Source organism: Telopea speciosissima, chromosome 2, assembly GCF_018873765.1.
Source record: "Telopea speciosissima isolate NSW1024214 ecotype Mountain lineage chromosome 2, Tspe_v1, whole genome shotgun sequence".
Lineage (NCBI taxonomy): Eukaryota > Viridiplantae > Streptophyta > Magnoliopsida > Proteales > Proteaceae > Telopea > Telopea speciosissima.
The window spans coordinates 81332395-81390682 of NC_057917.1; the positions used below are offsets into that span (position 1 = coordinate 81332395).

General features: G+C 39.0%; 3 protein-coding genes across 5 annotated transcripts; 1 reads left to right on the forward strand and 2 right to left on the reverse strand.

Moving 5' to 3' along the window:
- Positions 1 to 10735: 10735 nt before the first annotated feature.
- LOC122651748 (potassium transporter 11-like) lies at positions 10736 to 18376 on the forward strand. 3 transcript variants are annotated; one of them, XM_043845271.1, is made up of 8 exons: positions 10736 to 11400; positions 11811 to 12036; positions 12763 to 13008; positions 14640 to 14690; positions 14829 to 15089; positions 15200 to 15367; positions 15460 to 15714; positions 17276 to 18376. In XM_043845271.1, exons 1-8 carry the CDS (start codon positions 11221 to 11223, stop codon positions 18328 to 18330), a joined length of 2442 nt encoding a protein of 813 aa, XP_043701206.1. In that variant the 5' UTR covers positions 10736 to 11220; the 3' UTR covers positions 18331 to 18376. The 3 variants fall into 3 exon arrangements, with proteins under 3 accessions (XP_043701206.1, XP_043701208.1, XP_043701207.1); XM_043845273.1 differs by lacking the exon at positions 17276 to 18376 and adding an exon at positions 16665 to 16776; XM_043845272.1 differs by lacking the exon at positions 11811 to 12036 and having other exon boundaries at positions 11270 to 11400.
- A 2961-nt stretch (positions 18377 to 21337) lies between these two features.
- LOC122653179 (nuclear transcription factor Y subunit C-2-like) lies at positions 21338 to 30213 on the reverse strand. Its single transcript, XM_043847121.1, has 2 exons — positions 30104 to 30213; positions 21338 to 22446 (listed from the first exon to the last, which is right to left on the reverse strand). The coding sequence occupies exon 2, from the start codon at positions 22346 to 22348 to the stop codon at positions 21587 to 21589; it is 762 nt and encodes a 253-aa protein (XP_043703056.1). The 5' UTR covers positions 22349 to 22446; positions 30104 to 30213; the 3' UTR covers positions 21338 to 21586.
- Positions 30214 to 32610: 2397 nt separating this feature from the next.
- On the reverse strand, positions 32611 to 44195 carry LOC122653178. The gene is made up of 8 exons (XM_043847120.1): positions 40840 to 44195; positions 40654 to 40734; positions 39613 to 39765; positions 38666 to 38829; positions 38433 to 38580; positions 33940 to 34062; positions 33528 to 33615; positions 32611 to 33000 (listed from the first exon to the last, which is right to left on the reverse strand). The coding sequence occupies exons 1-8, from the start codon at positions 43861 to 43863 to the stop codon at positions 32798 to 32800; spliced, it is 3984 nt and encodes a 1327-aa protein (XP_043703055.1). The 5' UTR covers positions 43864 to 44195; the 3' UTR covers positions 32611 to 32797.
- Between the last annotated feature and the right edge of the window lie 14093 nt (positions 44196 to 58288).

The window sequence follows — 58288 nt, forward strand, 5'->3', positions numbered from 1 at the left end:
TTTCTGCTTGCTGGGCTTCAAGCTGGAGCTTCTTGCTGCTGCTGGACTTGGATTTTGCTGAGCCTGTTAACTGGGCCTTAGTTGGGCCTGTAATTTGGGCTTTGTCCTTGGACTTGCTAAGGGCTTTGATGAGGGTTTCCTTGGAGCATTTTGTGAGATCACATTTATCCCACCATTTTACTCTGAATCCTCTGATGAGGGATTCAATGGACCATTCATCGGTCTCTTGTCTGGTGGTCTCATATTCCCAATACATTATCCATGCAAGTTTGCAGTGGATAAAAAACCTTAAGAGATCTGGCTGCTCAGGGATCTGTTCAGTGTGCTGGCAAAATACATTATAGGCTTAAAAAATGGGATCTGGTAAGATGTCAAGGATTGGATCGTAAGTGGTCCACCATTTTGGGAACCAGACTGGGATAGAACTGAAGAATTTATAATCGAAGCAAAAAAACCACGAGTGCTTATTCTGCTGATTCTGGTACAAGAATGCATGGTGCCATGCATTGATGTAATCAAAGAAGTGGTACTCTTGTGGCTGGTAGTTTTGTGAGAACTTCTTATGTTGTAAAGGGTGTGCACCCCAATCAGTAGTGCTGAGGATCTTGAGAATAGTAACTGATGTGTGGGTCACAAGATTAGGGTCTGTTTTATCAAAGTTTTGTTTGATCCTGATGGAATCAGTGTCTATGAGGATGAACTCATAGAATTCTTGGGACTTTGCATTGCTTGAGGTATAGTATTGCCAATCTTTAAAAAATACTCTCCGGGCAATGTCATTAGGGGTCTGGCAGCCTTTGGTAAGTTGTTCATCAAGGGATACTAGGACCTCGTAGTACTGTTTTTGGATGTACTGGCTTTTGGGGGTAAAACTTGGTTTGGATACTGATGTTGTACTAGGCCTAGACACTATTGAGGTGGTTCTTGTGGCTGGGACTATTTGGGTGGAGCTTGTGGCTACTACTTGGTTGTATGGGACACTGGAAGAGGTCAAGGCCAATTGTTTTGATGGGGCTGGTTTTTCATAGGAGCTCTTGGATTTTGTTTTTGACTGGGGAGGCTCCTTAGGAGCCATGATTACTGAAATGACTCTGGGTCCCTGCAAAAATTCCCTTGTGAGAAAATCAGGGATGGAATTCATTTCTCCTTTTATGTGTTCTATTTCAAAATCAAAGCTTGATAAGAGTGCTTGCCATCTTGCAAAAATCTGTTTTGATGCAATATTTTGAACATCATTTTTTAAAACTTGTTTGGCTGCACTGCAATCAACTCTTACTAAAAATCTTTTGTTTAGTAAATCACTCTGAAATTTCTGAATGCATAAGACTACTGATAAAATTTTCTTTTTAATGGTACTGTAATTCTTCTGGGCTTGGTTCCATAGTCCAGAAGTGTACTGAACCAGGGTTTCCTTCCCTTGGTCAATCTGTTTGAGGACTCCTCCATATCCTAGGTCGGAGGCATCAGTCTCAATAATTTTTGGGAGGTCCGGGTTTGCCAGAACTAGACAGGGGATTTCTTTTACTAGTTTCTTGATATCTTGAACGGCCTTGGTATGGGTCTCACACCAGGCTAGTTGTTTCTTTTTGAGTCTTTAGTACAGAGGTTCACAGGTCTTACTTATTCCTGGGAGGAAGTCTCTAACATAATTTAGGCTTCCTAGAAATCTCTGCAACTGCTTTTTTTCTAGGATTTCATCAGGAAACTTTTCTGCAAAGACCATTGTCCTTTCTATGGGAATGATGGTTCCCTGATGTATGTAATGGCCTAAGAACCTAATTTTAGTTTGGAATAGGTCCATCTTCTTTTTCGATAGTACTAGCCCATTGGTTTTGATTACTTGGTAGAAGTTTCTAAGGTGCTTAAAGTGCTGGTCTATGGTGTCTGAGAATATTAAGACATCATCTATGTAAACTATTGCGTGACTACTGTACGGGTTGAATATATCATTCATTATGTTTTGGAATTCACTTGGGGCATTTTTTAGACCAAATGGCATTACATTCCATTCGTAATGACCAAAGGGTGTGGTGAAGGCTGTTTTGTATTTGTCTTGTTCATGAACCTGGATTTGCCAATATCCAGACTTTAAGTCAAACTTTGAAAAGATCTTGGCTTTGTGAATTTTTTGGAGTAGGTCTTTCTTGTTAGGGATTGGGTATCTAATCCATTGTAGGACATCATTAAGGGGCTTATAATTTATGACCAATCTTGGTGCTCCTCTTTCTATTTCTGCATTCTTGTTTACATAGAAGGCAGCACAACTCCAGGGAGACTTGCTGTTTCTAATGAGGTTTCTATTTAATAACTCTTGGATTTCTTTTTTGCAGGTCTCTTGAAGTTCCTGGCTCATTTGAATGGGCCTGGCCTTGGTTGGAATGTTTTTTTCTGAGAATTCCTTTTCGTATGGTAATTTTACTATGTGTCTTTTCCTGTGCCAAAAAGCATCAGGGAATTCAGAACATAGATTATCTTCGAACTGGGTTCTTAATCTATCAACCTGGGTTTTTATTGGCTGTTCTTGTAATTGTTCCGCAGTCTTGATGTGCATGATTTCATTTTTTAAATGACTTAGGTGTCTTTCTTTGGCTTTTATACTTCTAATGGTAGGATCCTTTGTTATAGATGCAGCTTTTGCTCGTCCTATTTGTTCTAGGTCTGAAGGTTCTAAAAATTCAAACGTAATTCTTTGTTTGCCTATCTTGGTGGTTAAGCCTTTGTTGGTTACTTTAAAGGGTTTAATTAATTCTATGAATGGTTGTCCTAGAATTACCTGTCCATCTAGATTCTTTACTAGGATAAAGGCTTGTTTGAAGCATATGCCCTGATTGCATATATGTACTTCAGGTAATTTGTACTGAACATTCATGTATTCACCACTGGCTGTGGTAAGCCTCTGTGCAGTTTTTTGGTAATACTGGGTTGGAATTATTCCTTCTTGGATACAGTTCAGCTGGGCTCCTGAGTCTATGAGGGCTACTGAAGAAAACTTATAGGAAGAGCCTATGGTTAATTTGACCTTTACATGCCATTTTTGGGGAGAAGTATATATGCTTGCTATGAAATTTTGGGAGCCTGATTCTTGTCCTGGTTCTGGTTCTTCCTGAATTTGTTTTGACTTTCCTTTTAGTTTAATTAACTCAGCTTTTACTTCTTTTATTTCTCTTTTTAAATCTTGGGTAGTAACTTCCAGATTTGTTATTCTAGTGTTTTCTGAATTACTTGCAGTCTTCCTTTGTTCAAACCTTTTGAAGACCTGGTTTATATCATAAGCCTTAGGTCTTTCTTTGTTTTCTTCTAAAGCTTGTCTGGCTTCTTCGAGGCACTGTTTTCTAATTTGAACGTCTGCTATTTGTTCAATGGCATCAAAGAAGGATTGTCTTATCATGCCAATGGATTTGGTTTCAGAGCCGTCACTGGTGGTGCAGGAGCATTCGCCTTTTATGGCAGAGGTTATGCAGTTGCATGCAACTGCATCCGGTTCTGTGTCACTGCTACTACTGGACTTTGAGTCTTGATCTTGGTTTATTTGGTTGATGGCCTCATAGAAGACTTCTTCTTCCGAGTCCAAATCCTCTGAGTCAGACTTAGCGAATATTTCGAATATTTTTTGCTGGGTACTCGGTCCAGGCTAAGTAAGCTAACCCTTTTGGCTATTCTACAGATTTGGCTATGTGGCCTGGTTTCCCCAGCTTAAAACAACCTTTGGGTTTTTCCGAGATAGTTTTGGTATCATCCTTTTTGGTTCTTCTGTGGCTTTGGTTTGGTTGAACCGTTTTTTCTTATTGAACCTTGGTTTTGAATAGTACTTATTTGGTTCATATTTTTTATACTTGTCTTCTTTGTAATGCTTGGATGATTCTTTGAATTTATGGGATTTCCTTTTATGTTTCTTCTCCGATTTTGGGGCAGGGAACCCATACTGTTCACAGAACCCTCCTAGTTCTTTTCTATAGGACTTATTTTCTTTTTTCATTTGTTGGGCTAGTCTTAGATCTGTACAAAGAGACATTGCTTCTTCGTGGATGATACTATTTAATTCCCCATAAGTGTAACTGTCGTAGGGAATTTCTCCGTTGTTCTCTTTTCTCAGTTTCTGTTTTATTTTTTCTGAAAATATTCTGGGGAGGCCTGTTAGGAATTTTTCTTTCCAGAATGGGAGATTTGCATCTTCCCTAGACATAACTCTGGTCATGAAGATATCTTTGTACCACTTAAGGTCATGTAATTTTCTGCATTTTAGGTTTGATAATTGTTCAGCGGATCTATCTTTGAGTTTAGATGGATCTCCTAGGAAATGTTTGGTTAAGTTGAAGATGAGTGTATTTACTGCATCCTCAATAGGTCCATTCCTATCTTGGATTACTTCTCCTTGGTCATCAATCTGTACTGCATACAGAATTGCTATTCTTTGTTCTTGGGTTAGGACGAAGTCCCACCATCCTTTTAATTGGCCTGTAAAGCCTGAGACTAGAAGATCGGCAACTGCCTGATCAGAAGTTTCTTTTATCCGGTAGGCATTTGCTACCATTGTCATCTCATGTAACTTATTTTTGATGTTATATTCAGACATGCCGTCTATGTTCCATTCATAGATTACGCCACTTTGATAAGAGGCATGGGGATACATTCCCCTGTTCTCTATTTGTAGATCTAAAAAACTGGGTTTTGGCTTGGACCTTTGGTAATAGTCTTCTTCAATCCTATGTATGGAACTGGGTTTATTTTCTTGAGACCTTATTACATCGACTTGGGCTACTGCCGAGTCTTGGGATTCCTTGTTTGGTGTCTCTGGTATTACTAAGCCTTTGAGCCTCTGTTCAATTTCTTTCAATGCATCAGCTCTGTTCAAAGCTTTTGCAGATCTCAAGCTTATGTTATGAGGTATGAATAGAGGCCTATGCCTCTGAGTACTTGGGTGTTCCTCAGATGGTGAAATTCCCTGGGAAGTACTGGGTTTTGTTTGTACTATGTTCTCTATCCTATTTAGCTGTCTTCCTATGGTTAGGAGGTGCTGGTTTGAATAGTTTGCTAGACTGATTAATTTTTTGTCGCTCTCAGTGTTTCCAGATGTTGATCTGCAAGGTGCTCCTATGGTCTCTGTTGCTCCTGTTTTTATCTTGATTATGTTATAGGGAGGATGAATGGATTCAATCTCCTCATCTTTATCTGTTATCCAGAGAGTTGTAGTCTTCTGGGTTGGGGCTATGTTTTCAAATGGGTATTCTAACCTATGGTACTGGGCGTAAATGTCTAGGTAGGTGAAGAATGTTATGTTGGTTCTATGTTTGTTCATTTGTTCATACCAATGTTCTCTGATTTTAGCTTGTTGGTCTGAAGTAGTGTTTTTAAAAATCCATTCTTTCTTGTCTTTATTTATTGGAAGATCAAAATCTTTTCTTAACATTGGTTTGTCTATTGCGAACTCTTGTTCTGCTATTATTACTCCTACCTTTCCTACTGGTGGCTCCATCTGGGAGAAGGATGGGGAGTTTGGCCTTGTGACTGTTTCATCCTGGTTTGATCCATCACTTAGATTTTCTAAACTTTTAAATTCATCATACATCCCTCTAAGGATGCCTCCATGTTGTCTAATTCCTGTTAAGTTACTAGTTCTGGATGAGTGGCAGTAATTTGAGGGTGTGCCCGAGTACGAAGCTCTGGCAGGTTGTTCAATGATTTTTCTTACTGGGGGTCTTCTGGATGAAGACTCAGCAGGTTCTTTGTCCTTAGGCTGGTTTCTAACAAACCTGATGGACACCTCGCCATCACATGTTTGGGTTATGTATTCAACCTCTTTATTTTCTATCTGTGGCCTGGGCACTTGAACCTGAAGTTTCCATTCATCTGGGAAGGCAATGTCATCCCATTTAGTCATTCTGGGTAAAATTGGCCTGGCATGAGCAAAGTCTGTTTCTACAAACTTGGTGTATCCTTTTTCAGATTTCTGGAGGGCCCTAGGTCCTGAGATTTTTTTCATGGCCTTATACTGGATCCTATGGACTACTGCTATGGGTATGGATCCAGGCTTCATATTGTAGCCATGGGACTTGAAGTTAATTTTTAAAGAGTCTAGTATGTTAGCATCTTTTAAGGGTAAATTGATATCTGGGTAACAATTAAAATGGACTGGTCCGTAGCACATGCTGGTTTCAATGGCTCCTATGAGGGAGTCATCAAAGTTCAGAAACCTGGCGTCTCTTAATGCCAGGAGGATGGATGTGTTTAGCCCTTCCCTATGGAGGGGCTTTACCGCAACTTGGATTAAACCTATATGCAGATAGTTATATTTTTGTTTTAACTGTTGAAGGGTTGTTGGGTTGAAGAGGCATATTTCATGCGTCTCCGGACTAAAGTCAACTGTTTGTTAGCTTCAGTGAAGCTGTACAGGTCTTGTTTATAAACTTGTTTGGTCGGAATCTTTGGGATGGTCCATTTTTGGAGGTGGTTATCCCTCCTAAGTTCATCACTACTGATAATACTGGAGTTTGAACTCCAGTCATCAATGGTACTTGAAGACATGGTCCGATTTAATTGGTCCATCAATGGCACTATCCCCCTTTTAAAAGTGCATTTTACCGTTTTTGAACTGGAAAAAGGCACTAACTAGTGGTACACCGCCGATCACCGGGTCTTACACTCCGTTTGCCCCTTCGAAGCGGTCCAGTGCTAGTTTACCCAACCTTTTCTTCGTAAAAAAAATGAGAAAGCACTTAAAGTAGGTGAAGAGCACAATAAACGAGCTTATTATTTCAGGCTATGGCCTATATATATATATATATATATTTTTTTTTTGTAAAAGACAAAATTATTCTAATGCTTCTATTAATAGTGTTAGTACAATTATGATAATTAAAAAAATTGGCCTTTTCTGATAATTGAATTGGTGTGTATGCTCTTGTCTATTCCATTATAAGTGCATATACAATGTCAATACAAAAATCTTTATTGGAGTAGGATGCCTTGAGTTTGATGGGTTTATTTATCTATTTACGCTACAACAAAAGGCATTTAGCGATGGAATTGTATTTTTGACGACGATTTAAAACTGTCATTGAAAATCAAATTTCTTATAGTTTAATTATTAGGAAAAAGAATTTTGTCCGGGAGTGTGCGTCATGCATCCAAACATAGGGCTAGGGGTAAAATGACCACCTCGCCCCCATGAAAGGTGGAAATGCCACCCAAACAAATGCTTCTACATGCATTCTCATTGGCCCCCGCATTGACACAGGGGTCATTCTCCCGAACAGAGAATGCTTTTCCTTATTTATTTATTTTAAAAGAAGCAAGATAACTTGATAAGAAATAACAAGGAAAAGCTCTCATGTTCTCCATTCCAGAATAGTATCTCTCACCTTTTGGGAGTCTTATGTTTTGTAGGAATCTTAATATTCATAACAATTTTATAAAATGGATTAAGTTTTCCTTCATCAACGGTGAAGAGAGAATCTCTTCAATATGACGCTATGATTGGATGATGGGTACATTATAAGCTCCTACCAAAGGGTGTCAATCAGTCCGGTTTTGATTTGGTTTACATTTTGAAAATTGAAATCAAAATTGCTCCAAATAGGATTCACCCAAATTCAAAATTATTTTGCATCAGATTTTGGTTTTCCCGATTTCTATTCGATTTTTGCAATCCGATTCACAACTCATTTACATGTGATTTTCATAATAGTGTCTATTGTTTTTAAAATAGTTATGCTTTAGAAAAAGCATGATGGAATACTAAAATCATGAAATCTATTGTATTAAACAAATAACATGAAATATAGTGTAGTATGTAGTGTTAGAGTTTAATAATACTAATTATTAATCCGTTATTAATGTTTACTTAATTTTACTTACTAGAGTAAATATTACAAAATTTAATATTAATCCTGTGAAGTGTTTTAACTAAATATTCCATGAATTATTTATTAAACAAGCAAAAGTTTTTATTAAATAACGTATCTTAAATATTCCATAATGCTTTTGTCTCATCCTCCTTATAGTTTACTTTTACTAATATGATGCCCACGACTATTGTATCAAATAGAGATATCAGTTTATTGGTTTCTATTCAGTTTATAATCGCATTTTTCCAGTTTTGAATCGAATCAAATCTGGAAGAGAACCTATGAAATCAAAACCGGATAATTTCTCAGTGGTGCGATTTGATTATAAACGGCTGGCGCCGCTATTTGGTTTTGGTTACATTTTGATGCCTTACTCCTACCCCCTATTGTTCATAATCAAAAATACCTTTTCTCCTACCCAATTAGACGGTCATATGGGGTGGATGAAGAGATTCCCTCTTCACTATAGGCGGAGAGAAATTGGGTCCTTTATAAAATGCTGCACATAAAATTATTCAGTTTCTGCTTACAGCTCATGTATATACTCTGAAATTTTTTTTTCCGGTAAGTATGTTATATGTATATACTGTACTTATCTATAAAAAAATAAAGAAATAAAGATCTCTATCCGGGTGTGTGGCCTACGCCAGCACTCTCATGAGCCTATCTCTCTCCTCATGTGAAAAGATACCTTTGCTCCCTTGTTTTAAGGAGGAGAGAGACAGACAAATCCTGTACAGAAAATTGCTTCCCAAAAATAAAATACTTAGTCACATCAAAAGAAGAAATAATCAGCAATATCTATAGAAAACAAAAAAAAATTATGCTACTATTTCCTTATAGCTTATCACATTTGCCCTCTAGTCTTTCTTGTCCCAAATTGGTCAAAGTTTCATACTTTGCTACTATTTATTTTATTGGGCATTTTAATACATGTAAGGGTTGACTTTTTCTTCCTAAAATTTAAGCCACATCAAAGCTATGTTTGGTATGCAATCTTGAAATATATTATAGGCGTAGAACACATTCTGAAATCCAATTTATCTGTGGGGATGTTTTCTCACACCCTCTTACATCTGATCATGTAGGACTTGCACTGTTACCATCTCTCCCTCTCCTCTTTGATGAAACCCTGTTTCCCACAACATGATTGCTATGGCATGGGAGATCCCCCTACATGAGTAGCAAGAGAAACCCATGACCGTAGGATGAAAATCCCATGTCCACAGAATCACGTGTGTAATGAATGGTTCGGCATGGAATAGAACCAGAGAGGTAGAGAGATGGGTGTTAAATTGGGATCTTTATCACCTCCAGTTGGCTGCCCGGCCTAGTTCCCCAGTTCCTCTAACAAAGAGGGGCTGAAATGATCTCTCTACCCATGTCCAAACACTCTACCCTGGTGGGGTCCACCATCCCCCTATTAGAGGAACTGGGGGACTAGGCCGATCAGCAAACTGAAAGAGATAATTTTCCGTCAAATTAGAACTAAACACCGTAATCAAAACCAAACCAAATAAGCTGAACTGAATAAATTCTGGTAAAATTTGATTATGGAATGTAGGTTTTAAATTTCGTTCAATTTGATTTCGACTCCAGCTTAAAAACTGTAGGTCAAATCGAATAGAAATAAATAGTAAAACCAAATACAGAATAAAACCAAACCAAACGAAACAGGTTCAGTTTGAATATCAAATTTCAAAATTGAAATGGTTTCGAATCGATATCAATTCATACTAGCAATCCCTTGGATTGAACCAAAATCAAAACTGAACATCCGAACCGGAACGATTGACAAGGTTGGGCAGAGACTACAAGATACCCATAAACCCTTCCGTGAGGAAAAAGGTATAATAATTCATGCAACTGTCCACAACGAAAGGGTAACGGCTTTTAGGCATTGTCTATTGTGATGGCTGCTTCAGTGTCATGGGACCTACCATGGTAGATGAGAGCTTATTCTACAATGTAACACAGTTGATGTTCTACACAAGCACAAAGAAACCATTAGATTAAGATCTCAACAAAATTTTACCCAAAAAAAAAAAAAGATCTCAACAAAGTATAAACCCAAACTGCCAATTATGTTCATCGATTCGGAATCGGGTCTCGAGAGGATTCAGCCTCAAATTTCCCTAACCCAAGATTTGGATAAGGATTTATCAATCCGGTTCGATCGGATTCGAGCCGATCCCAATTTTTAAAACCATGAACGCTACAGTGTAAGGCTTGCAGGGAATCCTGTCTATATAAGTATGGCCCCACAGGATAAGAGTACCGAAACTAAATCAGCAAATCAAGACCGTTCGTACGGCTGTCATCCAGTCAGGCAAGTGGTGGGGTCTACCATCATGCTACCAGTCAGTAATGGTCCCCACTTTGACAGAAAAGCAAAACCATAAAAACAACCTTCACCAGGTAATCATTGAATTTTTTTTTCCTATCCCCTATTTTAAATACAAAAATAAGGAAAGTGGTTTCTTTACTTTTACTGTTTCGAAATATTAAATGACTTTATTACCCCTTCCCAAAAGAAGTATTTAATGACTCCATTAATGCGTTTTATTAATTTAATCATTATTAATCTTTTACCAATCGAATCTTCCAAACGAACCCCAGAATACTCAAGAGAGAAGGGAATTTTTCCCTCTCTCTCTCTCTCTCTCTATTTTCTCCTGTAGCAGCGATGTTTTGTGTCGTTTTATAACTCGAAGACCATGTGAGAGCCGTGTTGGACAAGAATCAGGAAACGCAGGTTCATGCTTTATGACACTTGTTTGTGCAGAAGCTCTAGTTTCCTGCAACGCAAGAGAAGATACGAGTGCGGTTGAGTTACTCCTGCTGCAACCCTTAAATTCAGTTTTTCTTGCAGTTCTGCTGTATACACGACAAAGAGTGGTTGTGGTGAGTTGTCATAGGAAATGCATTAAGAAGTAAGTTTTGAATAAAACTATGAAAATTTGGAGTTGGGTTTAAGAAGTTCTGGCTATTTTGGAAGTGATGCTTTATTCGAGTTCTTCAGAGGATTGACCCACTCTACATTAATTAATGGCTGTCTGCAATTTTAATGGTTTTCTTCTTCTGTAGCTGAGATTGGTTGTTTTTAAAGCTGACCCCACTTGGGAATTTGTAATGACTGTAAAGTTAAAATTTTTCTAAAACGGTGATCTTCAGCTGTTATTTTCCTCGGCGTGTTCTGTTGAGACCAGAGAACGAGGGAGGTTGGTGGCATGGATGGATGATTCTTGAGCTTTCAAGTTTCAACTTCATGGGTTTTCTGCTCTTCTTCTAAGGTCTCTGAATTTTTCTTCTTGTGGATTATCAGTTGGTTTATTTGAATTGGAGCTTACAAAAGATTGGTTTGGGAGAAGGAAGGATGATTGAAAGGGCAGATAGTGAATCAGGTGCCAAATTTATGGCTTCTGTGGCTTCTGTGGCTTCGACATCACTTGAAGACGAAGCTACTGATAGAGGTAACATGTGGGATTTGGAGCAAAAGCTTGATCAGCCCATGGACGAGGAGGCTGGAAGGATCAAGGATATGTACAGAGAAAAGGTGAGAGATAATAGGACTGTACTGTTTTAGCCTTTTCGCTTTTAGTTCTACCTTTTTTCATTCAAGAGGCTAGTCATGAAGAACACCTTACAAACTCTGCTTAGTTGGGTATATTGATGATACTAGTTCTAAAGATTCTTCTCACAGTATTACTCTGTTGTAAACTGTTTTGGTGGCTGATTTTCCAATCAAAGTTCTGGTGTTTGATCTGTTCATTGCCCGTATAATTGTATATTACTAGTCTGCACTTTTACTATTTAGGATGATTCATGCAGATGGAAGCATATGTGGGAGTTCATCGGTTGGTTTCAGAAATTTGGGTTATCATTTATTGGCAATAAGAATAATGGGACTTGGAACTAGTATTGGTTGCTGATCTAGTTCCCTTTTTCTTTTGCATCTTTCTCCAGAAATTTTCGGCAATGTTAATTTTGAGACTTGCATTCCAGAGTCTTGGTGTTGTCTATGGAGACCTGGGCACATCTCCCCTATATGTTTTCTACAATACATTTCCTCGTGCAATCGAAGATCCAGAGGACGTCATTGGAGCTCTCTCGTTGATTATATACTCACTTACTCTTGTTCCACTCCTCAAGTATGTCTTTCTGGTGTTGAGGGCAAATGATAATGGTCAAGGTAAACTAGTCTCAGACCATGAACTTGCTATATTATTGTTTGATTCTTTTGAATTGACAAAGTTTGGAGCAGACATTGAGCTTTCTGTGCATCTAGGCAGTCATATGCATTAAGATGTTTATTAATAAATACAGACGAAGCTATTAAAAATGCTTTTATGATCTTTTGTGTTGCATGAAGTATGTAACACACCACTGATTAAATGGATAAATCTATCATCGAAGAACAATGCGTTTCCATTTGTGGCAGATGGGGGGTGATAAAACAGAAAAGGGTTTCCACTTTATTAATTGTCATGCACCTTGCAATGACATCATATTTTAGATTTCATCTTCTCATTAAGATTTAAGTTTTTCTTTCACAGGTGATTATATTGTTCTCTTTTATGATGTGTGGAATAAATGCATCGGAGAAGGGGGAAAGATTTGTGAAATTCTAAAAATAAAATTGGGCAATAGGAATTGTCGTAGTCTATGAATATTCAGATTAAATAAACAACACAAATATGGAAACCCAATATAAGATTTTTTCTAACCATAGATTTTACACCTTTTTCATTAAGTTGATGTTAATAAAATCAGGATAAAATTCATCAATGCATAACGTCTCAAGTTAATTTAATCGTGGCCTTCAATGATTGTGCACCATTATAGCAAGCTACTATCTGCTATTTATATTGATGAGGTATTGATATCTTCCCAAAGGCTGATGTTCTGTGTTTTGCAGGTGGAACATTTGCTCTTTATTCATTACTCTGCCGACATGCAAAGGTGAAAACTATACCGAACCAGCACAGGAAAGATGAAGAGCTAACAACATACAGTCGACATGTATTCCATGAGAAATCATTTGCTGCAAAAACTAAGAGATGGTTAGAGGGACATGAATACAAGAAGAATGCACTTCTTATTCTTGTCCTTGCTGGCACTTGCATGGTGATTGGGGACGGGATTCTAACCCCAGCCATATCAGGTATTACACTTTCCATGTTTGAGCTGTTTAGACTTCATCTAACAATTTTTATTCATAAATTTTATCAGGTTAGGCATTTTAATTAATGCAGTAGAAGATAGGTGGGCTATATACTGTTCTAGCACAAACGTCCCTCGAATCCACAAGGTAGAAGATAAGGCCGAAAATGTCAAATTTCAAGCTGAAGATTACAAACCCTAAAGAGACCTTATATAATAGGTCAAATACAATTAAAAAAAAAAAGCTCTAAAATTCAAATATTGTGCCAAAATTCAAAATTCCCCAAACAGCCAAAAAATGTTCATCGAGATCTTTGATTTGATATATGATTCGCCCCATTTCGCCCTAATACCTCCGATCACTCCGGGTGGACTTCTGCTGATCCAACCGGCTCAAGAACTCATCTGATATCTCCTCTACATCATTAATTAAGGATGGAGTTACTATGGATGGTTACTGTGTTTGAAGACATGCAGATTTAAAATTTGTATTTAAAGGACTTCTCCATCTTCTTTCAAGTAGCTGTATTCTTTAACTCTATATAGTGAAATTAATATGAAGTTCGCTAATATTGGATCAAAATCTGTCTTTAGGTCTACCGTATCTATCTGGGCCTAATTGAGCCTTTTTAATATCGTGGTTATATAAGGATTATAAACCTAGCCCACTAACCCACATGAAATCAAAGATGTAATCTGTGTCTTGGCTGAGGGGTATATTTTCCATTGGTATTTTTCTGGCACAAATTTGGTATGACTTTCTATTTGATTAGGTTGGTAGTTCTTTCAATCCTATAAAGCATTGAAATGGATCAATACTGGCAAACTCCATTGCAACCTAGTGGTCACGGGTTCGAGTCAGAAAACAACCTCTCTGTGAAGCAGGGGTAAGGCTACATACATTATGACCCTCCTAGACCACACAGTGGAGGGAGCCTTGTGCACTGGGTACATCTTTGTTTTTTTCAATACTGGCCAACTCCAGCCCTCTGATAACTGATCTATGTAACTGGAAATCTGAGAATCAAATATATTTTTATGTTGTTGGTTCACGTAACCCCGTTTCATGGCTATCTATTTCCTACTCAAATAGGATATAACTTTTGTTAGTGACAAATACAGAAAGTAAAATCTTTCTATTCCGTATTCCTATCATGATCAGGATATGTAGCCATATTCCTAAGCCATTTTGGTTTGGAAATCCAAATGTTTGGAAGATCTATCTATAATTATTTATGTTTTAGTCTTTTTTATATCCTGGTCACAGAAAGCCAGTATAATTTTGTATCAAGTACAATATGAATCTTCCATTGCCAACAAAATACATTTACCTATCAAATAAAAAATAATTTATAATTTTTTGATAAATTTTCTGACTAGATGTTTGTCAAATAAAATAACCTACAGTATCTTCTCTAGAGTGTCTTAGTTAGGTGCTTTGATGCAACCTTGTTCATTTCTCTCTCTCATCATCGTTTTCCATACTCATTACACAGTTAATCTGTTCTACTACTTCAAAGTCTTAAAAATGCTACCATGAAGTATTTATGGAAGTCGAAACATTTTCTCCGTAATGTAGTTAAATGATGCTGAACCAGAGCCTTGATTAATTGATTTTTTTTTGTGTTGTAGTTCTTTCAGCTGCTGGGGGAATAAAGGTAGACCACCCTAATATGAGTAATGGTACTTTCTGCTTCTGAGACTATACGTGCAATTTTTTTTTATTTGTATGCTTCTTATTCCTTCTGTGAGAATCAACTATCTTCTTTCTTTCTGGGATCTGAAGTTTGCCTAATTCTTATAGTTTTGTCTGTTGTACAGATGTAGTTATCATTGTCGCTGTGATAATATTAGTAGGTTTGTTTAGCATGCAACATTATGGAACAGATAGAGTTGGATGGCTGTTTGCTCCAATTGTCCTTCTTTGGTTTCTCCTTATTGGAGGTATTGGTGCATTTAACATATGGAAGTATGATAGCACTGTTCTGAAAGCTTTCTCCCCAGTTTACATTGTTCGGTATTTCAGGCGAGGAGGGAAAGATGGTTGGACCTCCCTTGGAGGGATCATGCTTAGTATCACAGGTTATCTTTCTGTTATGCCATGCATTTTCTTCTCTAACTAGTCTATGCAAAGACTCTGATGGAAACACCTTGCATCTTAAGAATATAATGGGAACTTCTCACTGTTGCAGGGACAGAAGCACTCTTTGCAGACCTAGGAAATTTCCCAGTGTTGGCTGTTCAGATTGCATTCACAGTAATTGTGTTCCCTAGTCTTCTTTTAGCATACTCGGGACAAGCTGCTTACCTTCTGAAAAACCAGGATCATGTGGTAGATGCATTTTATCGTTCAATTCCAGGTCTGTTCTGATCTTACACTTTTCATTACATCTACTCCCATGTTGTAATTAAATTATACACTCATAGAAGTTGGTAATTGCTTATTTTGCAGGGGGTGTGTACTGGCCTATGTTTATTATTGCAACATTAGCTGCTATTGTTGCTAGTCAAGCCACCATATCTGCTACATTTTCAATTATCAAACAGGCCCTAGCACTTGGCTGTTTTCCAAGAGTAAAGGTTGTTCATACGTCAAAGAATTTCCTTGGCCAGGTATATATTCCAGACATGAATTGGATCCTCATGATTCTCTGCATTGCTGTCACTGCTGGATTCAAAAATCAGAGCCAGATTGGAAATGCATATGGTAAGTTTTTCTATTGGAGTATTCCATGCAATTTATTTGCTTTATTCCAATATTTTTCTTGCATGTACTTACATTCACCATTAACTTGCTACCGCCCACAACGAACTTTCCCAAGCTACCCAATGCTCTGAGAGATTTCCATTAGCCAAATCATCTAAAAGTTTTGTTTCAGCAACCTGTAACATCAGTGACTAAAATTTCATTGGATTAAGCAACATTTCCTGTCCATGAGTCTCAATCTTACTGAGTTTTCATAAGATCCAGCAAGGTGTAACAAGAGGAGCTGGAAGCCCTCAGCAGAAATTCATACATGGGATCTTTTACATGTACCTTCTTGAAAGTCTTCAGTGAGTTCCAAGTGAATTTGTAAGCTAATACCAGATCAGATGGATCTTTTGATTGCTAAAATTCTAGGCTGGTTGTTAAAGACTTTATATTGGAGAAACTGATATATGAACATTGTGATGGTCGTAACCGAAATTCATACATGGGATCTTTTACGTGTACCTTCTTGAAAGTCTTCAGTGAGTTCCAAGTGAATGTGTAAGCTAATACCAGATCAGATGGATCTTTTGATTGCTAAAATTCTAGGTTGGTTGTTAAAGACTTTATATTGGAGAAACTGATATATGAACGCTGTGATGGTCGTAACAGAAATTCATACTGCAACTAGACTGGTTGTTGCAGACTTTACAGTAATATGCCTCAGGAATTTTATTTTAATTTTCTATCATTCAGACGGCATAATCAATCTTCATGGAAGGGATTGGAGTCATCATTGTTTAATTCCTTATCTCCTAGCTTAGTTGCCCCCCACTTAGAGTTTGAAGTCCCTCCATTTTAATCCCATGTTTTTCGCCATAGCATGGTAAGTAGGACTGCATCATTAACACTTGTTTTCAACTTCTAGACCCAAACAAGTGAAATGAAAGAGAATTCTTTCACATCAGGTTGGAGAATTGCTTCTTCAATCAGTGACAAGCAGACTGATGGCTACACTTGGTGCCTTCACAGATGAGAGAGAGAGATGGCAATATGGAAGAGGCTGGAGCTGTGGCTTGTTAGAAAAACAGGCTAGGGGTGGTGGCTGATAAGACATATGTTAAAAAAAATTGCTGGCAATGGATTGACTCTTACAAATGAGTCCTATTTGGCAGTGCAGACATATTGTAGGGAAGCAAAGGGTTGTGTATCATGTTATAATTGGTGAAAAATTGTTGGGATACTCATTGGGTATTCGTTGTCTGTGCTAAACAGTTAAGAGAATTAGAGAAGGAAGCTGAAAAATAAAGTGCGCATTAAGGTTATGTGGAATGTATCCCTACTTATGATGCATAATAATGATATCATGATATGCAAATAACTCTTGGGACTATAAAATCATCTTAATACATTTTAATGTTTTCTTTTCTACATTAAGAATGTTTGGAAGATCCATGAATCATATATTCTTTGACTCATATCTTTCCTTTTTGTATTTCCTCTTAAATTCTGATACTATTACAAGTTATTTACCTTGGAATTACAGTTACAGATAGAATCTTTCTTGTGTCAAAAATAGGAACAGCGGTTGTGGTAGTCATGCTGGTGACGACATCTCTCATGATTCTAATCATGTTGCTTGTTTGGCACTGCCATTGGAGTCTTGTCCTAATCTTCACCATTTTATCATTAGCCGTGGAACTATCATACTTTTCAGCTGTACTTTTCAAGGTTGATCAAGGTGGTTGGGTCCCGCTTGTAATTGCATCTGCCTTTCTTATCATCATGTATGTCTGGCATTATGGAACAGTGAAGCGTTATGAGTTTGAGATCCACAGTAAGGTTTCCATCGCATGGATTCTTGGTCTAGGTCCCAGCTTGGGGTTGGTCCGAGTCCCTGGTATAGGCTTTGTGTACACTGAATTAGCTAGCGGGGTGCCTCATATTTTTTCTCACTTTATCACCAACCTTCCTGCCATCCATTCTGTTGTTGTATTTGTGTGTGTAAAGTACCTACCTGTATACACAGTGCCTCAAGAAGAGAGGTTCCTTGTAAAACGGATTGGACCTAAGAATTACCATATCTTTCGGTGTGTTGCAAGGTATGGTTACAAGGATCTCCACAAGAAGGATGATAATTTTGAGAAGATGCTCTTTGACAGCCTTGTCCTATTTGTCCGTCTTGAGTCGATGATGGAGGGATGTTCAGATTCAGAAGAATACAGTTTGAATGGTCTGCAAACCATGAACTGTCTGCAAACCATGAAGTCAGGGGACTTCCTACTAACAGAGAACAGCAGCACATTCACTTCCAACATGGAGCGCACAATATCAGACGAGGACTCAATTGTTCCCATGAAGTCCCCATTGGCAGCCAACATTGTGAGGTCATCAGGGCAGACCAGCCAGAATGAACTGGATGAGTTGGAGTTCTTGACCAATTGCAGAGATACTGGGGTGGTGCACATACTAGGGAACACAGTGATAAGGTCAAGAAGGGATTCAAGGTTACTTAAGAAGATTGCAATAGATTACATTTATGCATTCCTTAGGAAAATATGCAGGGAAAACAGTGTGATCTTCAATGTTCCTCATGAGAGTCTCTTGAATGTGGGGCAGATATTTTATGTGTAATTCTTTTGACACTGGTTCAATGAGAGAAATCATGCTTACATGTATTCACTTGGTTGTTGGGTTGTCTATGGTATGGTTGGTGTCTATGGCCTAAACCATTTTCACAGCGCTAGTTGTGGCTAGGTAGGGATGGCAATGGAGTGGGTTAAATGGAGACCTGCTAGCTCCGCCCCAGCCCTAATGGAGCGGGTTTGGTATAACAGATATAGGGTTCGGGAAATTTAGGGTTGTAAAGTTGATGAGTCCTATTTATGTATGCGAGGGTGGGGCCTTGGTGCAAGGTTGCTACATTGTGACCTAGTGGTCGTGGGTTTAAACTGGGACACAGCCTCTCCCCGAAACATGGTTAGGCCGTATATATATATCTGTTCCTCTCCAATAGCGGGAGCCTTGTGGGTACACTTGTCCATGCATGTGTTATGGGACTATGGAGTGGGGCGGGGCGGGGTTTGGCTAGCTCAACTGTGCCCTGTGTCCGCCCTGTTCCTATCCATGATCAGCACAGTTTGGCAACTTTCGTAGACTCCATTGATGAGAGTTGAGCTACGGTCATAGACAGTCTGGACAGAACGCAGGACTTTTCCCAAATAAGAGTCCCAAACAAAGCAATTTTTTAGAAAACCCAACAACTTGACCAAACAATATCCTTAGGTCACAGCTGACGCTGGCAAAAGATTAGTTTTCCATATTTCTAATGGATATCATCACCTCTCACTTGGAAAGTTTAGGTTAGAACTTAGAACTTAGAAGTATGACTTTGAACAATCACTTTCACATGCCAAACCTGACGGTAGAAAGCTTGATACTATTATTGAAGGTCCGTTTGGTTAAACATAATAGAGTATAGAAGGAAAAACCATTTCGTAACTATCAATACATAACTAATTTTTATAACATTTTTGACAAAATGACCCATATATAGTTTTAATAATAGGTGAAGAGATTCCTACTTCACAGGTTTCGACCTAGTTCTTGATCCATGATTGTGAGACACGAGTACAATTGTACAAGCCTCAAGCCTAAGTTTTCACAATCAAGGCACAAACCAATTGACCAAGTTTCGGCAAACAAGGCTTTTGAAAGTTCTTGGGTGTCTCTGTAATTAGGCTAAAATTCCAAGGGTATCTGTGAAATTGGCAATAACAAAAGACAGAAGAAAAGATGAGGAGGAAGAAGGATTAAAAAAAGCAAGAAATCAGGAGACTTGCAACATCGAGGTTGAAGAAGAACAAGAATCCCATACCCACTGTTATTGTTTTGAGTAGGTGTGTAGAGAGCGAGAGTGAAGTAAAATTAACAAACTTTTCCCCCCTCTCCCCCCCCCCCCCCAGAATTTTTTTCGTGTACGGTTCCCTGACCGGTGCGGTTTCCTAGTTCCTCTCACAAGAGGGTGGACCCCACCTAGGTAGACTGTTCGGTCAGGTGCCTCGGGTGGGTCCCACCCCCCTCTTGTGAGAGGAACTAGAGAACCGCATCAGTCAAGGAACCGTAGACGATAATTGTCCCCCCCCCCCCAACCCCCAACCCCCAACCCCCAACCCTTTTTTTTTTTTGACTTTGCTTCCAACCAACTACCGTTTGAACACTTTTTTTTTAATTGGGAGAAAGGATGCTCTGATCACATGCGGTGTGTGGGCTCCTATGCTAGACACAGGGCTGCACAAAATGACCCCAACGGCCCCATGGAAAAGCAAAAATTCTTAAGGATGCGACGATTATTTTACATGATTATGTGTTTGGATACAGGGGCACACACCACCAGGTAACGTTCTCTTTCTTTCTTTCTTTTTTTTTTTTTTCACTTAGTTTTACTTCACTTCGTTTTACCAATTAATATTTAATTTCACCTCACTTTACGACGACTTACCAAGACTTGACCCAAAAAGAGAGAAGAAAAAAAGATCCAAGACAATTGTTTTGCAACAAGTAATGAAATAGATTTTTTCTATGAAGCCTCATAAATCTATGGATTTACTTTTGGGAAAAAAGTATTCTCTATGGCATAGTTTTTTGCCACATGAGTCTGATTTTGCAATTCTTCACCCCTTGGGGCTTGGGGCCACCCACGTGATTTTCATGGTTCTCATGGGTCTTGGCAAGGGTGTAATCAGGCCAGGCTATACCGGGTTTTTTAAAACCCAACCCAATCTCGGTCCTCTTAGCTCAACCCAGGCCCAACCTAACCCCAAGCTGGGCTGGGATATAACAACCCAGACCCATCCCGACCTTGTTTGACCTGAAATGGCCAGATTGACCCTGATTGACCCAGGTAGCCTTTTTTTCGGTCATTTCAGAGCTAGGCAAACTCTATTTTGTGACATATTACCGTATTTCATGGTAAGAATCTTTGTGATCTTCCATAAATTTCCATGAATTAGTTTCACTTCCAAAGGGACCAAAGTCTGGATTTAAAAGATGATGAGCTCTTACAGTGTAATGTTCATAGATTATGGAAACAAAGCTGAAGATATTTGTGCATTGTGGTGGGGTAAAGAGATTATTGATGTGATCATGTTGTACGGGGATCCAGCTAAGCTAATAGAAAAACAACATGTGGCATCACATAAGGGAGGCCATAATGAGGATATAGCAAGAGTAGATGCTACTCTTGAGGATTTGATGAGTGATGACTCGAATGAATAGAGAAGAAGAGAAGGGTGTGCCAAAGTTGCAGAAGAGGGTTGATGCATCAGGAGGAAGGAAAAGGGGAAAGTTGGCTGGGAAAAAGAGGGTTTGTTTAAATTTTAAACTGAAATTTTATGGTTAAAGGGTTAGCTAGACAGCCTATCCACCTAAGTCACATGGAAAGATAATGTGACAATCAGACCACTGGATATCCTTGAAATTATCCAATTTCAGCTTCAAATTCAACCAGTTACCCTCTCTTATATGTCCATGCACTCCCTTAGTTATACATAGGGTGAACAAGAGCAAGAAAGCCTTGTCCCCTCTTCAAGAACCTAAATAGAAATAATGAGGACAGTTAGACACATTGGTTTCACCTTCTGAAAATTGCCACTCAGATCTTAGCATAAAACCAAGTATTACTAAATACTAAATCCTGCCACTACAAGTCTAAAACAGATAATAATTATACCATGACTAAGGCATAATACACACCACTAACACCTGTCCCAAGATTACCAGGAAAAACAAACTTACCACAAGCCTTGTACATTTGACATAAATCACTTACTACTAGTTATAACTAAACAGCATGGGCAGAACCTTGAAACAGCCCTTACCCCAGGCGCCATCAGGCATTGGTTTGCTGCTGTTGAGATTGCTGAGTTTGTTGCTGCTGCGGAGGGTGAGGCCATGGGATACTAGGCACATATGGCACAGGTGGGTGAGGCTGGGAAGCATACAGCGCTGCTGCTGGGGCACCCACTTGGTGAGGTGGAGGCACATAGTAGTATGGGATAGAATCTGCTGGGGCACCAACTGCGGGTACCCGAGGAATCCCAAGTCCTTCCTCCTTCAACTCTTCCCTTGGAACAATGTCAACCAAAAAGTCAAATATGTCGGTCCTCGTTATGGCAGCAGCAATGTCATTCTTCTGCAGTGTTCGTCGCTTGTTCTCCTCTGTATGGATCCATGATCGCAGTGTTAATTCCAAGATGAACATCTCGCAGGCCTTTGCAAATACAACCGGAGCCTCAGCTGATATCATCCGGACATCCTCATCAGCCTTCATTATCTTCTTGATCCGAGCAAGCGGGAGGCTGTGGTTCTTGAAGTCGGTTGTTTGCTCGATCTCTTGGATCTGATTGCCCCAGAAAACCTGAAGTTGTTGATGTTGCTGCTGTTGCTGTTGATGGTGGAAGTGCTGAGCCTGCTGGTATGCAAGTTGGTGTTGAGAAGCAGAGAAGGCAGCCGCTGGCTGGGTTGAAGTGACTGCTACTGCAGGGGCACCTGACACCACCATGGGTCCAGTTTGGTAGGGGGTTGAGTAGGACACTTGATCTGCACTTGCTCCTGTCACTGGCTGTTGCTGCTGCTCTTCAGATTGATCCATGCCCAATTTCTAGAAGTTTCTTTTGCCTTGTTCAACTTAGTTGCCTCCAACCATGACTTCAAAGAAGTAACAAACAGGCCCAAAGACGTAGTAGCATCCTGGTACACAAATGTTAAAATTTAGAAGATCGAGTAAATGAAAATAATGCAGAGAATATTAAGTCAGGCTAGCTGATTCTGAACCTGAAGTACTGACAAGTGGTTCGGGTGAGTTTGAACTAATAAGAAGCAAATCAATCAGCATCTAGTAAATTCCTACTTATTCTTGGAACCAGTGCGATCCAAATAAATTCCTTGAGTTCATTGCTAAAAATATTCTTCAAATATTTCTAAGGATTCACACAAAAGACTTGGACCACCTCTTTCTGGTGAGAAATAAACAAACTTACAGAGCTATCGAATGGCTTAGTTTCTAGTTTCATCCAATATTTGTCCTCTCAAAGGTAGTAGAAAATAGAAACTACATCTAAGTACAGTTATTCAAAGCTGGAGTAAACAGTCAGTAATCTGCTCCAGAGAAACCTCATAACAAGTTAATTAAGTAATTATATTAATTTACACTTTCTTGAACCTTAATAAGCATCGGCGGTTTTCACTTTGTTAGTGTTTTGCTTCCATTTGTGATGATTATAAGCCCAACTCCTGCACAGCCCAATGATCATGTCTAGCATTCCTTACAAATAAGAACACAAATAACTATTACCAGAGACTTTGCAAAATGTTCTTTTTGAAGAAAGATATTAATTAGTATCTGTGAAGCATCTGAGCCATCCGAAGGAACTTCAAAAGTTCTAAGAGATACATTAGATTCCCCCCCCCCCCCTCTCCACCCCCTAAATAATAATAATAATAATAAAAGACAAACGATCAAATTAACACCACGTTTACCTAACATGTCCACCAAGACAAAGTCCAGACATGAAAATGAGTTTTTTCAGTAAGGGTGCCAAGTTTTGAATTTTTAGATCTAATTCCTAGCTGAGCTAACCCACCCATGACTACAGAAGTATCCAATTAGCATTCCATCAAACTCAAAGGAGTGGGTATTACAAGACCTTACAATAAGGTAAAGACTGGGCTCTAGAAGAATCACCTATTCTCACCCTAAAACCTATGACTTATTCTTTCCATCAATATAAGAAAATTTATAAATCTTAATCCCTTCCTACCTCTGAATGTTCAACCTAGCAATCATTAATATATTACCTTCAGCACATCAGACCGTAGTGGGATTGAAGCCCTACATCTCCAATCCAGAATAAATAAATTGCATCCATCTTAATCCAGGCTTTTTTTAGATCAACCTCAAAATTATTTAATTCCATGCATCTTAATCCTGAATTTTGTTAGATCAACACCATAATTATTTGCCCCACAACGTATCCCAAAGAATGAAATAATATCAGTAGAAACAACACCATTCTCATCTGTGAAGTTATGTTTCTCTTTCCAGCAAGTTACCAATCTGTCCATGTCACTAAATGTGAACTTGATGAGATTGTAGCATCTAATGAAGTGATTGGTGAAACCAACAAAGGTGGTGCCCAAAGTGAGAAATTGATTGTACATGTAAATTAAGGATATGACAAACACTGGCATGTTTGTCAGACAAGTAAATTCATCCCCATGATATATCCTCAATGATTTAACAATAAGTCCGCTGCAGTAAATTGCAGCAGGGAAAAACCCGCTTCCATTTTCTCACATACACATTCCCGAAAACCTTCACCTACCGACTGCATGTGTGCTTCTCTTTAATGGTTTTTGAGCGATGTTACAGAGACCATCATTTCTGACCTCCAAACCATCAGCAACTTTATTTTCCAGGTTGCATGAACAATAACCATCCAGCGATGTCTAACAAATTAAGAAAAGAAGACTAATAACCAGAAGGTCAATTCACCCAAAAAAAAAAACAGAAGGTCAAGCTCTCCATTAAAATACTTAAGATCATCTCAGTATCTGGAATTCCTGCATCATGAAAACTCAGACCATTTCATGTAAGAAACTGAATCCAATTCGAATTACCAACACATAGATGGCCACCATTGAAACGGGCAGCTATCATAAGAGTCAGCTCTATTCAAAATCCTATCCTATTTTCTTTTCTGTTTACATTCATAAAACTAATAACGGTGATAAAAGCAGTTTCAAACAAAATATCCTATTTTCTCCAAAGGGGGTGACGCAATTCCTGCACTTCATTGGATTTTTAACTCCATAAATTCAAGTGGAGGTTGGAACTTGGAACTAATATAGGTTGCAAGAGTTGAACTGGGCAGATCAAGAACTAATTCCCATGATGTGGGCAAACCTGACCTGATCCAACACAAACTTGCATGAAATTCCATGAAAATTTGAAATCTAGAGATATAAAGGCAGTATAAAAGGAAAATAAATGCCTTCCCAGAAAATCATTTGGCAGTGGGAGCCCATCTTTTCCTTCCAAGTCTGCACCTTTCTTTGATTGGCCTGTCCTCTGAATTCAATGCAAATAAGTCTTATTGGGTGTAAGAATATCTAAACAAGAGAACCAGTGATCAGAAGAGAGGAGAATGGATGGAAAGGGGGACTGTCTAGAGTAGAAGAATTTGATACCAGGCAGTTCCCCCCCCCCCCCCCAATGTCTTTATTTATACCCAACAGATTACACCTTTTGTTTTTGGAAAGCGCCTTCTCCTTTTTGATTGGATTTATTATCTCATTGGATGAATGGTTTTGACGAGACGCTTGGATTCTCAGTAATGCACCCAAGGCTCTCCATCAACCGTTTCCTTAACTATTCTTTGCCTGGATCCGCCACTCCAACCCTAATACATAATAGAGAGGACCTTTCCTTTTCATTCATTCGAATGATCCTATTTTCTGTTCGCTACAGATTACCGACGCCTGCCAAAGGACGAATGGACTGAAGCTCCACCTCTACATACCTAAGAAATGTCTGAATGAAGCCTCTATGCCAGCTTTGCTGAAGGGCTCTTATTGCTGACAAAAGATCCAGAGAAAAAGATAAAGCTGCTTCAAAAGTCAATTCAAGGTATCCTTTTTTTTTTTTTAGTATTAGCTGTCATTGATAGAGTGTTTCGGCGGGAAATCGTTAAGTTTGTTAGAGTCCTGGTCCGTCATGGCAGAAGTCACGGGTTCGAACCCCTCCTGGTGGAATAAGTCGAAGTTGCGGGATCCTGGGTACAACAAATGGATGGAATCGAGCGAGCGGGAAGAAAGAGTCCGGTTTCAGAGACTTGATCAACTTTGTAATCATGGATCATCAACAAATCCCTAAATGCTTCTATATTTTGTCGCCACGGAAAAGGTTCAAGTAAGGAAACGAGTGGCCTTTTGTTTTGAGGAGTTTCCCTTGGACAGACGAAGTTCTTTGGAATTGAGCTCTGACTTTCCTTACCCATCCCTTTCGAATGATTTAGTGTAATTGATTGTCACACTCTCTCTAGACCCAACCATGGCCAACAATAGTGTATACAAGAAAGAGCCAGCTTTGCCAGATCGAACAAAACCGTCTTAGAGCACAAGTCAAGCTCATGATAGGCGAGCAATCACGCACATGGTTTAGCGGTTTGTTGTGTTGTGCGGTCTTCTTTCAGGACCCGATGCTTTATTTTTGTTGTTTCAGCCTATGTTTTGGAGCGCACTTCAAGCTGACAACTTGTAGCCTTTGAGTCAGGGAGCGAATCCGCTTCATCTGCTTAGGACTTCAATACTCAAATCTCGAAAAGGAAGATTCCCCTATCGAGTCACATTACAATGTACCACTCAGCAACTATATTTAACATTGGGGACCTTTTCTGGTGAAAATCTGCAACTGCTATTGGCCCAGCATCTTCTAAGAAATGGTTACTCAGCCTACTATGATGGAGAGGTTAGGGGGAGGGGAAGAAATCTGAGAAGGGGATATCAAAGTTGTAGGGGAGAGGGGAAATCGCATAAGAAGAAGGGGGAGAGAAGAAGATTGCACAATCACTCTGGCCACACAGGCACTCACCAACACTTCACTATTCCATTCTTCAAATTTCTGAGTTCTAATTGCAGTTACATGTACTTAAATAAAAAAGAAACCTACTCTAATTTGGAAAGTCAAATTAATTAGGAAACTAAATCCTAGTAGCTATATCCTACTTAAGCTATTAAAATAAAATATTGCATGTTAATCACAAATTAGAAATAAATAAAAATTCTAACATATCCTACTAGCCAAAGACCCAAATTGGACCAGGTTCATCTCTATCTGGGTTCTCAAACGGGTTTGGGTCGGTCCAAAGTAGTGCAATTCCATCAATTTCCCCGGTGTTGAGAAAAACTTGCCCACGAGTTTTGTAAAATAAGAGAATCAGCACCACTTGATTGGTATCCACAAACATCCGCTTTGATGGGGGCGATGATCCAACACATCTCATGATCAACCGTCACGATATTCCGATGGTCATTAACAAAAGACATCTCTTCGATGGGGATCTGATCGTGGGGTTTCACAACTGAAATTGGACCGTCGATCAATTCTTCAACTGCAATCTTGATCGGACCATTCACTTTAACTTGGTCATCACGTTAGGTGTCCACCTCTGATCTGCCTTCTGAAGATTCTATCATGCTTGACATTGTATCATAGAAGTGGTTATTATTATTGGCAAACTCCCGAAAACCTGAAATTAAAAGGTTATGTTTGCAATTTACGAAACCCATCTCTAATCGAAAGGAGTACATCGTATCGATTAACCTCCATGATGTAATGGGTTTAAGATAACAATAACAGAAATGTAATTTATTCAACTGCAAACTAAAGAGAAGGATAGAAGGTAGTGTAACGTATTGGTGGAAAGGGGTAAACTTGGAAGAAAATAAAAAGAAAGACAAAATAGAAGAATAGAAGGGAGGGGACCATAGTTGTCAAGGCATCGCCTAGGCGTCCAGGCACCTTTCTCTCGCCTTGATTTCTAGTCTCACCTTGGTCACCTAGGTGTCGCCTTGTTGCTGTCGACTTGGTTTTTTAACCACCCCCCCACTCTCGATCGCCTTGGTTAGCCTAGGCACCTTAACAACCATGGAGGGGACAATTTTGGAAAGAAAAAAAAAAAGAAGTAATTAACGAATAAGTGGGAGAGGGGGTTGATTCTAGAAATAAAGAAAATAGGTTATAAAAGAGATAAGACTTAAAAGATAGGGGTGTAATGGGAAAATAAGGGTAAAATTTTTTTAATATGAGGACTTATCGTGTTGCCTTGGAGAGGAGTGGAAATCAATTCGGAATGTTCTTTTCCCAGTGAACAACCAGCGGAGAACATAGTTGTCAAGGCGCCGCCTAGGCATCCTGGCGCTTTGGTCAACTTGGACGCCTTGGCCGCCTACTTGGTGTCGCCTTGCTTTTTTACCCTCTCCAACGCCTTGGGTCACCTAACTGCCGTGACAACTATAGCGGAGAATGGAGGAGTTCAAGTTTGACGTGGATTCTGGGCTTCAATGTCAACAAGGAACTATGATCGGTGGAGTCCAAGTATGACAATGAGTTCGAACCAGGTATGCTTTCTTTTTTTTTTGGTTTGATGCCTCTCGTTAATGTCTCATGCTCTCTTCTCTTCACCCTTTTTATTTCCCCACTCGATTGAGCCCTAGGAGGAAAAGGGAAGGTGGTGGGTTACTACGAAAAGCAAAGGGGTTTTGCATTTCTGGTTGAAGTCAAGGGATGGGGGAATCAAAGGGGAAGGGTTGGTTTTTCCGCGGGGGGGGGGGGGCTGAACCCTGCCAAACGAAATCACAAGGGGAAGAATAAGAGGGCGGTGGGGTTGGTTTGTGGGGCTTCGAAGGGGTGGTGAGCAAAATCGGGTTTTTTTTTTTTTTTTGACTTGCTGGTATACACAGCAGAATGGCAATGGGAAAATGAGGTTAGGGAAGGAGACTGAGGTAAGAGAGATTGACAGGGAAGGGAATGAGAGAGGTTGATGAGTAAGGAGATGGATCCTTCGACTCTAATACCAAATTGGTGGATCGCCGGTTAAGAGAAGGGAATAAATCTGAGAAGGGGATATCAGAGTTGCAGGGGAGAGGGAAAATTGCATAAGAAGAGGAGGGGGGGGGGGGAAGAAGATCGCACAATCACTTTGGCCACGCAGGCACTCACCAACACTTCACTATTCCATTCTTCAAATCTCTGAGTTCTAATTACACAGTTACATATAATTAAATAAAAAAGAAGCCCAATGTGAAAAGAAATCTACTCTAATTTGGAAACTCAAATTAATTAGGAAACCAAATCCCAGTAGCTATCTCCTACTTAAACTATCAAAACAAAATATTGCATGTTAATCCCAAAATAGAAATAAATAAAAAATCCTAAAATATCCTACCAGCCAAAGACCCAAATTGGACCCGGTTCATCTCCATTTGGGTTCTCAAACGGGTTTGGATCAGTCCAAGGTAATGCACCTGCATCATACTAGCTTCATCTCTCCCAGACCATGATTTATATAGTGCCAATATCAGTTCAAGTTTGTTCACACTTCTCTTCATAGGTTGTTGAACAATTGAAAGATCACATGGAAATAATATCTTTAACAATAAATAATCATAATTCAGAAACAACGTTAGGAACTCCAATCATGTTGAGAGGGATTTGACTTGGGCCAAATGCAGCATACTTCAAAGCAGGTCAATTTTAGCCCTCCCCATGACCTTTTAACACCTCCAATTTGCACTGTCACTCAAATTTGATACTAGCAAAATATTGAAAACCCCTATGCTATGCCAATCACAAAAGCTCACAAACTATCTTTTTTAATTTGTAATAGGGAGTCCTCCCCAACCCCCACCCCCAAGTAATGAGTTTAGGTTGGAAATTTACAATCACAATGTATGTATGTTAAAAGAAAATATTGTATCACCAACGAAAAGGATGTATTTGCAACTCAAAACAAAACTACATGAGGTCAGTCACCCATAGGGCATGCATGCAAGGATAACATATACAGGCATACTGAAGCAACACTGTTTGCGACGATTTTCTTTTTTCTACAGAAAATATTTGCATTGATCAAACCTTCAACCAACATAAACCAAGACAAAAGATTTTCCTCCATGGAAGAAGTCAAACATGGATACCCTTTAATGAAGAATCCAACTAATTACGTTGGTAAAGTGCGAAAGTGTTCATATCACAGCCCTAGATTTATAACCCATCAGCACCTCCTGGACACACGGAGACTGGACAGTGATCCAGCTTGCCTACTAAATGAACAAAAAGGATGTGGAAGGGCCAGAACTTTTTTATGAGAAGAAGTTCCTGACCACTAAAATGACCCATCAAAAAGGATCCTAAAAGATGCTATTTAAGAATGAATTAAAGATCTCCTATCTTCTTCCTTCTATACTTGATCTAGTCGGCTATACATGATCCGACTGAAACTAAAGCCAAGTTCGCCGCAAGTGAAGTTCAACTATTCCAGACCATAGCCATTACAAACTAACATAAGATCAAACAAAATACAATTGGGAAGAAGAGAAAACATAACAACAACCAAAGTTTAAATTAAAACAAACAGGAGAAAAGAAAATTCCTTTACAATAATAGAATCAAGAAACTTATCATTTTATCGCCAGAAACCCTAACAAATGATAAGAGTAATGAATTAAAGCTTTTGCATGCAAAAACCCAAAAGCTTAAAACTACACTCACACATCATAGTACCTGAGGAAACCACAGACATCAAAAGGAAAGTTGCATCAAGGATTGCATTAAGAGGGTTTCTACCAAGCCAAGCTGAAGCATTGAAGAGCTCTGTAATGGTGAGCCCTAGAGAGAGAAAGAGGTGAAAAGTGGGAGAGGGGCTTTTGAACTTTGAATAGAGTCCCTGGGGGGAGAAAGAGGGAGTTGCAGGGAATCAGTTACTAATGCCACGTGTAAACAAAGAACGGCATTTGACAATGGTCAGAACCGTCATACGTTCCACGTGGCGAAATCTGATTGGAACATTGTCAGTAAATGTACGGAAACGAAGAGCGTTAGTGGCATTTTAGTCATTTTATGATCGGTACGGTAACCTTCTAATACACGCGAAGACAGGCGTGGGTCCCATACTATAATACCTTCACGTGCAGGTGCAGCACTACGAATCTCTACCTACCGAGCTACCCATGCGATTTTGCCACTTGGTGCCACAGACGTTTCACGTGTCAATCTAAACGTTAAACTCGAGATGGCATGAAAACCGACGTTTTGGCATCGTACTCATCGCAATTTGTATGATCTTATGGTTTTTTAACTCCTTTGCCATCGTCCGATTAAAAGCCATGAGTAAACATAACTCAGGTCGAAAAACGGGTAAGATCCACCCGAATTTAAGCCGTCGGGCACTTCTCACCTCATTGGAAATCCACCTAATGAATGCCCAATGAAGTATCGGATGACTGGGCTGGCTGACACACATTCTTGAGCACGGCGGGCTCATTAGAGAGGACCTGGATCCTCACAATTTAACCCATATCTATATTGTACTCTTATTTTTTATCATTTTTTTAAAACTTGAATATTCATTGGGATTCAGGCCAGCCCCTAGAAATTTTATTAGAAAATAGCACAAAAATTGATTACACAGGGGACATAACTCGCATGACTCCAAACCCATAAGAAGAACAATATAATTCTCTCACACAAGATACTCTGGAAAATCCAAGACCAAAAACCAAGAATTACTTTCTAAACACTGGCAAACCAGCTTTATTTTCACGAATAATGCGTTGAACATCTGCCTATAAATTCTATTCAGAAAAATAAGTTTTATTATTAGTCTCTGCACAGGCCAAGTTAGCTAACCAGTCTACTACCCGAATTTTGTACTCATCTCTAAATCATCTGCTCTGTGCACTATATAAGACTATTCAATCGATTGGTTACCAATTCATAATCGGGCTCAAGGTAATTAGGGCAATCGTGCTACAATCAACCTTTACACAGACTAATTAACTAATTGGTCTATAGATGGGCCGTAAACAGGTTATAATCGTGATATAAACGGTCATCTATTGATTGGTCCAAATCAGACGACTCTTGAACCAATACCTTACACTAGAAATGCCCAAATTTTAATTGATCGATGCGTGAACCTGACATGTTTAGTAATCGGTCAGACTCGGGCTTCGACCAGTTGGTTCAGGTTGGGCCTACTGATGTGGGCTAACTTTTGATAGCCCTACGCATATATCATCTATTCATAGTGAGGGATCATCTCAAGGTAGTAGAGTAGCTAACAAAAACAGAACACTTCCACAAAGAGGTGACCTCAACTCCTTAAACATGCTCAACTATTGAGTTTACATGACCTCGGCATCTCCTTCAAGCCCCAAGGATGCATAACACAGTCCAAGCAATTTCAGGCTACTATAGAAGCTGCTCAAAATGCAAGTAAAACATTTAATCTGCTTGGGCTTCAAAACTCCACAGTGCTCAATGCGGGCGTTGGGTTCAAATATGGAACTAGTTTTCCCAAAGAAGCAGCCAACATACCTAAAACATTGGAAACCATGCTCTCGAAGATGATCTCCCCTGTCAATGCTCGCAACTCCTGGAGGGCTTCAAAACCTTCCCATCAACTGTAATTGGTCTCACTTGAGACGGACTCAGCACCGTGTTCACAGATCAGCAGTTGCCTGAGCTTTACACAGGTGATTTGTAGATGTTCCACATAAATCAGCTACAACTTCAAAGGTTTTTGTTCCACATCCATCGACATTTATTGTGCATTTAGCATGCATTCCAGAAAATCATACCAAACGGAGCCTTAATTTCAAAAACTCAATTATACGTTCTTTCATTTAAATCATGGAGGTCCAGATGTTTAAAATCATACATGGAAGATTTAGGCTGGGTTGGGTATGATTTCTTGGAATGCATTAGCGACCTAGAATGCATACCAAATGCAGCCTTCTGTATTTTCAAAGCATTCCTCACAAAGATTGAGTTCTCTTCCCCGCCAACGGAACGTCTGACAAGCTTTGGAGGGAGGGTGTAACAGTCGGAATCCAAACCAAGAATCCCTGATTAGAGCATCCATATATATACAAAATCTAGGATTCCAGCACAGGAGATCTAGATGGAAATACAGTACTGGAAAAAGTGAACCTTCATGTATGGAAGAGCTTCCGAGATTCCCTCCTTTATATGTATAAAAAGTGGCTAGGAGAATGCATGGCTACCAAAAAATGATCGACGACCAAATTTGGATTTCTATTGATTGATAACTCGACAGAACAATTTTTTCCCTTTCAGCTTCTACACACAACAGGTATACCAAACTAATTTTCACACATCATATTTACTACTGGAGACTAATCTCCCTCACTATTATGATACATAATAACTTCACTCAATTCTGTGCATACAATCAAGCAAGAACCATGTCGGAATAAATCATGGAAGATAATCATAGATGAGAGGATCTACAGGCCATTACTTGGCTGCCTGAGTTTGTGCCTGGTAACCTGGCGGTTTACTTTGACTGGCTGCTGACATCACACGTAATCGACTGGCTATTTCTGTGAATGATGGACGAGTGACAGGATCAGGGGCCCAGCACTGCTCCATCAACCTTCTCCAATCAGAGTCGCAGTAGCTTGGCACAGGTGGCCTCAATGTGTTATTCACAATACCTCCTGCACACGGTTCTGAAGTCATTAAATAGGTTACTAATTCCAGCAAAATACCTACCACATCATTTGAAGAATTAGCAGATCTACCATGCTGAAGGAGGATTTACAAAGTGGATTATCAGAAAGATATTGACGTCATTCCGTTCCACCACATTGTACAAAATTAGAAAGGACCAGTTCAGGTTTGAGATCCAACCCAATCCATATTCTGCTTTCAGGATCAGGATTTTAAAATGTGAGTTCAATTTAATACCATCGTCACATCTTTTTCACTCAATTAGATTTGGATCCAGATCAATAACAGATCTTCTAAATCTTTAGATTTAATCTGGATCCAAAATGATTCAGTTCTGATATAGATCAAGGAAACAAAGTTGTACCATCAGATTGTATCAGATCTGGATCAGGACCATTTCATGCCTTGCAGGTGGTATCAATTTTTTCAGATTTCACATAGGACACCATCTAATGAAAATGAAGACTCAACCCAAGTATCATCTAGAAGATAGGAAAAGTTATTAGAGAGGTACCTATGATTGCACCATAGTGCATATTTGCGTAAGGCTCCTCTCCTGTGAGAATCTCCCACAAGACAATACCAAATGAGAATACATCAACCTGCCATCAACAAAGCTGAAGCCTTAATATATATATACAAGGGGACAAAGGTTTGGAATGAACAAGAACTATTAAAATTCTCACCCAAACCAAAGCTTTATGAAACAAATAAATGATAGAGAAGTTTAATTACTCAAAAGCCTTCTTCAATGACAACAGATAACTAGAAGAAAGTATGAAAGGAAAATTTCTCCATACCAAACCCAGCATAGATCATGCGAGTAATTGCCAGTGTACAGGGAACTTGGACCAACTAACTCACTCTTTTTGTCTATATCCCCCTTACACCTTTAGAGTACAGTTTGAAGAAGCATGGCAGCTTACCTTCTCAGAAACTTTACTACTACCACCATTCAATAGCTCTGGAGCCATCCATGGTAGAGTTCCTCTCACACCACCAGAAACCAAGGTATTCCTCTTAATCTTTGACAAGCCAAAATCACCTACCTAAAATACACAGTATTATAACAGTTTCAGCCGATTTTGTAAACATTAATAATTAAACACATAGCACGCATCATTCTGTTTGCGACATTCACAAAGTACAATTTACCAAAAAAGAGAGGAAAATATATTCACAAAGAACAAAATTTATACAGGAACTGTAGTTATTGAACCCAGACCAATGGTAGAGCCACCAAGGGACCGGGCTTAAGGTCATTTATGTTCCACTTCTGGATAGATCAGGATAGACTCATAATATCACAACTAATTTTCAACAGATAACAATAATCATACAAACTGAATACATACTAAGAATTACTTTCTTATCAAAATACCAAAAAAATCTCAACTGTATATAAAATATAGGGAAAGAGAACGCTACTTGGGAGCGTGCGGTGCGCTGCCCCTGAGCCCAGACACGGGCGTGCAAAATGACCGCCGCACCCGAGGGATTTTCCGCCTTTCCATGGGGTGCGGCATGCCCCTGTGTCTGGGTGCAGTAATGCAAAAGTTGACATCAAACCAAGGAAACCAGTGGGAGATCGATTGCAGCCAAGATTAACACAATAAGGATGAACAAATTGAATAACTGAAACTTTTATGGCTTTTGTTTTTCTGTTTACATATGAAAGAAGAAGATAAAAAAAGGATAAGAAGAGGAAGAAGGGGATATATATAGATGAAGTGGCGTAAGGGATAGGAGGAGGTAGGCTATCTCAGCCTTGGGTCTCTCACCCACAGCTATCTCAGCTGTTGACACAAGTCTTCTTAGACCAAACACTTGCAAGCAAGTAATAGAAATTCCATTAATCAAGTCTGAATTCAAGTACAACTGATGGGGCCTATCTATAGCTTGGCCTAAGCTTCACAAAATAGAAACTAAATCTAACTAAAAGGAAACAAAGGACTGAGATAGAAAATTAAGAACATAGAGACTTCTAAATAAAAGCTAACCCCTCTTTCTAAATCTGAAATTAAAAACTAGTACCAACTTGCTAAAACTGAATTTAGAAACTATCTAATCTCCTATTACAACCAAACTGGAAAATAGAAACAAGGTAAACTAACATAGCTAAACCAAAATAGAAACAAAGCTTCCATATGTGCCCCCAAATCACTGTTCATGTGAACAGTAACTTTTTTTTTTTTTTTTTTTAAATTTCTGTCTTGGTTTCTTATCTTCTTCATGCTTCTTTGGGCTGGGGCTACCATAGGTGATGCTCCATCAAACCAACAAAAACTTGCCACATCATCAGACCAGGCTGCCTCTCACAGCAGTCGAATCCCACAACCTTGCTGGGCTGGTTTTGGGGCTTGTTCCTGAGGGTACATATGGACTTGTGATCTACATCACGCAGGGGCAGCGCACCACACGCACCCAGGTAGCGTTCTTTCTCCCTAAATATAATAACAAATTTATTCTAAGTAGGAAAACAATAACAAAACAAACATCAAATAAAAATCAGCTAAAAAAAGTTTTTAAAAGAGTGAAATCAAGGCAAAGTATCCACTAGAATAAATTATTTTAAAAAAGAAGCAAGAAAAAACGCAATGTCACAATGTCACATTAAACCCTCGTTATAAAAAAAATTAACCAAGAAAAGTGTTTCCATTCTACCAAAATCCCATCCACCAAAAGAAAACGTGGCAACTAAACCAATGCAAAAGAAAACAAACATTGGGGGAAAAAGCCGAGAGATCCACGAGAATGATGATAAAACATGAAATTGTTTTCAGGATGCATATAACAGTTTTGTAAGGAATTAGCTTCACCTCTTTGCTACAAGTGGTGTTCCTACCTTCCTTGAAAGCCCAAACCTGAAATAAAAAAATATTAGGAGAAGGGGGCAGGTTTCAGTGTTTCACACACAAGTGTCTCTTCTGCTATATCCCGGTGTTGCTAGGGGGCTTTGTGGATATGTTGCCCAAGTCATCATCTACTCATGGATTAATTTTCTGACCAATCTAACTTCTCCCATGCCAATCTTATGCTCTGAAAATTGCTTGAAGTTAAATCTATTTGGAACCGTTTGAAGAACAGGGAAAATTTGAGAAAACAAGGCACATAGTGAGCCATACGATTGAGATATACCATTTAATTTGAAGTATGGCCTATTTATTCTTCAAAGAATACAATAATATTCAGGTGTCATGCCATTCTAAAATCTCTTTTGAGTTTCTCATTTACAATGTACCTTTTTTGCTTTATACTTTTCAAAGCTTCTCTTGGTAATTTAAGGTTGAAGGGGACTTATGTCTTACCATGTTTTAGTTGGAAGTTGAAGAGTGTGAGAGAACAAGGAAAGAGATGAGAACGGAAGGTTGGAGAAGAAGGAGAAGAAGAGAGATGATGGTAGAATGTTGTGTTAGAGAAATGATCTCTACCACACCTATATTACTTCACTAACATAACATATAAAATTACATACAACTCCCTAGGGAGGTAAAAGGTAAAAAAGAATAAATACAATGTAAGACAATAACTAAACTAGTTCCCAAAGTACCCTTAATACATAACTCGAACAGTTTTTGTTCCTTGATTATGTGTATCTTAGGTTTCTAATGTGCTGTCTGATGAAAGGATTGAGATTGGAGAATTTGACGAGGGTTCCTAAATCCGAAGATACATCAAACCATGGTACACAATTTTTGCCAAAATTTTGCGAAACCCTGAAATATTTCGGTTTCACAAGGGCTCGAAACGAAACCCAATGCGATACCACGGATTGCACATATTTCAATCGAAATTTTGAGGATTTAGTCAAATTTCGGCCAACACATTACTTTGACCATACTTTAAATACCACATTTCAAATGAAATGGGTCAAAATCTGATCAGATGTAATTGTATTAGCAGATAGCTATTGAAGGCGGGAGGGGGTTGCGACAGGGGTGGGGACAGGTATGCAGGGTGGGGCACAAGGGAGAGGGCATTGCAGGGAGGGGGTTGCAAGCAGGGTGGAGGCAGGTTTACAGGGAGCAGGTTGGGGCTGGGAGACTCGGCACGTGCACACACACACAGAGACATTAATGGTACAAAGGGTTTGATTTTACATTCCTACCCTTCTCCATGGCAATTCAATCTATTTAATGATATGATTCCAAATTGGCTTGAAAATCCATTTTAACCCTTCAAATCAATAGTTTTTTGGAATAAAACAAAAGGCAAGTAAAAGAAGGTTTCAAATGCCAAATGCACCAATAGAAGTGTCATTCAGACACTCCCAATAAAATAAAAAAAAGGCCAATGCAAAATCTTGAATAGATAAATGGGATATTTGAAGGTAAAACAACAAGGACGAGGAGATAAAGAGAAAAAATAATTGTGAGAGACATGAGGGAGTGTGAGAGGGATACACATGAAAATATTATTCTTAATTGATATGGTATTTCTCTTACATATTAATCTTAGTAACATAAAGAAATTTAGATTAGAAATAGTCACATGGAAATGAATTTATCTTGTTTTTCATCAAAAAAGTTCTCAATTGTGAGTTCCCATGCTATTCTTGTTCCAATTTTCTCTTTTTTTTTATTATTTATTAATATTGTAATTTCTCATTCATTAATGGATTATAGTTCTGGAAAGGAAGATGTCCACCAAGGGGGGGGGGGAATCAAACTTTTTTCTTCAATGAAAAAGTTATCCATATAAACTCAAAAAAGAAGAGGCAAAAAGAGGAAAATATCTTCTGAAATTCCATGTCATCTGCCTTGAAATAAATATTCAACTTCATCTTCAATTCATCATGCTTGACCTAACACTTCTCAAATCAAAACCTACCAAACAAAGAAACTTCGAAAATCTGAAGCCCAGACACATCCAAGTTAGTTTCATATGTCAGTTGCATTTCTGACATTATCAGATGATTTACGTGAAATATTATATAATGGCATTTGTCCAAACGAATAGTGTTGGCATCTGCTCTCAGCAACATAATGTATGACAAGGCCAACTTTGAGAAAGTGGAATTTCTTTATCATATAGCTCAAACAATAACACATAAGCAAACGTGTTTCTCTTTCTCTATCATTATGAACAGGGTGAAAAAGAAACAAATCATAGAAAGCAAGCGAGAGAGAGAGAGAGAGAGAGAGAGAGAAGGACAGAACACAATCCAAACAAATTAGACTAAAAGTGAAGACAGGTTCATATGGAAAAGACTTGGCCCGACATTGAAAAACAATCAGATGGTCCAGGGCAGGTGAGCCAGCTAGTTTGTTCAATTCGGGTTTTTGGCCATATTTTGGGTTGTTATGCGAAAAAGCTCCATTAAGCAATACGGTGGAGATTGAACACCAAGTTCCAGGCCACACAGAGTTTGAATGACCACAAAGGGAATATCAATCCTGATGAAAGTAATGATACTTACCTTGCAAATGGGTCGTACAGGATCTTTAAGGTTTACAAGCAAATTATCGCATTTCAAGTCGAAATGCACAATATTCTTAGAATGCAAATATTCCATTCCAAAAGCCGCATCCATTGCAATAATGAGCCGCTTGCGACGATCAAGATTCCTGGTGTTACATTCAGGAAAGAAAAAATTGAGGAAAATGTTTCACAATGTCAGTAGCGTCTTCATGACTTTGGGAGAAGATTTACCTGTCCTTGCGAAGTAAAACATGCCTAAGAGAACCATTGACCATGTACTCTGCCACTGTTGCTAATGTTCCCCCTGGTCCATCTTGAACTACACCATAAAATGCCAGCACGTTCGGGTGGTGAAGCTTCGAGAGAATATCAGCTTCTCGCCAAAACTCCAAAGTCTGGGAGGGTGCATTAGAACTGTTTATTTAGCATGGCATTGCAAAACTATGTGGCCAATTGATATGAGAAGGTCCTTGAAAAAGCAATTTTAATGAACTAATTACTAATTAATACAAGCCAGTGTTTTAAGAACCAGGATCAGATCGGCTGATCCCGATTCTTGACGATCCGGATCAGTCAAATTGTACTGGATCTCTGGGGTTAGGGCATATTTTAGCCGATTCATGACCGATTCTGATCTGATCCAGAACGGAATCAGCTGGGACCGATCCAGATCCTGATTCCGTTCTTTTAAACCCTGATACAAGCTCAGCATCGGTTACACTCAGTTTGTTTCAACATAAAATGGGTGGAAGTAGGAAAGTAACATAAAATAATTAGTTATAGCGATTGTTTAATTGGAAGTAATCATAACGGACACTAGTTCTACAATGGGGTCCACTACTTAATGCATAAAGGCCGTACCCAGTGCACGAGGCTCCCCCCACTGCAGGGTCTGTGGAGGATCATAATGTACGCAGCCATACCCCTGCTTTCGCAGAGACTGTTTCCAGACTCGAACCCGTGACCTGTTGGCCACTACTTAATGCATAAAAACTATAAAATAAATTATAGGAAGTAAATATTTCCTTTTCTAAGGATATTTTTCATCAAAATAAATGGAGCGTTAAAGTATTTCATGTGGGAAGTGTTATGGTCTAAATGCAGTATAGTGGTTTCCCACAGAAATAAAAGGAATTGGTTTATAATCACATGATTGTACTTAAACTAGAAATGCTCACCAATCTCTCCTGTTCAGATGATCGACCTGTGAAGCAGCTCTTCTTTATTCGCTTAATTGCAACATCTGTTCCTCTCCATTTCCCATGATAGACAGTCCCAAATGTGCCAGAACCAAGCTCCCTCAGTTCTTCAAGATCTTCATTCTTTATGATCTGTTCACAGACATTCCAAAGAGATAAGCGTACACCTAATTAACAACAGCAGAGATGAGTTCTCAGCATCCAACAATGATATAAAGCATCAGACAAGGAAGCTTTCAGAATCCCTTTTTTTTTTTCCAAAAAAAGATTATATATACATCCCCTCAAAGGTTAACAGAATTACACTCACTCTTACATGATTACCACCCCAATCAGTTCTTTCCAGAGAAGAAAAGGAGCAAAAATCTACAAGAAAGATATAATTTTTCCTCCAACCTCCTTGTTCTAGGAAAACATTATGGCAGGGATGGCAGTGAAACGGATTTTTTACAAATTTTGGCTAACCCAAACTCGACTGGTGCAAGAAAGTTTTCAAAATCCTGCAGGTAAGGGACCCAACTAGACCTATAGCAAGATAGTATCGAATTCTAATTGAAGAAAGGGAAAGAAATAAGAGGCTCACTCACTATGAACAAAGTTAGGTTTGACCTCTAAACCACTTGGAAGAGAACAATTCCCTAACCATAAGAACACACTAAACCATTCCATTCAAAATACGCTGACTGCAAGGCTCTACATAGGTAATAACCAAACGCCTACGTACCTACACAAATTTGACATGTTGACTCTTTAAAAGAGAATTCCTAATATGACTCTAGTTAGTAATTACAATTTAGCAACTCCTACAAAATGTCCCTTCCTTAAACAAATAAAAAACACAAATTTAAGAAAAAGATTCAAAGTAGAACTTTTGACCTAATTAAACTTTATAAAATAGAAATACTATCATAGATTTCATACACAACGAGTAATTGGTCATAACTCTCCAGATGTAACTTGAAATCACGAAATCTTTCTCTCCTTGTCACTCAATAAGCTTTCATGCTGCAAGCATCATACCTGCAAAGTACTAATATCAAAATTTCCGAAAGAGGAGTCAATCAGAGGTCCACAAATATTTCCCATTGTTAACTTCGCATCCTACAAACATCAAACAATTTAGATTATGGAATTAGAAAATCTAACTGCAGGTAGAGCAGTGCCAAGAACAGTCATTTGGAGGAAGTGAAGGACACAGGAAAATACCTCATAATCTGAATCTGGTGTTCTCAGGTTCTCGGCCTCTCTTAGATAGGACATACCATCAAACTGTACACCTTCACTGCTTTTGACCTGAGTGTGAGCATAATCAGGAAGAGAACTGATGGCATCAGCTCCAACAAGACCAGATGATTCTAACATAAGTTTGTCATCAAAATTGATTTGAGAATCAATAAGGCCTGAGGCAACACCCTCACTCTTTAGAGGCAAAAAGTTATAAGTTCTAGCACCTCCCTCGTCAACTTTTGTAAGAGGGGATGAAAAGCCAAGATGGTCTTGGTCAATAAGAGAAACATCTTTCTTAACAAATTCATCTTGTGCCAATTTTTGAAAGTATGACCAATGTTGAGGTTCATGGTTCTCCATGTTCATGCTCAAACCAGCTCCATCTTTGGGTAATGGATTAATACCAGAGGAACCCTCTGAGAGTCTTGCCTGAGAAAATATATCAGAAAGAAAATCCCGAGGAAACCGATCATTGATATCAATAAGAATATCTCCCCGCTCTGGTCTGGAAACACCAACTGAGGATTCCTCTCGAGAAACAGGTCTAGCTGAGTTACCTGTCCATGGATAAGGATACATGTTCCCCGTTGGATGGTTACTATTGGTAGCCTTAGGAGCTACCTCTCCCAAATGACTGGACAGAGATTCTTGATGCTTCAGAGAAGTATCCTGCCTTGTAGATGGAAATTCTGATCCTACTATTTCACTAGCAGACGGTTCTTTTTGGGGTCTGCACTTATCAGTCTCACGGTTGAATGCATCCTCATTCTTAGTATCTTTATCATCAACAGGGCTGAGTAATGCAAGGTTTGATTCAGATTTATGAAGCTTGGAGTCCAACCCCTCTTCAGAAAAGTTGGGTTTCATTTGACTGATCGCATTAGCTAACTCTTTATACTTCGCAAATTGCACCAGCCCATCTTCAATTGTTGGAGGATTTGAATAGAGGGGTTTTGCTGAAGGTATTCTCTGCTCTGTCTGGGAAGTCACATTTCCTCCTCCCTGTAATTTATCACTGCCTTCTGTAACTGAATCATGCTGTGCCAAATCAGAACATGCATGAGACATCAAAAACTGAGAACCAAAGGAATCACCAGACTTTGACAACCGGTTAAGTAACTCCGCCTGCTCCCTCATAGGAAACCTCTCAGAACGAAAGATCCTCTCATTCCTCTCAGGAAGCAGAGGTGGCTCGAGATAGCCAAACTCAGGTTGATTACCCTCAGATTCAGTATATCCAGCAGTAAATGCTCCACCAGATGTGTGGTAATGGTCATCTTCGTTAGACTTAAGAGTGTGTGCAGCATTCCCAGAGTCAGGGAGCACTGGGCTCTGTACAGGATCCTTCAGCTTTGCATTATTTTTCAAAGACAACGATGTCGGTACCTTCTCTGGCACTGAAGTAGCAATTGATGGTTCTTCAGCCTGAATAAATCTCGGAACAGAAGCATCACATGGCTCTGAAGAAACAACAGATTCGTTTTCTAAAGATTGAATTTGTTCAGATTCCCTTTTCTGCTGAACTGAACCATCAACTTTCGTCTTAGCATCCTTTATTGACACTTCTGGATCCTGTCCCATGAAACCACCATATGGCTTCCCTCCAGTCAAGCCTCCTTGCTGTGTCAGAAGCCCATGGATAGGCATAGGAACTGAGCTTTCCACAAACGGCACATGATTAGTAGGATGGGGATAGAAACCATATTGCATTGGCACAGACAAGGGATCGGCACTCCTACCATCCACATCATGAAAGCTATGTGGTGGGTGGGCAGCAAAGGATGGGTATTGCTCAGCTTCTCTATGAGGCATTATCTGAACCTCATACGACCGCACACAGGTGTCATAAGTACTAGATGAACTTGATGGGATCGGCTGACACAACTGAGTAACAGGACGGGCAAGCATATCCGCCAAAGTAGCAATGCTAGCCCCAGATGACTGTGCTGCAACCCTACTAGTCTCCTCTTTAAAATCAAGATTTAGTAACTCATCCATGTTATTTGTTGAAGTGCTTGCTACAACATCCCCACCTGAGTTCCTTTTCAGGCCTGCATCCATGCCATTTACAGCAACTACATATTGAATTTCAGGATCCCCGTCAATGCTACCTAGACTAGAATGAGGGTCATCAAAATCAGTTGCAGAAAACAAAAACATCCTAAGTTTCTGTGATCCTTCTCCATCAGCTATTACATTACATTCCTCGATCATATTCTGCAGGTCCTCATCACAAGAGACAGAGACCAAAGCATCGAGATCCTCCCCAGGAAGCTGATACTTGATTGTATGAGGTTGGTTGTATATTGACAACGTTTTCTTCATAAGCTCCTGCCAAGAAATATCCTTGCTTATCCGAACAATACGTGTTTCACCTCCAACATACCTGAGCTTTCCATCACTAGGCCGAGGTAAGATTTTACCACCAAAACTGCAGAGAAACTTCATCTTTGTTGATGAGCTATCAGAGGCTCCTGAAGAAGCATAACCATGAACCCCTCGACTACTACCATTTCCCGATGTGGTACGTGGTACTGATCGCACAGAATTATAATAACCTTTGCTTTTTTGTGATGAGTCCTTCCTCTCAAATTCCTTAACTCGACCTTTATCTACAGTACTAAGCATTGATATATCTGACCCACTTTCAGATCCTGTATGACTAATGCCCAGAATGCCTTTCAGATCCATATAAGCAGTTGCACTGTTCAAATCACCAGCAGTATTTGGAACTAAGTGCCTTCGAGGATTGACTCGTTCTCGCATAAATTCGAGCGCAAATTCCTCACCTGTTTGAATAGAGTAATTCAGTACAGGTCTGGCTCCCCCTGACATAGTGAATTCTGGAGGTATCATGTGAGTATTAATGGAGCTTGATGGATCCTGCACACGCATTTGATTTGCTGTGCCAACCTCCTCATTCCTAGATTCAGTGGAATTGTAATGTAACTGATTATAACTTTTGGATTGCTCCATCATAACTTTGTCGGGCTTTCTATCCATTTAGCTTAATTCCAAAGGGAACAAACAAGAGCTGTGAAACAAGCAAAAGATCACATGAATACCATATTTGGAATTGGACAGCCCTGTCCAACATGTATCTAATCATAGTATTGCTTGCAAATGTCATTGCCAACCATCTAGATCGCACAGAGAAGTCAAATTTCTCAAAAGTTTCTCAAAGAGGGATTTTGAAGCATATTTCCTGCTTCAGCATCCCCAAGTGAGAAATATGCTAACACAAAAAATGTTGGACACACAGGACTGCAAGAGTAATCGCAATTTCCCCCCAAACGGCAAGCCTCCAAAGCTTATTACACTGGAGGAGAAAAAGGAAAGAAATAGCCATCAGCATCATCATCATCATGTCAGCTCAAAATGGAAGATAAATATTTATGGCAAATGAAAATCAAATCACTGACAGCATAGTAACAGTAGTAGTACTAACAGGCTAACAGCAACTTTCTCAGGATAAAGGAAAGAGAATGTAGGGAGCAAGGGATCAGCACTGGTTAATTTCAGTTAAAACCTGATATATTTTCATTTGCACTTCAAGAAAGAACAAAGAGACAACAGAAGTAGAATTAGAACAACCTTTAATGTTGCTGACTCAAGCCAAACATTGGCAAAGATAAGCATAAGTAATCCCATTACTTTTTTCTGGTTAAAGATCTTAGAAGAGCTAGAGACCTACCCAAAGTTGACCCAATCCTTTTTCTACCCCCACTGAATCTCCTTCTTTCGAACATCCAAACTCAGATATGCATACTCCTGTAAATTCCATCCGATGCGTACAACTATTTCTTATTTTGTTCAACCCATAGAAGTAATACACCTTCATAAAAGAAAAACAGTTTCATACCATTTAGAACAGTGTTTCAAAAATTGGAATCAGATCGGTCAAATTGTCCATGACAGGTCCGGCCAATTCAGGCCAATTATGATCCAATTCGGATTGGAATCGGCACTGACCAATCCGATCCCACTTCCGTTTTTCATAAACCTGATTTAGAAGGAAAAAGGAAGGAGTTGAAGTCACTTAGTTCCATCATAAGTACTGAGACAGATTGCACTAGTAAATGAATCACCTTTTGTAAATATAAGTAAAATACTACCATCCCGAACTATATAGAGTTCCTCACTCTATCAAAATTTGTAAAATACAAGCTTCCAGGTCCTGACTAAATCAAAATTTGTAGTTGAAATATGGTCTGTGTTTTAAATCAATAGTTACCCCAAAAAATAAAAATAAAACCTTTCATGCCATTGCTTTTAACAATATCTCTAAAACCTGCTCAGCCAGTCAATGAGACTGCTATTCTCTTAGTTACTCAACTGGTAGCTAGAAGTCAGTACTTTGCTCACCTTTGTCCTCTCAAACACTCTAATCAACCGGCAACTCTAATCACCATCTGGAGTGCTGAAAGCAACCTGCATTGCATGAGTAACCATTATAACCCATCGATCACTCCAAATATTATGGCTTTGTACATAACTTTAGATGAAACCCCTATCACTCAGGTGAGAAAAATACCATATACATTCCCATAATTTTGAAGCTACTATCTCTTTTTGGATTATTTTTTGGTGGTTTTTGAAAAAAAAAAAGGCTTTTTTGGATGTAAAAAAAAAATTTATCATTGACTGTGATTAACAAGAACACATGAAGGAGATATGAATAATTAGACAACGGAAGTACAGGAAATTGTGTTGAAAGCAGAGAGCATAAGAAGTGTCCATCTCACTCGGTGCAAATAAAGGCTTATGCAGAATACAAAATCCATCAAAGTGTACCCTCACAAAGTCAATTTGGCCCATCCCCTTACTCACGGTTCGACTTATAAAAGGTCATCTTTCTAACTCATGTTGTGGAACTGACAGTACATTTATTGGATTCACGTTCAAGTTTCGGTCTTATATGTCATATTATTAAACTTAAAACCTCAAGTAGGCTGTCCTTAGTTTGTTATTTTGAGTTTCACTAGTTCCTCTATTTGGATTTAATTTGTCTCCGAGTTTGAGCATCATCAGTTTTTCAAGTAAAAGCCGGAACTTTGTTGGCCTCTATTCTGAGCCCTTCTAGTAGTTGTTTGTCTCTCCAGGATTGTTAAAGGGCCGGATTACTGTCTTTTCTACTGTCTACATCTCCCTTCTTACTTTAAGTAGATGAGATTAGATATAAGTTTTTAAGCCAATCCCAAACCATGATAGAAGTTTATAAGATTGCACATACAATGCATCTCAGTTGAAGATGTCTTAAAACCGTCACGAACAAAATATAAAAATATAAGGCTAGCAACCAACCCTACCTGTTCATAACTTCATATTAGCAATAGTCCAAAGGATTCCAATCAACAGCCATCCAAGGTAACCATTTATTGAGACCTCTTAGTGGGAGTACATAATTTACCAATAGAGACAACCTCTTTTTATTCCCACTTCATCAATGAACAACAAATGTTATAAAAAAACCCAAAAAATTACTTCTTTTCTTGATGAATAATGGTTTTAAATGGTATGCTAATTTTTACAAATCCAGCATATTCAATATGTACGCCCCCTTAGAGGAATATTCTAGACTACAGATCAGCACGGTTGAATATTCTAACCTCCCACAAGTTAAATCTCTTTGGTTGGCTGATATACCTGAAGACGACAAAGAAAAAGGTTCTAAATTGATATAGTACAGAATTACTGTATATTCCCATCTAGCAAAATATTGCAAAAGCCATATCTATGGTACCATAGTAACCATTGAATTTTGTTGTTAATAGGCACAAATTTGGTACATTACCTAGTGATGCAAACCCGAGAGGATAAGCAAGCCAAGATCGAATCTGGAAGAGGGTTCTGATCTTAATCTAGTTTGAGTGGGTTATGGGTAGGTATGATGGAGGTTGATGGAGGGTGGCTGCAGGGAATGGATGATGGAGATGATGAGGATGATGATAGTTGGAGATGAAGATATATAGGCGGCAGCCTAGAGTCCCACTAGCTGCCCAACTGTCAGAGTCCCACCAAGGTCACGATCGAAGGAGTCCCACATTGATCCCACTTGAGTCTCACAAGCAAAAGTTCTCAAAGAGAGAAATTTGTTTTCAATTCATGGTAGCCTTTTGAGAGCAGCCAGGACTTGCATTACATAGATATAGAAATCTTGAATACAGTACAATAGCAATAAAGAGACTCTTAGAATTCCAAAACCCCTTTGGAATTCCCCATACCTAGATAACAAGTCCTAGATATGAAAAACTGGCCCCAAGACCTAGAAAGTTGTTCCCAAGACATAGGAACTACAAACAAGACTTTGAAAACTGATAATGGAAGGCACTTAATGCTGCCTTGGAATCCAAAAAGTCAAGCACTAGAAACTAGGAGAACTAAAGAGATATTCTAGTGGCTTCCTAGTAAGGCCATTAGATGCACATCAACAAAACCGCAGAGGCTTGGAGTACCCTGGCCAGACTAGGCCGAGACCTATGGGCTGGGCTTGGGAGGCTTGGGCCTTGGGCTAGGCCAGCAATCAAGGTTTTAGGTCTCGGTTTCGCCAGGCCATGAAACCGAGATCTCGCCAGGCGAGATCATATATTTTTTTTTTCTCAACTCGATGGTAGGTTTTGGTGGCCATATGGACATTCCCCCTATTTTAGGCCTTCTAAACACAGTGCAACCATTAGTTTTTACAAATTCAAACACAAAATGGTACTTTGACTACGGACCCTAAGTTGGTAGTCTATGGCGTGCATGAGGTCTACCCTAGGCTATTCCACACAAACAAGGTTAGATCATGTTTCTATGAAAAATATAGTTTTTGAGATGAATAGTTACCTTAGGTTCTTGAAATGCAGCTTGGAGGAGATTAGCAGCTTCAATCTTCAATGAATCAAGCTTTAATGAGGTGTGATTTGCCAAAAAAAAATCACCCAAAGATGGAGTTTCCCCTTCACAGAGGCGAGATCTCAGCGAGATACCAAGATCTCGAGCAAGATATTGTATTATTTCTGTATCGCATGTAATCTCGTCTCGAGATGCTACGAAACCGAGATTAGAGTGAGATCTCGCCGAGATCTTGAACTATGCCAGCAATACGATGATGCCCTGCATCAACTCTCCCATTCTTCAAGAAAACTCGACCTCGAGTTTTACAGAGACAAAGAATAATCTTCATGTGATGAATGTCCAGCATCAACCAATAATAAAATTTTAGCATTTCACAAACATAGGGAATGAAGTCTGCGAAGCGTGGTCCTTTCTCCTCAGAGAACTTTGGTGGAATCACGAACTCTATATGCTCAACATATGGATCCATCTCAGCAGTGAAGGGTGTTTGCAAAGAGTCCTCGGGAACTTCTGTGTCAGCTTCCAACTCAATTGTATTGTCGAGTTCTAGAATCACGACCTCATCGTCCACTGTTTCAACCTCTTCAGAGTAGGCCTCTACAGTAGAACCTTCAAACACCGTCTCTTCCTTGTCATTGCCAAGTGCTGGATTTTCTTCCTTGGCTTCACGCTCCCCTTCGTTGACTAATGTTGTTTCATCTTACTACGTCGATTCAGTCGAATGAATTTCTTCCTTGTTCTCAGGTTCCTTTTCTTTGGTTGGCATTCTATCAACTTCCTTTGGCAATGTAACTTTGAGTTCAGCCTTCATCGGAACATTGGTGTTGTTAAACTGCCAATATTCTCTCATGGACGAACTGAAGTTCACATATGGCCAATGGAAATTCTCTTTAGCTTTAAATGTTTTGTTATGGTAATCTTGTTAAGGGGTGAGATCTTGTTTGAAATGTTCTGGTAAATACTTGGCTTCCAAGTCTCACTTCATGTCTTTCCAAGTACTAGGCTAGCGTCTTCGAACTTTGAGCTTGTGTGCAATGTATCTCCACCAATCTAGAGCTTCACCGGCCAGTCGTGAGTATGCAAATTGAAGCTTTCGTGCCTCTTTCAAGCCGCTCCCGTCAAAATAGTCCTCCACAGAATTTAACCAATCAAGGAGTCAGTATGAGTCCCTTTTTCCAGCAAAGTAAGGAACTTCAATCTTCACCTTCTGAGGTGCATAATAAGAACTGTCAGACATAATTGGAGCCGAAGGGTTGACGTTGATCAATGGTCAACACTTGTTTATTCAAGACCTTTAATGAATCAGTGATCTGTAGAAATGTAACAGAATCCCAGCCATGTCTCTGATACCAAAATGATGCAAACCCGAGAGGGTAAGCAAGCCAAGATCGAATCTGGAAGAGGGTTCTAATCTGAACTAGTTAGAATGGTTTATGGGTAGGTATGATGGAGGTTGATGGAGGGTGCCAGCAGGGAATGGATGATGGAGATGATGAGGATGATGATAGTTGAAGATGATGATATATAGGTGGCAGCCCAGAGTCCCACTAGTTGCCCAACCGTCGGAGTCCCACTTTGATCCCACTTGAGTCTCACAAGCAAGACTTCTCACAAAGAGCAATTTGTTTCCAATTCATGGTTGCCTTTTGAGAGCAGCCAGGACTTGCATTAGTAGAGATAGAAATCTTGAATACAGCACAATTGCAATAAAGAGACTCTTAGAATTCCAAAACCCCTTTGGAATTCCCCATACATAGATAACAAGTCCTAGATATGGAAAACTATCCCCATGACCTAGAAAGTTGTTCCCAAGACATAGGAACTACAAACAAGACTTTGAAAACTGATATTAGACGGCACTTAATGTTGCCATGGAATACAAAAAGTCAAACACTAGACACTAGGAGAACTAAAGAGATATTCTAGTGGCTTCCTAGTAAGGCCACTAGATGCACATCAGTAGAACCGCAGGGGCTTGGAGTGCCCTGGCCTGCCTAGGCCGACACCTATGGGCTGGGCTTGGAGGCTTGGGCCTTGAGCTGGGCTAGCAGTACGATGATGCCCTGCATCACCTAGTGCCTCTATCCCAACATTTCCATGAACTGTTGACTAATGACTGTAAAAGGACAATCAGGTCCAAACAATTCTATTTGAACTGGATGATTAGCCTGCCAGGTTGTGAAACCATTGAATTTTTGTTGTTAATAGGCATGAATTTGGTACATTACCTAGTGCATCTATCTCAACGTTTCCATGGACTGTTGACTAATGACTGTAAGAGGACAATCAGGTCCAAACAATCCGATTTGAACTGGATGATGAATCTGTCAGGTTGCGGGATGTTTAGCCATTTATATTGTTTATTTTATTTTTAGAAGAAAAAAAACTCTCTTTCTCTGGAACATGCATGTACAGAGATTCAACTCAAGACCTTCAATACTGCACATGAATGCCTTAAAACTACTAGCACAATCCTACTTATGATGTTAAAACAAAACCTCATGCTAGCCATACTTAAATCTTAGAGCATTACCTAATCATAGTTCATTAGACTGGACCACTGAGCCATGCTAGAACGATCTAACATCGTTATCCAATCTTCAAAACATTGCCCATCTTGGGGCAAATACTATGGTAGTAGTGCTGGAGCAAGGATTTTCAGCATATACCTCTGCCCACTATTTGATAAAAAAATTTTGCCTTTCCTAAGAAAAGCCCAGTTCCCTCTGAGGATGACTAGATGAAAATCCCCTCCACTAAAATCCATGAACAAAATTCACAGCCACAAGTCCAACAAAACTATGGATTAGGAGCAAAAAAAAAAATCAGCAGGCAACAGCACGACACATCCAACACACAAAATACTATTAATATGACAAATGAGAATTGGTCATTTGCAGCAAAAGAGTTCAGGGTTGTTAGCAGATCTAGTTTCAGCTTCAACTGGTTCTCCATATTTGAAGAGTACAGCAATGTAGAGCTTCATTTTATTTACTTCTGAATGAGATAGAAGCATATACTGTTGAATAGATATAAAGAATACTGTATATTGTTGACATACATTTTGAAATGAAATATAATCATTCTGTTTGTTGTTGACAGTCCATTTATTTAAAAGGTAAATGAGAAAATAGACCATTGCAGCAATCAGCCACATAACATGGATTCCATACACCAAGAAATAAAAGACATAGGGGGAAAAAACCTACTCCAGGAGCTATTAATACTTAGGATACATATAGTTCACATAGTCAACATTCCAAAAGTGTCCCAAAGAGCAAACTCGAACCATCCGTAAATCCATACCCAGAACCAGCACGAAATTAATCCATTCAGAAACCCTTGTTAGCCACATGCAACAGTTGATCACCTCGAATTCATTCTCCTACATATATACTAAGTAAACAAATCTGGGTCCTGCACCTACCATTCCCCAATATGCCCCCGATCCCCCCAAAAAAACCCAAAACACATCAACAATATTCCCAGAAGATAAGCAACAGGTTTAATTAACATGCAGCCCAAATAACTCAAACAACAGCTACCTATCCACTTTCCCCACAATCCAAGAAAAAACGCAGACAATTTTACAATAAAATAGCTAAAAATTAAAGTACAATCACTTCTAAAAATCCATAAAAATCAACTTTTTGGCAGATCCAAACCTCTCAGAACTCAATTTGATCAAAAATTAGATAATCTTCACATCTCATCCCTACCAGTTGGTTCTCTACTCAATAATCAAAACAGCTCCAGTGAACTCACCATTACTGCCAATAAAGAATCTCTTCGAAATCTCGACAAAATCATCTCTCTCTCTCTTGTTCTCCGCTTTTGACAGGTTTGGAATTTTTTTAGACAGAAATGATGGCTGGAACCTCTCTCTCTAATCTATTGTAGTAGGACTTTTGAGCACGGAATGATGGCGATTCTCTATTTTTGTTGGAATTTATTTACAAAAAAAAATCTCCGCTTTTTTTTTTTTTTTTGTGTGCTTTTCTAATAGACCCGATATTTTTTAGTTCTTTTTTTAGTCAAACACCTAATTCGAAAAACCGACCACGTTTCTACATTAAAAGATGGCTCTTTTTTTCCTGGAATTTTACCTTATGTGGCACTGAGTCACTGACACTGTTACCTGGTACCGTTTGACCAATTTGCCCTTATGTACCATCTACCATGGTCATGGTTATGGTTACAATTTTTTCATATTTGGTGTTAATTAAGATCGGATGAACCAATTCCGATATGAATTGCAAAATTCCATAATTCCTATCCAAATCTTCTCTTTCCACCCACGTTAGAACAACTAAGCCCGCCTCGTTATTGTATTCAGATATATTCTCAAGTCTGTACGTCACCTTGACTTTTTGCTGATTAGGTGAAAGAAGAAGGAGTATTAAATTATTTTGGGTAAATTACAGATCACCTCCTGATTTTCAACTAAAACTCAGATCACCCCTTGATTTTTAAAAATACTTAAATCACTCCCTGGTATAACCCCAAAATGATAAATTAATCCCTAACATTAATTTTATACTGTTAAGTGATGATGTCAGCCAATTAAATAAATTTAAATCTCTAAACTACCCTTAATCAGTGTAGATTTATGATTTTACCCTTGTAATTAAAAACCCCAAATTCATCCTCTTCCTCGCACCTGCAACTCAATCTCAAGCAGAAGTTCATCATCTTCCACATCTGCAACTCAATCTCGCTTCTTTCCATGTTCAAACTCCCGATTGCGACTTCTTCCGCAGTCATGTTCACCCATGTGACCGTCATCATGGAAAAAAGTATAACCATGCAAATTCTGAAAAACAGAGCTTACGACCCATTTCAAAAATATGATTTTTATGACGAAATCTACTTTTGAAACCCATAGAATCCCAAAGGATAAAAGGTGTTAAGAAGAAAAACAAAATATTGCAACTGAAACCTACTTCCATAACTTCCAACAATGGTAAAGTAAGTGTGAATATTTCCCCTTTCTCGAGATGAATACTTTAATATGAAACCACTGCTAATATCAGTAGAAATTGAAGAAAAAACAAGCTTCAAAAGCAGAGGAAACCCTAGATAACCAACAACAAAACCCTAACAGGAAACCTATAGAGTACTCGTCCCACCTGAACGTGAACTCGTTTCTCGAAAAACCCTAGTTTCAAAAAAATCAAATCCAAACCCTAGAAAATCCAAACACAAGCATCAAACCAAGTAACAATAATGAATCATTCAGAAATCTTCTCTACCGGGAACATAACACGAAAATATACACTGATACAACTGAGCCATAGATTGGAGATTGGGTTTATCAACGAATATGAATCTGTGTTAGCATAGATAAGTTTGGAGATTGGTTTATCCTTCCCTCTACACTGATGCAACAGTAGTTTGTCCAATCTGTTGCATTACCCATTTGGTTACACCCATTATGCCCAATCTGGGTTTATCTTTAAGCTGCTCTTTATCCTGTTCAAAAATTGTCTTGAGGTTTAACCACTTGGAAGTGGTTCCGCCATTGTTGAATCTGCTTTACAAGAGGGACTGTAACATACACTTGAAGACCGGAATAACAGTCAAAACAGAGATGAGAAAAGGCTTACCGACGATCGAAAGAAAAATAAAGAGCTAGCAAAGTAGAGGCAGCGACGACGGTGGCGGTGCTGCCAGGGGAGTTGCAGGAAAGGGGTGGGTATTTAAGGTTGAAGATGAAGGGTAGTATTATAAATTTAGTTCTAATGTTTTAGTACAAGGGTAAAATAGTTCTTCACACCGGCCAATAACTAATATCATATACTAACACCATTACTGTAGAAGGAGATATTTGAATTTAAAAAAAAAATAAGGGGGTGATCTATAATTTACCTAATTACTTTTTACAGAAAATAAAAAAAAATTTAAATGTTGCATTATAGGTGCTAAACAAAACAAATTATTTTAGGTATTTTTTATATACTTTTTAGACTTTTTGTGCATTATAAATATAGTTGGACATTTTAGCCTTTTGGGCATATTTGCATATTCTGATTTTCGTGCTGTATTATAGGTGCTAGTTTGTTCTCTAAATATTAGCCCCTAAATGTACTTTCATGCGAAAATAAATTTTGCTTGAGTGTGTTTGTGTGTATGCATGAGATAACTAATTTTTTGGATATTTCGGGTAAATTACATGTCACCTCCTAATTTTCAAATAAAACTCAGATCACCCCTTGGTTTTTGAAAAATCACCCCCTTTACAGTAACGGTGCTAGTCTATTGTTAGTTATTGGTGTGAAATGACTATTTTACCCTTGTACTAAAACATTAGAATTAAATTTACAATACCACCCTTCCTTCATCTTCAACATTGATCAAGGGTAGTTTGGAGATTTAAATTTATTTAACTGACTGACATCATCACTTAACAACATAAAACTAACGATAGGGATTAATTTATCATATTAAGATATAAACCAGGGGGTGACGTGTAATTTATCCGGATAATTCCCTTAAGAGGTTTTTATACATGAAAAAATAGTGTATCCGCTATAGTTGGATTGGGTTTACTTGAACACAAGGCAACCCACCCTTCCCACACCAATGCAAAACATTAACTCATCTACATGTGTCCAATGTCGACAAAGTGTATTGGATAAAAAACAGATTGATTATGGGTTTCCCGGATCCGGCTCCTCTCCACCGCAGGGGTGCGCTGGAAATCGACCAGAGCGGCATGGATTTTTGACACGTGGACTCGGTTATATCGAACGGTTTGGATTAATTAACCACAGGAACTCGCATTGGGCTGCGATGGAGAGAAATATTCTTCAAACGAAATAGTTCTCTTTCACAACCGAGCGCCAAACGAAATTGCAGAGACATTCACACGAGTTCCCTCTTCGAATCGGCTCATCTCCACCGAGGACGGCATCGAACCTTACCACCGTCGTCCCAGAGTCTCTCCCTCTTCGAATCAGCTCCTCTCCACCGGCAACGACATCAAAGCTTACCATCTGCGAGCGATCTGCTGCACTATGAAGACCAAACGAAGTTCTCTCCTTTCCCAGTCTCGCCCTCTTCGAATCGGCTCCTCTCCACTGCTGCACTATCTCCCCATTCTCTACCTCTTCGGATTTTCTGCAGAACCAGGTATGCATATTGTTTTTCCTTTTTTTTTCTTAATGAAATTGCTGCTTTTTGTTTATACTCTTGCGGTTTGGTTTTCTGTGTATAATCAGTCCTGTTCTTGGTTGGATTTTCTACAGAACCAGGTATGCATTTGCATATCGTTTTTCCTTTTTTTTTTAATGAAATTGTTGCTTTTTGTTTATACTCTTTCGGTTTGGTTTTCTGTGTATAATCAGTCCTGTTCTTGGTTGGATTTTCTACAGAACCAGGTATGCATTTGCATATCGTTTTTCCTTTTTTTTTTTTTGTTTTATGAAATTGTTGATTTTGTTCATAGTCTTTTCATTTGGTTTTCTGTATAATCAGTGTTGTTCTTGGTTTGATTTTCTGCGGAGCCAGGTATGCATCTGCATATCGTTTTTTCTTTTTTCTGATGAAATTGTTGCTTGACTCTATATTATTTTCGTTGGGTTTTCTATGTATAATCAGTGTCTTCTACAATATTTGGGTTAAAAGATAATGGCCAGTGCTGCTGATGGGTGTTGAATTGAGATTGTTAGTGATTAAAACAAAATCTTTCTGCTGTTGAGTTTAAATTTGGTGAGGAAAATCATTGTTGTCTAGCTCCAGCCCCTGTTTTATGGAATTAATCTTTACCTCAAGTTGTGGGTTTCTGTTGATTTTTCTTAAAGCTGAATGAATAGGCAAAAATTGGTATTTTTTTGTCTTTATTTGTTTGGTGGTGATTGTTACTAGATTTTAATTTTTTCATTTTATGGAGGTAGTTGAGTCTTTAGCTCAAAACGGAAGAGCAACTGAGGTTAAATCCAGTAGCTGGTGGTTCGAATCCACCGGGACTCCTGTTGAATGTAAACTGTTAGCTTTGTGAGTCCTGCCTTTGATATTTTATTTTATGTACAGCGAGAAAGACAGAAACCATTTCGTGTAATACAATTGTAAAACTAAATGTACCAATAAACCCTTTAGGTGGATGTGGTGTGGTTGATGGTAAGTGTTTTAACAGATTTTATGTCCTTTGAGGTGGACAAAAAACACTAAAAGTTCTGGGCAGATGTATGGTATTGAGTGACAGCAGATTTTGGAAACTTTTGATTGCAGCTCTGATGTTGGTGTTTATGCATATGTTGCAGCTCAAGTCAAGAAAGTTATGGTGGTAAGTGCTCCAGCATATGGATTTTATTCTGATGAACCCTGATTTTTTTCCCTTAAATCAAGGGTGGGGTGAGTGTGCGCTCAGGTGTAGGGGCAGCAAGGGGTGGGGGTGAGTATGTGCTCAGGTGTCGGGGCAGCAGGGGATGGGGCAGAGTGTGTGAGTGTGATAAGAGAGCTTTTACTTGTATTTTTTATTGTTTTATACCTATGACATGTTTGCTTCCACTCTTGTTTGGAGTTTGATTTGTTTTGTCTAGCCATGCATGTTATTCATTATCATTCTAGTTGTTATTTGTATTTCAGTTTGATCATTGACGATCTATCTTACTTGGAGTATTGTGGGCACTGTGCTTATATATGGCAATCTGCTTTCTCATCCTTGTGTGGGGAAATAGCAACATCTATTGTCATCCTAGTTAATTCTTCTCTGAAAAAGCAAGCTCTGAAGATATGCTTGTACTTGTGAACTACCATAATGTGCTTGTCTATTGCCTTCTTGTAATATTGCAGATACAAGCTTGTTGTCTCAACACCAGAACCTAAGAAGCCAACATCTCCCATCATCACAGACATTCAGGTTCTCATTCATCCCTTCCTTCCCTTAATAATTTGGGGAAAAGAAATTGAAACGAAAAGTTTTCAGAAAGATGCAACACAGATTTTGGACTTCTGGTTCTCTGTTATTTTGCATTGCTACCGTAATTTTTTTTTGGTAAGAATTGCTACCGTAATTTCTGTTCATGACAATGGTTTCTCCTAGACTCCTACACTGAATGTGTTCCTCTAAAGCAGTATGTGTTCTTAGTCTTCAAACAGCTTTTCCAGGTGTATGCTGGATATTATTTTCAGATGCACCTTGAAGCCTGTTTTTCCCATTCTGGGGGAGAAAAATTTGTAGAGGCAAGTTCCATTTGTGTTACAAGACTGAAATGTTGATTGAGCATCTTCTGATTTGGAATTTTAAATATGTTTACTGGAGGTTCCTGCTGGCGGCATAATTGATTTCTTTTTTCCCCTTTACTGGAGGTTCCTTTGTGAGTGTGTGCTTAGGTGTAGGGGCAGCAAGGGGGTGGGGGTGAGTGTGTCCTCTGCTGCACCCTCTCCTGCTTAATTTGAAACCTACTTTTCTTGTAATTTCCATTCTTATCTAGTAGATCTAAGAAATTTTCCCTTTTTTATGTTGGATGAAACTAATGTGGTTTATGGAGCTAGGTGAGTCTTTAGCTCAAAACGGAAGAGCAACTGGGGTTACACCCAGTATATGGTGGTTCGAATCCACCAGGACTCCTGTTGAATGTAAACTTTTAGCCAGCAAGGGGTGGGGGTGACCATGTGAGTATTGTGTTCAGGTGTAGGGGCAGCAGGGGGTGGGGCAGAGAGTGTGAGTGTGTGCTTAGGTGTAGGGGCAGCAAGGGATGGGGGTGAATGTGCTCTTAGGTGTAGGGGCAGCAAGGGGTGGGGGTGAGTGTGTGCTTAGGTGTAGGGGCAGCAAGGGGTGGGGGTGACTATGTGAATGTTGTGTTCAGGTGTAGGGGCAGCAAGGGGTGGGGGTGTCTGAGTGTTGTGTTAATGAATCCTAGGTTATGACAGCATAGAGGGTATGACTCAATAGCTTTCATTTAAGCAAAGACACCCCATCTGAGCAGGGGAGATATGATACAGCAGTGCATGAATCCTCCTCAATTTGTCTTCCACGTCTGAAACTTGAAACTCAGAAACAAGAGATTTTCAATTAACCAAAACTTGAAGTTGTCCATAGGCTGAAACACAACACTTCCAATAACAGTAAAACAAAAGTTCAGATTCCCCCTCACCCTATTCTGATGGGTAAAGCAGTTCACTTCAAGATAAGAAATTCAATAAGAAGCTACTGCTATGAAAGTCGTGATGGAATCGAACCATCATCTCCTGGGAACACACCCAGGTGCTCTTCCTTTTGAGCTAAAGACTCACCTACCTACATAAACCACAGACCAAAAACATACAAAAACTAAACAAGAACGAAAAAAACATTTGAAGCTAACCCACAGGGGAACCATTAAAAGCAATCAACTAAAAACATCTGGAAAGGCATGAGGATAGTATTTATGAAATCAGAATTCAGAATGGAAGTCGAAGTCGTTACAGTGATACAGTCTTATTCATGTGGACTTTAGATATAAATCAAACATCTAGAAATTCATGAAGTGAGAATGAATAAAAGCCTATCTTTTTTAAGAAATTAAATGCCAAAAGACTTAAAGGGCTACTTAGATCAGAAGGCTATTTGTAATACAAAAATAGTGAGAAATGAAGTAATATGAGT

Excerpts from the sequence above, each read along its gene's own strand:
- LOC122651748 (XM_043845271.1), top strand. The coding sequence starts at position 11,221 with ATGATTGAAAGGGCAGATAGTGAATCAGGTGCCAAATTTATGGCTTCT. Across the intron at positions 11,401-11,810 it reads AGGATATGTACAGAGAAAAG|AAATTTTCGGCAATGTTAAT; the intron begins GTGAGAGATAAT and ends ATCTTTCTCCAG. Across the intron at positions 15,090-15,199 it reads GATCATGCTTAGTATCACAG|GGACAGAAGCACTCTTTGCA; the intron begins GTTATCTTTCTG and ends TCACTGTTGCAG.
- LOC122653179 (XM_043847121.1), bottom strand. The coding sequence starts at position 22,348 with ATGGATCAATCTGAAGAGCAGCAGCAACAGCCAGTGACAGGAGCAAGT.
- LOC122653178 (XM_043847120.1), bottom strand. The coding sequence starts at position 43,863 with ATGGATAGAAAGCCCGACAAAGTTATGATGGAGCAATCCAAAAGTTAT. Across the intron at positions 39,766-40,653 it reads TTGATATTAGTACTTTGCAG|ATCATAAAGAATGAAGATCT; the intron begins GTATGATGCTTG and ends GTCTGTGAACAG. Across the intron at positions 33,616-33,939 it reads GTAGTAAAGTTTCTGAGAAG|GTTGATGTATTCTCATTTGG; the intron begins GTAAGCTGCCAT and ends TGTTGATGGCAG.